Genomic DNA, 71,817 nt, shown 5'->3' with positions numbered 1-71,817 from the left:
GAAATATCACTGAACGGTTTCAAAAACTTCTTCCACCAATCGGCCCATGGCAAAGAACACTTGCCCTCATATCGGCTGCTAAGAGGATGTTGGATATTCTCCTGACTTGGTCGTAACAAATGGGACCAGTAGGTGTATGCAATACCAACATCGGCTTCGGTAAATAAAGATCTCAACGGATCGTATGGTATCAATTGGTCCAGTCTAAATTGGCGAGCCACACGATCCGGATGGTAGGGCTCAGCTATACACACATCAATGTTCTGAAATAAGAACCTCCAGGGAAGAATACCTCGGCGGACAGAAATCATAAAAGACCTCTGTAGCTGATCCACTCCATTCAGGTTACGTGAAGAATAAGGGCACCAAGTGATGTTTATCTGATTCTCAAAGAAATCATAGGCCGTTTTAGGAGAAAATTCATCCGGGGACCTGAACATAGTACTTATCATGGTTGGCTGCATGAGCAAGGTTCTAGGAGTGGGAAGACGATTTCCTTTACCCTTAGCCCCAAAAGTTTTCTTCAGATAAAGATGCATCCACCCTATGACATAATGAACTGGCCAAGGTGCCTTGCTATATGTGGGTCCCACAGGATGCATACTCATACACCGGAGCGAAAAGTACAGCGAAGAAAGCGCCGGTGGAGCAAGTGAAATTTTGCGCCCTATAGCAATCCAAGATGCCATGACGAGAACACCAGGACGAATGTATGGTCCTCCACCAACAACGACAAAACTACATAGCCAAACTGCGATAAATGCTGCAAGATACAGACGACTCTCTCGAAGACTAGCGAAGGTCAAAGGTTTGGGGCGATGATTGTGAAAATAATCACACCAATCTTGGAAAGATACTAACTGGCCTTCACTCTTAGAAGAGAGATCCTCCCATATTGTCAAAAGGCTGAGATAAAAGTTTGGAAATAGAAGTAAAGAAGGATCTAGATCTTTTAGCGGAGGGATATATTCTTCATAAGGATCCCCAACGATCGGAAGCCCGGCCATAAGGAGCATGTCGAGTAAAGTGATTGTATGCTCACCATATGAGAGCAGAAAAGTGTTGGTTTGTGGACTCCATTTCTCTAGCAAAGATTGCAACAGAGGAGGGGAAGCAGTATAGTCGCAGAGAGAGCAATATATAGCTCCACATATATAATCTGTGTGATCTTCACCCCCTTTCAAGTTAAAAGAATGATTGGTAAGTACTTCAGCACCCCATTCAGTATAACCAATGGGGCGTTGGACGTATGAGATGTTATGATTCTCCCAACCTAATTGTCTCGACACCATTCTTTTTCCTAAGGTACAAAGTAACTCAGCGTGAGGCCTTGGTGCGGTTGGGTGGTAACTTAGAGCATCAAACGAATGTTCCGAGTGCCATCCACGATCTCCAGGAACCACTCGCGCCCCTATTTCCGCTGACTTGGTGAGTATAGGATTGGCTAAAGCAGTTGTCTCGGGTTCATATAACTGCTTCTTGGCCAGCTCTGATAATTTCAGTTGATATGAGGAGCGAGTAGGTTGACCAAGCACCATCTATACATATACATAAAATGGGCAAAATTAAATCGGAACGATATACGAAGCAAAAAAAAAGGAATTTAAGTATATTACCTAATGAAGCTTTGCGAACAACTACTTCCAACCTAAAGTTCTGCAAAATAAAGCAAAGTCAAGAAACGCTTAAGGTCTTGAAAAAGGATCTACATAACCATTCTTATTATGCTGAAGTTTTCATGTTGTTCCTCCATAATTGTGCGACAGACCAAGCTCGGGTGGAAGCTTGCTGGAACGCCAACCATGAGAAAATTTTAAATTTTCGCAACAATAAGATTTTCTCCGTGATTGCGATATCGTATAAAAAACTATTCCTTCATGTAGTAAAAAAAAAAAAAAGGAATGACAAAACTGTGTCATATGCGTATTTGTACCTATGGTTGTACGACGGACCAAGTTTAAAGAAACTTGCCGGCACGCCAACCATAAGATCAAAGTAATTTATAATCACACAAGCATACATATTCTCATGGATGTACGACGGACCAAGTTTAAAGAAACTTGCCGGCACGCCAACCATAAGATCAAAGTAATTTATAATCACACAAGCATATATATTCTCATGGATGTACGACGGACCAAGTTTACAAACTTGCCGGAACGCCAACCACAAGACCTTCCTAAATTCAGAATAGACTACAAAGAATTCAGCACATAAATGCATGCCGTATTTGGAAACTAAATCAACCTATAATCTTCTATATAAACAAAAAGATACAGGATAAATATAATCGTGCTGTACCTATGAAGAAAGCAGATGTTGGACAGTGAAATAGAGAGCGATCTGCTATACCAGATTGTAAAGCGCCTAAACTTCCAATGGGATGCAATCATTTAAAATGATGCGTGCATGCCATTCTTCTATGCACATAATGAAAAAGGATTTAAAAAAAGGAGTTGTGTCTTACCGATGAGGAAAGGCAGGCGTATAGCAGCCAAGCAAAGAGCGATCTGTTACGCCTAGCCGTAATCAGTCTACCTTATAAGAAAGATAGAGATCAGAAGTTAAATCAGATCGAGTACATGGATTACGTACTCGGATGGAAGCGTGTAAAAAAAAAAATATTCATGCACTCACCAGCGTCTAAACCAAGAACCGGTTGATCTGCACTCTTCCAGAAATCTCTAGCTTAATTGCCTAGTAAGAAAAGGACGAGAAGAACGGATCAGTTAGATGATGGCAATAGAAAATCAGCTTACATCGATATCTATGATAGCTGTACATACTCGGGAGATAATGAAATCTGATAGAGATCGGATCTGGCAAAGAATTGCCAAAGCGCAGCAACAGGAAAGTGAAGCCAGCGAAATATTAAATGATAAGAAGGGATATGTATACGGTCTGGGGCTGAACATCCGGAAACAAACTCAGCTAGCCAGCACGCTGCTAGATTATCGGCAAGTAGTTGTGGGCAGCTAATTTTCAAACGCAGGCTTCTTATCCTTTGGAGTCTCAACTAATTTCCAAAGAGACGAATAGATAATAATCTGGCTGTAAAAAAAAAACGCTTTTTTTAAAAAGTGGCGACTGGATAATAATCTGGTTGTTTTGAAAAAAATGCTTTTGAATATTCTATATAAAAAGAATATACATATAGTTCGAGCTCTAGATCCGAATCATCATAATGTTCGCATCCAGACCTCGAGGGGCATCTGTTGACACCGATTTTGTCTCAGATAAAAAATATATATGGTTAAATAATTAAATCATCGAAATGAGACTTTCTTATAAATAAAATATAAAATCTTTTTTTAGACATTGCACCGTCTCCAACTACGGTGGTCTAATATTGACCAAATTTACAAAGTTGTAGGTGAAAATAAGTATTTCACCGCGGGATAAAATACATCAGAATCGCTGAGAAAACCTTGTGAAATACAGTCGTGTCATATTAAAGTAGCCGATGGTTATGAAATATGACATATTAAATAAATTAAATCTAAACAAAATGGGGGTCTTTCCTAAAAAAAAACACGATATAAGTTATGTCGCCATTGACGCCGGTAGTTTAATATTGACCTAAATTCAAAATTCCGCGAGCGACGCTCAATTCCTAAAGTTTCCGACCATACGAGTGATAGAAATCGGCTTAGTCATGACAACGCTATAAAATATAGTTGCGTTGAATTAAATAAATAGTGAATCATGTATGCAAAGTATTACACCAAAAAGGAAATTTTGGAACATATGTAGAAATCAATTTACAATAGCCATGTAAGCCAACACGTAACAAGCTAGCTAGTTATTGGGCCATAAACAAACTATACGTGCATCTCCACAATCGTTGCATGGATTAGACGGCACCAGTGCATGATTAACAATATAATAATGAATAGTCATTCAGCCCATGGCCCATATACATGAAGAGGTCACGCAGCAGTTAAACACTCCATCGAGAATTGCCTGGCCACGTCCTCCCACGATCGCTCCCACGATCTGCACGATCGCACGCAGCGACGCAACTCCTCGCGGCGAGCGACGAACCCCCCAACCTCTATAAATACCAGATACGCATCCATCGCTCGACCCCGGCACAGCCTTCATATTCCCCCCCCTGCTCAATCGCTCATCGCTGGAACCATCCATCGTCCATAGCATCCGCTTCCATCTGCACACGCTCGCCCACATACGCGCGCGTAGCCGCTGCTGTACGCCGCCGCCGGCCGGCCGCTGCCCTTGTACACGCAAGGAGAAGACTCGGAGGATATCAGCTTGAAGGTGAGAATATGATCCTTTTCTTGCTCCTTGGCTGGTCACATTGACACACGCCATGGAGTTTCTCCTCCTAATCTCTAGTTTGGTCACATTGACACAAACTACGGATTTCTCTTCCTAAATTGCTACCTCTCATATTGCATTCTTTCTATAATCCTAAAACTATTGGCTCTTGTTTTGGTCACATTGACACAAAACAAGTTGCTCTGGAAACACATACTACTAAATCGCTGCTCTTGGTTTGGTCACATTGACACAATCCAAGTTGCTTTAAATCCATATAATCATGAAACAAATGGCTCTTGGTTTGGTTACATTGACACAAACCAAGTTGCTCAAAATACATATGTTACCAAAATCATGCTCTTGTTTTGGTCACATTGACACAATCCAAGTTGCTTTAAATCCATATAATCATGAAATAATTGGCTCTTGTTTTGGTCACATTGACACAGAACAAGTTGCTCTAAAAATACATACTACTAAATCATTGCTCTTGGTTTGGTCATATTGACACAAATCAAGTTGCTCTAAATCAATATAATCATCCATACCCACATGATAATAAAATTCGCCTCTTGTTTTGGTCGTATCGACACAAACCAAGTTGCTATAAAATATACATATCACTAAAACAAATAGCTCTTGGTTTGGTTACATTGACACAAACCAAGTCGCTCAAAATGCAAATGTTACTAAAATCATGCTCTTGTTTTGGTCACATTGACACAAAACAAGTTGCTAAAAAATCAAATATTGGTAAAATTAAGTGCTTGGTTTGGTCACATTGACATGAACCAAGTAGCTGTAAATCAATACCATCTAAAATAAATGTATATTGGCTCTTGGTTTGGTCACATTGACACAAACCAAGGTGCTATAAATCTACCATATATACAATAAAAGAAACATGCTCTTGGTTTGGTCACATTGACACAAGCCAAGGTGCTTTAAATTAAAATACTACTAAATTACGCCTTTAGTTTGGTCATATTGACACAAGCTAAAGAGCTTTAAAATCCCATATATCGTCCAATAAATTAAACTACCAAATATTAAATCTTGGTACAATCTAAAATGTACCACACAGTCTGGCTAGCTAAGTCTCTGAAATAGATGGATCTAGTCTAGAACAAAATGATAGAAAACCCTCTACGCGAGCTGTACCGCTCCAACAGATCATGTCTGAAAATCCATACGTTGCCATAAATCTGCCTCCAAAATCGATCGGCAACCCATATTGAAATCCCCTGGCACATGCCTTAACATGTAGGCATGGCAAACAATCAAACAAAACGTATGTAGGCTAATTTAATATATGACCATTAGCTTATACTGCCCATGCTAAAAAAATCGACTACGACGTGCAAATTCAGTTAGTACTACATTCAGTAGTATTAAACAAATATGGAAATCTAGCTGCATATAGCTCTCACTTCATGCATATAAAAAAAGTGTGCCGTGTGTATTCTATGTCCAAACCTGCACACACAATGTTAGATACAACTTTAGTTGGCTAACTAAGAGGCAAATGACCTTACAAATAACTGAACAATATATTCCATATAAGCCGATTAAACAAAATTGTATCTGATGCATGCATATTCATTGTACTTCTAATATTAGTGTAAGTAAAAATATGACACATATGTCACCAAATAAATAATATGAAATCATATGATAATTCAAAGAACATTAAATGCTCCCCCAAGCGCGGCGGCGTCGACGACAGCGAGGAGGACTTAGATTTTCTATTTAATCTTTTGTAATAGCCATGTGATGTAATCCTTTATATTAGAAATGTTGGAATTCTTAATCAGGGGTTTTCTCTTCGGAGATGTAATTAACAGTTCTTTTATGCATATGTAAGAGTTCTGGAAATAAAGTACTCGCAATTCTTGATTTGTCATTTATATTCGCGCAACTTTAAATTTATATACTATCTGTCTCTATGACGTGGACGCGTACATTAGTTACTTTTGTCGCTGCCATTTTCCCGTCATCAGCCGTACCCATGCCAGAAAGCGGCCCTCAACGGCTGGGAAGTCGTGTTCCAAGTATCGCCACATGGTAACCTACCGATTCCCTCCGAGGACGATTACAACAACATTGACCCTGTAACATACGAGGGAATTTTCTATCAAGAGGAAGAGGACTTCGGGCACTTTGAGTTAGAATGTGTTCTTGAAGAGGACCTCAGGAACGATGCAGAAACTTGTGGTGAGTCAGTGGTGGATCTAAAGGACATAGATATGCTCGAGAAGTTACAAGTGGAAGATGATAGCGATGATGAGCCTCCCCCCGTCTATCAAGATCCAACTTACTACTCAAAAGATAGTGATAGTGATAGTGGCAAGGAGAAACAAAATGAGATTGACGATGAGATTGATGACGGCTGGTGAGGGTCTTTTATGTGTTTATATTTCAACATGCTTCTTATTTGTTTAGTATCTTTATGCTTAGTATTTATATTTTTTTCAACATGCTTCTTTATTGTTTAGTATCTTTATGCTTAGTATTTATATATTTTTGAACATGCTTCTTAATTGTTTAGTGTCTTTATGCTTACTATTTATATATTTTTCAACATGCTTCTTAATTGTTTTCTCTTTCTCAATGCAGGTGATTGAACAATATGAGCGGCGGCAAGGAGGACTCGTCGAGCTTGCTTAAGAAGATGCAACAACGCAAGAACAATGTTAGAAGGAGTGAGAGGGCACCGCGTCGCAATCCGCGTTACGAGGACGGCGCGGGAGGAGGAGGAGGACGAGGACGAGGACGAGGACGGGGACGAGGTGGTGGAGCTGGAGGTGGCTTGGGAGGAGGTGGAGGTGGAGGTGGAGGTGGAGGTGGAGGTGGCTGGGGAGGACCGGACTTTGAGCCACCACCCTCGGCTTCAGGCGACGTTGCTTCCGGGTTCTTTTTGGAGGGGACGTCTAGAGAGGAGGCGGAGACGGAGTCTAGAGCCGAGGAGGACTCTAGCTGCGGGTTTGAGACTCCGGAGGAGGATGGGCGGCCGAAGGCACTGAAGATTCGTGGGGAAGCGAGAGTCCCCGACGAGAGGAAGGAGCCTAAGACCCATGAGGCGAAGACCCTTATTATTCCTGCTGGCCCTGAGTAAGTGTACTAATTTGGCAATTTCGATTTTCATGTACTAATGTTTGATTTTCATGTGCTAATGTTTGATTTTCATGTGCAGCAATTGGATATTTCCTCCGGGGGTCAAGGGGCGCCTGCCTAGCAGCATGATTGGAGCTTTGCTTAGGAAGTTCTGGCCGGGCAAGTACTATCCCCTCGGCACTGTCCCAGCTGGCGAGAAGAAGCTAGCCACTACTTGGACGGACTACGAGAGTGCCCCTGGCGTAGGCTTCCCGACGGCTGCTGAGGCCGTGATGAGAAAGTTTTGGGTAAGACATATTTTCTCGAGCTTCGTTCATATTTGATGACCCCAATGTTCTAACTCATGAATCTCACAATTGTTTTTTGCATGATTGAAGTGTTTTTATCGTGTGGCGCCCGAGGTTGAGGAGACGGCCGCGAACAGGACTTTGCGGGCGACTTGTGAGAGGTTGACACCGCAGGTGTGGTACAACCAAAGGATCACGTCCGCGGGTCACTTCTGGGCAGAGAGAGGCAAGAGGGTCCATAAGCCGGACATTGTCGGTAAGAATGCTAAGGCCGAGTACGAGATGACGGTGGAGGACTACATGTCGGTGAGTAAAATGTCAATGAGATTCTACATTGCTACTAAGTTGCGATTGCATTAGATTGAGTTGAGTATTGCATTTTCAGGTTATCCCCGATTGGGCCGAGCCGCATGCCGAGGCATGGGAGGAGATGGTTAGGACGAGGTGGCTCAAGATGGACGAGGACTTTGCAGCCGTGGCGAGGCGGAACGCGGAGAACCGAGGCGACGGTGGCACACACTGTGGGGGAAACCTCAGCTACGAGCGCTACAAGGGGAAGACGGTATGTATACATTTTATTTTCCTTCGGGTTCAAAGTTGGTACTCACAACATTTCCTTTCGCGATGCAGAGGGCCGCGTTAGGACCCGAGGAGGAGATGTCTGACCTCGAGATATACAACAAGATGCGGCTTAAGAAGCCCGATCTCTCGCAGCCTCAGCCCTCGCTCCCTGAGTACTTCGGCACCTACGCCGAGGACGTCGAGAACTACTGCGAGATGGTGAGGCATCGTCACCCGGAGGTGGATGACCCCATGAGCGCGGAGGTCGACGAGGAGTCGTTGTTCCTGTCGTCCGGAGGGTTGCCGCATGGCCGTCTCGCCATGCTGAACAAGGCCGTCAAGCATACCCTCACCACGACCTTCACGCGTCTCAAGGCGGGACTCACCAAGGACAGCCCCCCTCTCCCGCCTCGTCGCCGGGCTCGGCAACAACCCGCATACGACGTAAGTTTCCCTCATTTCCATCCTCTTTCCGACTTTCGTTCATACATTGCTAAGTGCTAACGAGACATGAATTTGTGAAATTGTAGCCTGACTTCGAGGCGGCCTACGTGGCCGCTCATCAAGAATATCAGGTGGCCTTCAACCAGCACCAGCAGCAGTTCATGGAGTACATGGCATATATACATGTAAGTTCCAACCTTTGTTTTCGCAAATGATGACAAGTCCCACTTTCCCCTAGTTTGATGCTTCATTTCTGCAAAGACTGACATGTAAACTATCTTGCAGGCGTCGATGGTGGCCAATCAAACTGGACAGACAGTGGATTTAGGGCCGATGCCTCCCTTTCCGGGGCCGGCGCCAAACATGCCATCGAAGGAAAATTTCGCTGCGGAGTACTATGGGAGAACAACGGTAAGTTCTTCGCCAAACCGAATACTACGGCTTTCCTTTGCCTCGCAAATTGCTAACATCTCGGGAACATGTGTGTAGGGAACGGGATGTTCCGGAAATCAGGGTGGTGGGAGGGACATGACACCGGTTCATCATGGTGGTCCTTCTCCCGGTGCTACACCCGGTACTTCTCCCGGTACTTCTCCCGGTCCTTCTCCCGGTGGTTCTTCCGCAGCTTCTACCGGAAGGAATCGGCCCGGGCCGGTGTTTAGCGGCGACGAGCTCCTCTAGTAGTCCCATGTATCTTATGCACACTATGGCACCATGCATGTATGCACACTATGGCACTATGTATGCATCCTATGTCACTATGACACTATGTATGCAACCTATGGCACTATGACACTATGTATGCACTTGATGTTATATGTATTTGCACTTCATGCCTATGAATTTCATGTGAATTATATGTGCTTGTGTATCCTGCCAAATCTGGAAAACGCGCGAAACAGCAAAAAACGAAAAAATGTACCAAATGGTACCCTCTACGCCGACGGGTTCCCCCTCGGGGTAGCTCCCAGGTTCCCCCAGGGCGCGCCACGCGTCCAGAAATGGACCAAATGGTCGCCTCTACGCCGACGGTACGGCCCTCGGGGTAGCGTCCGTCGCCCAGGGACGCCCAGGCCGCGCCACGCGTCCACGTACGCCGACGGTGAGGCGCTCGGCGTATCAGCGCCAGGATCGACCAGGCGGCGCCACGCGTCCTCGTACGCCGACGGTGCGGCCCTCGGCGTATCGAGCGCCGTGGTCGACCAGGCGGCGCCACGCGTCCTCGTACGCCGACGGTGCGGCCCTCGGCGTATCGAGCGCCAAGGTCGACCAGGCCACGCCACGCGTCCCCGTACGCCGACGGTGCGGCGCTCGGCGTAGCTGTAACGGCCGTCAGCCTGACGGTGCCGGTTAGCCCGCTACGCCGAGGGCCAGTACGCCGACGGGTGGGACCAGCCGTCGGCCCTCTCCGTCTACGCCGACGGGCGGCGCTACGCCGAGGGCCACGTGTGCTCTGCCGAGGCCAACCTTCCCCGAGGAGCTACACCGAGGGCCCCCGTCGGCGTAGCGTATGCCGAGGGCGAGGCGGTGATACGCCGAGGGCTGGAGGCCGTCGGCATCTTGGCAGATTCCTGTAGTGATGTAACATTTACATGTCCATATTATTTTAGACGTACAAAACTATCACGTTAGTGGATCTGTATTTGTTATTTGTTATTTAGAAGGAAAAGCTAAATTAATTTCCTGTCTTATCTTACGCAGGGACCAGAGTCCCTCTCACACACGTGATTGATCAGACTTCAGATCTAATAAAAACTACCACGTATGTTAAAAAGGGAAAAAAAAAGAAAACGTGTACTTAGGTTACGTAGGTGCAAACACAAAAATGGCTAGAACGTGGCCAGAAACTTACCTGTGTATGCCTCCGTTAGATCAAAATAGATGAAGCCTCGCCGGTTCTTTTTAAAAAAAGAGATTTTAAGAATGTGTACAAATCAAAATAAAAGAAGATTCTTCAGTTTAAAAAAGAGATATCAAGACCGTGTACGGCTATAAGAGCATCTCCATCAGTGGTCCCGATAGCGTCCCCGGTAGCTTTTTGGGGGTCGGCGGCTAAAATGGGATGGCTCGCCCAAGAAACCGCCAGCGCGTTTTCGAACCTAACAAAGGCGCCGGCAACCCCGTGCCGGCCCCTTTGCAAAGGGCGCGCCGGCGCGTCGCGTTTTGCGATGGAGCCGCGCTATCAGTGACGCTAGGGCGTCATGCGGGAGATTTCCCGCCACGACGCCGCACGGAAACTCTCCCACCACGACACAGAAACTCTCCCGCCACGACGCCGCGCCGCCGGTCTATATTAACCCCTCCTTCCCCGCCTCTCACTTCATAGTCATGCAAAAATCTAAACCCGAAATATATTCTCGTCGCAACGATGCCGTGGAGGAGGACCCAGAGCTCGCAGAGTAAGAGGCGTGAGAGGAGGCGGCGCTAGCGGCGACCGTACATGCATTTTTCACAGACGAGCGGCAGCACCAGGAGGCGGTGCGGCAGGAGGAGCTTGAGCGTCGGCGGGAGATGCGGGAGGAGCAGCAGCGTCAGGATGAAGTCTACGAGCGGTGGTGCTTGGAGGAGATGCAGCTGCGGCTACGGAGGCAGGAGGTGGAGCACCGTTGGCGGCAGGAGGAGCTGGAGCAGCATCTGCGTCAGGAGACGGCGGCCACGGATAGAGCGGCCTACTTGGCGTTCTTGGCGGAGAGAGAAGCGGAGGATCGATGACGGTCCAGATGCGGAGTAGCAGGCGGTGCAGCAGCGGACGATCGTCGAGTCGTACGAGTCCACTTTTCCAAAGAGCCGGGCGGCCAGTAGGGTAGAGCTGAAGCCAATTTCACATGTCATCTGGAATCAAGGAATGAATAATATTTTACTACTCGCGAAGCGAACCTGGATTCGCTCCACTAAAAAATTATACATCCCTCAATCCTGAATGATATGAAAATGAAACTAGAAGAAAATGTTTAGTTTGTCTAAAAATCCTATCGGGGGCCGCCGGTTTGGAGGCGTAGGTGTGGAAGTAGCACCTCCAAATAAAGGCTGCAGTGTCATGCCCCCATACAGCTATGCCGGTGCCCCTGCCGGCACCAATTTCAGGGGCACCGGTGTAGATGCTCTAACACATGAGCGGAGATGCTCTAACACATGAGAAGGATACCGACCCAAACATGTTATGAATCGCATCAACTTCAAGGACACAAAAGAAGAAGATAAAATTTTGGTATCTTAAAAAATGAGAAAACGTTATATATTGCAGTCTATCCATTATGGTTTTTTCCTTGGTAGCCAAAAAATACGATTGGGTATTTTTTGACATTATTTAACATCTTGATTATGGTTTTTTCCTTGGTAGGCAAAAAAATACGACTGGGTATTGGTATTTCCCACAAATACGATCTAGATATTGGCCGAGATTCATCAAACTTTTTTACTGTTTTGTCCACATTTAATAAAAAAATTGAGCAAATTATTTGAATACCGGAAAATATCGTTCGGTATTATATGTTCTCGGTGGTAACCGGTAAAACCAGTTTCCGCCGAAATATCAGAAATACCGGCTGAAAAAAAATCTTGATCTAGATACATTTGAATTTAGACAAATCTATAATATGTTTCTGGGATGGAGGAAAAATACATCTCTTCTCATTTTTGCAACACGGTTAATTTCGTCAATCTAATTCTATAATGCCATTGAACTAATAATTATTGACTCTCCTCCATGCCCACAGATCGTGTACATCTTTTAAATAACAACAAAGTATCTTTCATCTTGCATGCTCTAAAAAAAAGATTGTAACACATGAGCTGTAGATTTACAAACTAATAAACAACTCTCATTTTGTAACAAAAGATTCGTGGGTGAATTTCACCAAGTAGATATCACATCAACCTAGGCCATAACAAGATCTTTCTTCGATAAATATTTCAATAAAACTAACTCATTAAATATTGATAGTTTAATTGTGGTTTTTTGATATAAATACATGTATTGTTAATTTAAACTTAGGACCATGATATATGGCGAACGTGAGCTAGCACAACGGCGCGATATGATCTGTGGCGCTCCTTTAAATCTGTATGGCGGTGCTTTTCCACAAAATGTAAAAAAAAAGTTCTCATCTCCCACATGAAAAATACCCCTTCAACTTACCTTTGCTGTCAAGCCACGGGGAAAACGCGGGCACGCCCTGCCCTTAGAATATCCCAAACTTTAACAACGTAGTATTACTAAGAGATAAAAAAAATTACCAATGTGCCGATTTCTAAACTGACATGTATTTTTGCAGTTAGGTAAATAAATAAGAAAAAAATTAACTTAAATAACATGAAGGTGGATGCATAACATTTTCTATGCAACAAGATGATGCCCTCGCATTTGCGAGGGCCACCTTGCTAGTTCTTCTAAAAGTAGTATGTTATTTTCGATCTGGCAGCGCAACGGGACATGGCAGCACAACGGGACAGTACTTCTACTTAATGGGGCTGCACCTATTGTTGCCCTCGATGGGCAGGGTGACCACCACCACCAACCTCGCCCCTGTATTACATTCGCCATTGCCGCCATCATCGGGTACTCCGTCATCTACTCATGTGTGGTGTGTTTCTCTCCATCACCACTGTGTAGTTAGGCGCACTAAGATGGCCGTACGATTTCTTTGCTAGCTTTTAGCTGCTCCATCCGATCCATAATGTCGTGGTTTTAGGTGGACCCATCTACAATAACAAATAAGCCCACCATGCCTGCCGATCTAGTCCTAGGCTTAGTTCACAGTTGGGCTTAAGTGGTCTCGGTCAGGACAAGGATTTGGATTTCGTTTTCAGGAATTTACCGGCCCTGAAACGAGATGGACGAAATTCGCCCATTTCGGTATTTCTCGGTCAAATCTCGGACGAAAATAGAGAAACAAATTTGAATCTGCTAAGGGAATTCTACCAAATTTGGTCCAAATTTCAAATTTCTGTTAAGTTTTTGACAAATGGTTGACTTTTTAGAAAAATTCAGAAAAAATCCTCAAAATTCAGTAGATTTCGTCTGGAAAATTATATTACCGGTCCTGACCGAAATGGGCGAAATTCGGACGAAATTCGAATTTTTTAACGAAATCCAAATCCTTGCGTCAGGTCCACGAAAGCTCATCCGTTTGCAGTCCACTGACGGAGTGACTCAAAACATTTTGACCGGCAATTCCTCGCTGAAGAAGGAGCGGTGCCTTCAAATTAGCTCGTCCCGTCAAATACGAAGTTAGCTGCTCTATTAAAAATGGAATTATATGGTACAATCAAATTTGGGTGATTTGTTTCCCTAGTTACATGGGGTTTCACAAAAACATAAATATTGGAAAGCAAATTTGGATGATTGGTTTCCTTATATGCTGACTTAGTAAGTTGCTAAACCATTCACATAGATAATTATGATTAGTTTCCTTAGATAATCTTGATTAGTGACCTTGCATACATATATAGAGACATAGAGAATCTTCACAAAAGTGAATTTTTTTAGATACTACCTCTGTAATTCGATTTTCTACATCTTGGTAATACTCTGGAGTAAAAAGTGTCCACAACTTCAACAACTAATGGAACTAATGACAATGTTTCTTGAAATAAAGTATATGTCATATTTAACAGCTAATTGCTTACATCAACCGTAAGTATAACATTTCACCACACTTAAGTACTAAAGTATCAACATTCTCTTACAACACATCAATGTAAAGCAATCTTGGCATACAATTGTGTCTTTATTTGTGATTGCTAGAAAAAGTGGTCATCCAAAATTAAACTGTTGGTACCACTATTTCTAGAAACTAGATGATGCCCCGCACGTTGTTGCGGAAACTCTTAGAAGATGGTGGAGACGATTTGATATTTCATAGAAGTATTAGAAGTAACACATATATTTCTCTAATGATATAGATGGTGTCCACCACAATTATTAGGGGAACTATTGGGAGACAGGAGATTGGATTTGATATTTCATATGTTTGGAGTAACACGTGACATTTCTCTAAATTGGACAATTTAGCAAATTTCACATAGCATAAACAAAGATCCGACCAACAATGGAAGGGTTTCTACAAAATCAAATTTTACACCAACAAATTTGATGAAATATGAAATGCACCAGCGATATTTCTGTATACATGTTAGATGAAACTCCTATGGCCTAATCAAATCTAAAAACACAGCCCCACGATTCTGCCTTGGATGGAGATGAAAATAGCAGTAGTGCTAGCAAACGTGATACGAAATTCCAACCTAGCAAAAAAAAAAATAGAACGAATCAGACAACAACTTTCTAGTGAAAAAAATGACGGATATCATCTCAGCAGAACAACGACGGTAAATAGCCCAAGAGTAGGCATCATTCAGTACAAATAAGAAACCAACAGATTAGTGGAACCTCACTCTTTTTTACCAATTCGGAGTTGAATGCCTGCAAAAATACTGCAAGCAGAGAGAAAAATATGTTGCACATAAGGGGGAGAGAGCATCCGATCCTGAGAGAAAGAGAGCAGGCCTAGTAGGAGTTCTTAGCAGGAGCACATGTCTAGAGTGTCCATGACAAAGAGAATGGAAGCCTGAAATTGACAAAAGGAACATAATACCAAGATCGGTTAGATTGACTTGATTTGCCTCACATAAACTTGGGAGCTGCGTCTACACTAGTGGAAAACAGGGCTTTTGTGGCGGGTGGTAAGGCCTTTTGTCGCGGGCGGCCATCCGCGACAAGGAGGGCGCGATAAAAGGTCCACCTTTTGTCGCGGGTCGCTTACCACCCGCGACATATAGTCCACCACGTGGCAGGCGCGGGGCGCGCAGGGGACAGGCCCTTTTGTCACGGGCGGTATTACCACCCGCGACAAAAGGCCCCCTACGTGGCACGCGCACAACGCTGCTGCTTTAGGGTTTGAGGGGTGCAGCACCCCCCTCCCCCCCGCCACCGACCCCCTTTTATTTCATTTTTCATTCGAAAATAAAAGTTGCATATATTCGTACGCGTTCATTCATTATATATAGATTGATCAAAGAAATATTGGAAGCAAAAGTCGATTCCCCTTACATATTCGTAGATTCCCCTTACATATATATATACATGGAGCTCACGACTACCGGTACTAAAGACCGTCTATTTGGAGGGAGAGGGAGAGCGCCTATTTGGACTAAACAAGCCGTTGTTGTCTATTACTTCTCTAACCAAAAGTCCCGCCAGTTCCTCTGCAATTCCTAGTAGGTGTTCCTTTGGTTGGAGTGTGTCCCGCATGAACTCGACCTATATACGAAAATGAGATGAGTATGACTATATCAATCTTGATAACGAAATATTGACGATAATAAATAAAGTTGTGAATGTTATTGCTTACGTCGAATTTATTATTGTTCTGCTTCTCAGTGGTTAACATGCGAATGGACTCGCAAACGTAGTATCCACATAGATTCGTCCCCTGTGGCTGCTGGGCGCACGGTACAGGAGTAAATGTTAGCCTCTCTGCCCAGGTACCCTTATTATGTTTCTTGAAAGCTCTCCAAGCCCTGCCAGGCAAAAGAATGATTGAATGAGTGGATAATTAATTGAAATCTCACGAAAGATATAGCGCGGCGATGAAGGAAATTACACTTGGAGCAACTTCTGCAAGTCGCGGAACCCGTCCACGCCTCTACTCATTGGGTCCCTTACTTTAACTATTCCCTTATCAACTTGAATGTCTAGTAGAATCCAGTGGAAGCTGCACATGTTATGTATATACGTTAGGAATTACACTTAACATCGAGTAAGAAAAATTGAATATGCATAAAAGATCATTAAGACTCTCACTCGTAGTTGTAAGGAAACAGTATTGAATCACAGAAATGTTGCTCCCCCAAAAACCTTAGTAGGTTTCCCCCCGTTTCTGAGCATTTATGCTTTACCGTTTCAACATGTACTTTATCTGTGTCAATAAACCCAATATTGATAATATTATTACTTTTGCATTCACTGATCTTCAGTCTGCATAAGAGAACACATAAGATATATATAATGAGTATATGCAATGAAAACGAACATGAACTGAATGAACATGAACTTATATGTAGTTAACAACTTACAAGCAATAGCAACTCATGAGAGATTTGTCGAGGGCTTCTAAACTGAATAACTGCAAGAGTTCATTCATCTCAATATGGATCTTCTCCTTTCGATAGTAATATTCAAATGGTATATTCGCCACGATGTAACGTATGTTCTCCTTGCATGCATCAAGGTACCACTGATGCAAATTCCGCATATGTGTTGCCAGTTTATGCAGCCGCTCTTTGCTGACCAAGTCAGCCCCGTAGACAAATTTAGGAGCTATATCAGCAGTGGCTAGTGCAGCATCTGCGGCACCCAACAATTCCTCCACGGTAACTCCACATTCAGCCGCTAGCTTTGCAGCATCTTCCATATTGATACCACCACCATGTTCCAGGTACACCTTGGGAACATCAAACACTTTGAGTGGTGGGATCGAATGTTTGGCTTGTTCTCCGAGCTGGGAAACTTCCTTTCTTTTTTGGCCTTCTGTCGTTTGCTTGGCCTTGAGGGGTGCACTTGTTGAACTTGATTTCTTCCCGGCTACACCTATAGCTGATGATTTGCTCGTGCTAGCACTATCCTTCTTAGCAGTACTCTTATCATCAATTACCCTCGCAAGTGTGCGTGTATAGTCATCCTTCTTCTCCTGTAAGTCATATTGCGATGGTGTGTTCAGAAAAGAAAGAGCATATGCTTTTTGCTTCTCGGTGTATGGCTCTAGCGCTGGAGGTTTTGACTTATGAAAAAATCATAATTGTATTTCTTAACAACGGCCTCATTTTCCCCGACAGTTAGATCGTAAGGACGGGGGGGAGGAACCTTTGGTACTGTTGGGAGTGGTGACAGCTTGCGGATAGGACTCCTGAAACGCTTCCGGTTGGGTGCATTCCGAGTCTTAGTGGGCGCAGGCGGCGGCGCTGGAGATGGAGATGGACTACGGATGTCGTGGTCGATGTCGTACCCATGGGGTGATGGTGGCGACATGTGATCAGTCGGAGGAGGTGATGGTGGCCTTCGATCATTTGGAGGAGGTGATGGTGACCTGGTGGGACGACTAGTAGAGGTTACCATGCCTGGCAGCCTGATGTTCTTCTTTTTCCAGAGAATGATTTCTCACAGCACCTCTCTGAGTGTAACCCCCCATCACCTCCAGGGATTTCGAGCTCCAATGTCTCCCACGTCGGTACAACTGAATCCACCCCGACACGAGCATAGCCAGCTGGAATCTGATTGCCATGCCATGTTGCCGGCTCACCTTCAGGTCCAAATGTAGGTAAGACATAGCCGACTGCCACCTTAACAGACATGTTCCTTAACACCTCATGGAGATCACAAGGTTCCAACCCTAACCAAAACCTAACCCTAATCAAACACTTACCCTAACCCTAATCCGGCACGTGTCGGCGACGTGTGTTTGCGAGAGGGAGAGGGTGATGCGTGTGGTTGACACGTCCGTTGGGAACCCCAAGAGGAAGGTGTGATGCGCACAGCGGCAAGTTTCCCTCGGTAAGAAACCAAGGTTTAATCGAACCAGTAGGAGTCAAGAAGCACGTTGAAGGTTGATGGCGGCGGGATGTAGTGCGGCGCAACACCAGAGATTCCGGCGCCAACGTGGAACCTGCACAACACAACCAAAGTACTTTGCCCCAACGAAACAGTGAGGTTGTCAATCTCACCGGCTTGCTGTAACAAAGGATTAACCGTATTATGTGGAAGATGATTGTTTGCAGAAAACAGTAGAACAAGTATTGCAGTAGATTGTATTTCAGTATAGAGAATTGGACCGGGGTCCACAGTTCACTAGAGGTGCCTCTCCCATAAGATAAACATCATGTTGGGTGAACAAATTACAGTTGGGCAATTGACAAATAAAGAGAGCATGGCAATGCACATACATATTATGATGAGTATAGTGAGATTTAATTGGGCATTACGACAAAGTACATAGACCGCCATCCAACTGCATCTATGCCTAAAAAGTCCACCTTCAGGTTATCATCCGAACCCCCTCCAGTATTAAGTTGCTAACAACAGACAATTGCATTAAGTATGGTGCGTAATGTAATCAACAACTACATCCTTAGACATAGCATCAATGTTTTATCCCTAGTGGCAACAGCACAACACAACCTTAGAACTTTCTGTCACTGTCCCAGGTGTCAATGCAGGCATGAACCCACTATCGAGCATAAATACTCCCTCTTGGAGTTACAAGCATCTACTTGGCCAGAGCATCTACTAGTAACGGAGAGCATGCAAGATCATAAACAACACATAGATAATAGATTGATAATCAACATAACATAATATTCTCTATTCATCGGATCCCAACAAACGCAACATATAGAATTACAGATAGATGATCTTGATCATGTTAGGCAGCTCACAAGACCCGACAATGATAGCACAATGGGGAGAAGACAACCATCTAGCTACAGCTATGGACCCATAGTCCAGGGGTAGACTACTCACACATCACTCCGGAGGCGACCATGGCGGTGTAGAGTCCTCCGGGAGATGAATCCCCTCTCCGGCAGGGTGCCGGAGGCGATCTCCTGGATCCCCCGAGATGGGATCGGCGGCGGCGGCGTCTCAGTATGTTTTCTCGTATCGTGGCTCTCGGTACTAGGGGTTTCGCGACGGAGGCTTTAAGTAGGCGGAAGGGCAGGTCAGGAGGCGGCACGAGGGGCCCACACCACAGGTCGGCGCGGCCAGGGCTTGGGCCGCGCCGCCCTATGGTGTCGCCACCTCGTGGCCCCACTTCGTCTCCTCTTCGGTCTTCTGGAAGCTTCGTGGCAAAATAGGACCCTGGGCGTTGATTTCGTCTAGTTCCGAGAATATTTCGTTACTAGGATTTCTGAAACCAAAAACAGCAGAAAACAGCAACTGGCACTTCGGCATCTTGTTAATAGGTTAGTTCCAGAAAATGCACGAATATGACATAAAGTGTGCATAAAACATGTAGATAACATCAATAATGTGGCACAGAACATAAGAAATTATCGATACGTCGGAGACGTATCAGAGGGTGTCAGTGACGCGTGTTTGCGAGAGGGAGAGGGTGTCGGAGACACGTGTTTACGAGAGGGAGAGGGTGTCGGCGATGCGTGTTTGCGAGAGGGAGAGGGTGTCGGTTGTCTGCGAGAGGGAGAGGGTGTCGGCAACGGGTGTTTGCGAGAGGGAGAGGGAGGCGGCGACGGGTGTTTGCGAGAGGGAGAGGTTGTCGGTGACGCGTGTTCACGAGAGGGAGAGAAGAGGGGAGTTGCGGCAGAGGAGGCTCGGGTGTTCGCGAGAGGTAGAGAAGAGGGAGAGAGAGGGGATCGAGTTGCAGCGTCGAGTGATCGCGAGAGGGAGAGGGGGCACGGGACGAGGTCGATTGCGCGAGAGGGTATACTAAAAAACTAAATACATATAGTTTCTCTTTTTGTCACCGCGGGCTATACATATAGTTCGACCCCGCTAGGGCTATACTAAAAAACTAAATACATATACTAAAAAACTAACTATAAATACATATACTAAAAAACTAAACTAAATACATATACTAACTAACTAACTATAAACTAACTAACTATAATTAAATAAAAAAATTACATAAAACAAAATAACTATAAATACATAAAACAAATTAACTAAAAACTAAAAAAATAAAAAAAAAATGGCCGAGGCGCCGGCGGCGCCGGTACTGGCCACTATGGTGGCGCTACCTGAGGTGCGGCGGCGGCGGCGTGGCGCGGCGGCGCCGGAGGAGGTCGAGGCGTGCGCGGCGGCAGAGGGAGGCTCGAGCGCGCGGCGGGCAGAGGAGGCCCGGCGACGAGGCGAGGCGGCAGAGGAGGCGCGCGGCAGCGTCGGCGGCGGCGGCGCGGCAAATTTTGGCAGCCTGGCGGCGCTCTAGGGTTTCAACTGGGCTCCAGTGTCGCGGGTTGACCCTCGGCCCGCGACGCGGTGGCTTATATACGCCACCCCCTTTTGTCGCGGGTGGTGGCTCAACCCCCGACAAAATACCCCCCATTTGTCGCGGGCCGTGCCACCACCCGCGACAAAAGGGGGGGTCTTTTGGCTCCGGCCGTTTGAATCCAACGGCCTGGAGCCGTTGGACACCGATCAGCTCCTTTTTCCCTCAGTCTCTTTTCTGTTTTTCTATTTTAAATTAATAAAACCTATTGTTTTAATAACTTTTGAATGGTAACTCGAATACAAATGTTTTATATATGAAAATTGATCAGAAAAAGCTAATGAACATGAATATGACATCCATATACCTATTTGCATCTCGCATCATATCAAACGTTGATAGTCGTGTATGTTTCACCCCTGTGCACCGCCGCGTGTCGCGCCCCGTCGACGCCGTCGTGCGACGTGTAGCCACCGCTTCCACGTGCCTCGCCCCGCCGACGCCGTCGTGCGACATGTGTAGCCGTGGCACACGTGTCGCTTCCCCGTGCCACGTGTCGCGCCCCGTCGACGCCGTCGTGCGACGTGTAGCCACCGCTTCCACGTGCCTCGCCCCGCCGACGCTGTTGTGCGACGTGTGTAGCCGTGGCACACGTGTCGCTTCCCCGTGCCACGTGTCGCGCCCCGTCGATGCCGTCGTGCGACGTGTAGCCACCGCTTCCACTTGCCTCGCCCCGCCGACGCCGTCGTGCGACGTGTGTAGCCGTGGCACACATGTCGCTTCCCCGTGCCACGTGTCGCGCCCCGTCGACGCCGTCGTGCGACGTGTAGCCACCGCTTCCACGTGCCTCGCCCCGCCGACGCCGTCGTGCGACGTGTGTAGCCGTGGCACACGTGTCGCTTCCCCGTGCCACGTGTCGCGCCCCGTCGACGCCGTCGTGCGACGTGTAGCCACTTCTTCCACGTGCCTCGCCCCGCCGACGCCGTCGTGCGACGTGTGTAGCCGTGGCTTACACGTGCCATGTTCCGCGTGCGCTATATAGAGCGCCGCGTGCGCGCGCAGCCACACGTCGCCACCGCCTCCGCTCATTCATCTCCGGGATGCTGCCACGTCGTCGAGGGTCATCCGGTTTCCGTGGCGTTCGAGTGCGTCCGAGCGGTAGATTCTACGCCGAGATACGCGCCGGTGGCTTCCGCCTCACCCTCGGCACGTACAACATGCCGGAGCTAGCGGCGCGCGCTTACGACGCGGCGGCGTGGCGATTTCAGCGGCCACGGCGCGACATGAACTTCCCGGATGTTGAATCGCTAGAGGAGGCGGAGTTCCTCGCGCCAGCGCCGTGCCTCATCGACGACGAGGACCGTCGCCGGCACCGCCAGGTGCAGCGCAGGATCGCCATCGCCGAGCACGACGAGAAGTTGATGCACCAGTGGAGGGCGCATTTCCCCAACGACGTCGACAACACCGACGCGTTCTTCGCTGACCTTAGGGCACAACGTAGGTCCAACAGGCGCCACCATCGGGCCGTCGCCGAGTTCGAGCTCGAGAACGCGAATACAACTTGGGCCGAAAACGACCCTCGGTGGGATGACATTTGGACGGAGACAACATCCGACGACGAGTAGAGACTAGACTAGTCATTTATATATTTTATTGTAATTTCAATAAAGTCGTTGTCGGTTGTTTTAGTTTAAATTCAGTTTATAAAGTCGTTGTCGGTTGTTTTAGTTCAATAAAGTGGTTGTTATGAAATTTTATTACGATTGAACTGGAATTAAAGTACAGAGCTCAACTGAAAATTAAGATACATGGCCAGATTAGAATGTTGGAGCCATTCAGTCATAGTCCTGCCTAGCCCTATAAACGTCGCCACTATAGTCATCATAGTCGCCGACGTCATCGTCGCTAGCATCGGGGTCGCGAATGTTGAACCTCGGCGGGTGAGCACGTGTGGGCTGGGATTGAGGCTAGCGCAGGCGGGGGCCACGGTAGGCCATGACGCTCTGGAGAGTCCGGCCGCGCCACCACAGCCGACGTCCGGCCTCGTTGAAGTTCGAAGGAGCCGGGCCGTCCTCCTCGTACCTGGCAACCGCCCTCTCACGCCGATTGATGAAGAAGCTGTCCCAAGTCGGGCTGTAGTCGGGATGCCACTGGGGATTCCTCCGCTGCTCTGGCGTGAGCTCGAAGTAGTAGTGGTTCGTGATGGCCATCTCGCGCGCCACACCTAGAGGGATAGGAGGGACCGGTACGCCTCCGACGCTCAACAACCAGCCGGTCGGGACGCGGTAGCCTGGCGGCAGGGGTAGTTCGAGGCGCAAAGCGCCTCCGCCTCCCGGGGTGTTAGACATACGATGGAAGCCATGGGAGTGAGTGATGAGGTTTGCAGATATGAGTCTAGATGTGATATGTAAATGGAGGCCAAGCCTACATATATATAGTGGAAAAATGGCGGGAAGACGGAGGCGGGAACGCGGGAAGAAATTATAGGCGGGAACGCAGTGGCGCGCGAAACTTTCATCCCGGGTGGAGGCTCAAATCGGGACAAAAGATAGGGGGCCTTAACTGGGGGAGGCTTATCTAGGAGGGCCTTATCTGGGGGGCTGACGTGCGGGTAACCTTTTGTCACGGTTGGTGGGTGCAACCGGGACTAAAGCTGTCGGTAGGATCAGGATGTGTCGGTAACCTTTAGTCACGGTTGGTGGGTGCAACCGGGACTAAAGCTGTCGGTAGGATAAGGACGCGTGGGTGGACGCACTGCTCGATGAGATAAAGCATGTAGCGCACGATGCCCTGTCGAAGGAACAAGATAAAGTAGAAGCGGTGCCGTGCCTATAAAACGAGCATCGATACGCCTTGCCAAGCAGATCAACAAGCCAAGCACAGTTTCATTCCCATGGATGAAGGAAAGGGTTGGGAAATCTCCCGTGGCATAGTTTCTCGAAGATGTCATTGGTGCACACGCCCTACGGCATCTTCGGAAGATGCGCCTCGGAATTTTTTCCCTGCAAGCCCGTGAACGACTACATCTCCTCTAATAGTGTTGGGGAAAGGGTTGGGAAATCTCCCGTGGCGCAGCTTCTCGAAGATGTCGTTGGTGCACACGTCCTACGGCATCTTCGGAAGCTGCTCCTCGGAAAAATTTCCCTGCAAGCCCGTGAAAGACTCCGTCTCCTCTAACAGTGTTGGGGAAAGGGTTCTCATTATTACATAAATGTAGAGATTGTCTTGGGAACTATATATTAAGAATACATTATTACATCGCCATCTACTGTTGTGATCTTCTACGTCGTAGCCATGGAGAATCTTCATCATTTAGCAAGATGCTTGGGTCAATTTTCACCGTAAGGGCGGAATTTCTTTGAACTTATTATAATCTTCTGACATGTCTGTCTTGTCATCCACTCCCACGATGTTTCTTTTCCCCGAAAGAACTATGTGGCGCTTTGGCTCCTCGGTTGATGTATTCTTTTGTTGATTTCTTTTTCTCGATTTGCTAGACATGTCTTTCACGTAGAAAACTTGAGCCACCTCGTTGGCTAGAACGAATGGCTCATCCATGTACGCAAGATTGTTGGGATCCACTGTTGTCATACCGTACTTATCGTCTACCTGTACACCGCTGAGCTTCACTCATTTGCACCGAAACAAAGGGACCTTAAAAGTGGGTCCATAGTCAAGTTCCCATATCCCCTCTATGTATCCATAATATGTGGTGGTCTGCCCATTCTCGTCTTTTGCATCGAAGCGGACACCACTGTTTTGGTTGGTGCTATTTTTATCTTGGTTGATCGTGTAAAATGTATTCCCATTTATCTCGTACCCTTGGAATGTACATATGTTTGAAGATGGTAACCTGGCCAACAAGTACAGCTGCTCTACAACAGTGGTGTCACTCATGAGATGTCTTTGCAACCAACTGCCGAAGGTATTCATGTGTTCACGTGTAATCAATGAATCGGGCTTGCCCGGGTTTATTTCTCGTAAAACATTCTTATGTTTCTCGATGTACGGAGCCACCAAGCTGGAATTGTATAGAACTGTGTAGTGTGCTTGATTGAAAGAAATCTTGTCCCTGCACACCGTTGCTTTCCTTCCTAGTGTGCCTTTTCCAGTCAGCATCCCCTCATACCGAGATTCAGGAACACCAATCGGCTTAAGGTCAGGAATAAAGTCAACACAAAACTCAATGACCTCCTCAGTTCCGTAGCCCTTTGAGATACTTCCTTCCGGCCTAGCTCGGTTATGAACATATTTCTTTAAAACTCCCATGAACCTCTCGAAGGGGAACATATTGTGTAGAAATACAGGACCGAGAATTCTAATCTCTTCAACTAGGTGAACGAGGAGGTGCGTCATAATATTGAAGAAGGATGGTGGGAACAACAACTCGAAGCTGACAAGACATTCGACCACATCTTCAAAGTTTCTGGATCCATTACCTTCTGAGAAATTGCGTTGAGGAATGCACATATCTTCACAATGGCTAGTCGAACATTTTCTGGTAGAAGTCCCCTCAATGCAACCGGAAGCAATTGTGTCATAAGCACGTGGCAGTCATGGGACTTTAGGTTTTGGAATTTTTTCTCCTTCATATTTACTATTCCCTTTATATTCGACGATAAACCAGACGGAACCTTGATACTGAATAGGGCTTCAAAAAAGATCTCCTTCCCTTGTTTGGTAAGAGCGTAGCTGGCAGGCCCTTCAAACTTCCCTGGATGATTGCCGTTTCGTCCTTTATGACGTTCCTGGTCCTCCCGTGCTTCTGATGTATCTTTTGTCTTCCCATACACGCCCAGGAAACCTAGAATATTCACACAAAGATTCTTGGTCAGGTGCATCACGTCGATTGCAGAGCGGACTTCCAGGACTTTCCAATATTCTAGCTCCCAAAAAATAGATTTCTTCTTCCACATGGGTGTGATGACGCGTAAAGCACACGCCCGTTGGGAACCCCAAGAGGAAGGTGTGATGCGTACAGCAGCAAGTTTTCCATCAGTAAGAAACCAAGGTTATCGAACCAGTAGGAGTCAAGGAACACGTGAAGGTTGTTGGTGACGGAGTGTAGTGCGGCGCAACACCAGGGATTCCGGCGCTAACGTGGAACCTGCACAACACAATCCAAATACTTTGCCCCAACTTAACAGTGAGGTTGTCAATCTCACCGGCTTGCTGTAAACAAAGGATTAAATGTATGGTGTGGAAAATGATGTTTGTATGCGAAGAACAGTAAAGAACAATGTTTGCAGTAGATTGTATTCAGATGTAAAAGAATGGACCGGGGTCCACAGTTCACTAGTGGTGTCTCTCCAATAAGAAATAGCATGTTGGGTGGACAAATTACAGTTGGGCAATTGACAAATAGAGAGAGCATAACAATGCACATACATATCATGATGAGTAAAGTGAGATTCAATCGGGCATTACGACAAAGTACATAGACCGCTATCCAGCATGCATCTATGCCTAAAAAGTCCACCTTCGGGTTAGCATCCGCACCCCTTCCCGTATTAAGTTGCAAACAACAGAAAATTGCATTAAGTATGGTGCGTAATGTAATCAACACAAATATCCTTAGACAAATCATCGATGTTTTATCCCTAGTGGCAACAGCACATCCACAACCTTAGAACTTTCTATCACTGTCCCAGATTTAATGGAGGCATGAACCCACTATCGAGCATAAATACTCCCTCTTGGAGTTACAAGTACTACGTATCAACTTGGCCAGAGCCTCTACTAGCAACGGAGAGCATGCAAGATCATAAACAACACATATATGATAGATTGATAATCAACTTGACATAGTATTCCATATTCATCGGATCCCAACAAACATAACATGTAGCATTACAAATAGATGATCTCGATCATGATAGGCAGCTCACAAGATCTACAATATGATAGCACAATGAGGAGAAGATAACCATCTAGCTACTGCTATGGACCCATAGTCCAGGGGTGAACTACTCACACATCAATCCGGAGGCGATCATGGCGATGAAGAGTCCTCCGGGAGATGATTTCCCTCTCCAGCAGGGTGCCAGAGGCGATCTCCTGAATCCCCCGAGATGGGATTGGCGGCGGCGGCGTCTCTGGAAGGTTTTCCGTATCGTGGCTCTCGGTACAGGGGTTTTCGTGACGAATGCTTTAAGTAGGCGGAAGGGTAGGGTTGGAGGCGGCGCAGGGGCCCCACACCATAGGCCGGCACGGGCCCCAGGCAGGCCGCGCCGCCCTATGGTTACGGGCCCTCGTGGCCCCACTTCGTATGCTCTTCGGACTTCTGGAAGCTTCGTGGAAAAAATAAGACCCTGGGCGTTGATTTCGTCCAATTCCGAGAATATTTCCTTTGTAGGATTTCTGAAACCAAAAACAGCAGAAAACAGCAACTGGCTCTTCGGCATCTCGTCAATAGGTTAGTGCCGGAAAATGCATAATAATGACATAAAGTGTGTATAAAACATGTGAGTATCATCATAAAAGTAGCATGGAACATAAGAAATTATAGATACGTTTGAGACGTATCAGGGCGCGTGTCCGTCAGCGTCTTTCGGAACAGGTCGACTGCCTGGACCCTTTCCAAAGATAACATTTAAATCCTTGACCATGTCAAATATATCAGCACCACTACAGGGGACAGGCTTCGGACGGTGGTCTGCCTCGCCATCGAAATGCTTGTCTTTTTTCCTTAAGGGATGCTTGCGCGGAAGGAAACGACGATTGTACGGGTACACAACTTTTCTGCTTTTTCCCAAATATTTACTTTCAGTCTCATCTAAACAGTGTGTCCATGCATTGTATCCTTTGTTCGTCTGTCTTGAAATGTTACTAAGAGCAGGCCAATCATTGATGGTTACGAATAGCAACGCTCGTAGGTCAAATTCTTGCTCGGTGTGCTCATCCCACACACGTACACCTGGTTTGGCCCACAACTCCAAAAGTTCATCAACTAATGGCCTTAGGTACACATTAATGTCGTTGCCGGGTTGCTTTGGGCCTTGGATAAGCACTGGCATCATAATGAACTTCCGCTTCATGCACAACCAAGGAGGAAGGTTGTAGATACATAGAGTCACGGGCCAGGTGTTGTGACTACAACTCTACTCCCCAAAAGGATTCATGCTATATGTACTTAGACCAAACCATAAGTTCCTTGCCTCACCTGCAAAATCCGGGAACTCTCTCCCAATGTTTCTCCACTGCCGACCATCAGCGGGGTGCCTCAACATCGCGTCTTTCTTACGTTCTTCCATGTGCCATCGCAACAACTGGGCATGCTCTTTGTTTCTGAACAAACGTTTCAACCGTGGTATTATTGGAGCATACCACATCACCTTCGCAGGAACCCTCTTCCTGGGTGGCTCGCCCTCAACATCACCAGGGTCATCTTTTCTGATCTTATACCGCAATGCACCGCATATCGGGCATTTATTCAAATTCTCGTACTTCTCACCGCGGTAGAGGATACAGTCATTAATGCATGCATGTATCTTCTGCACATCTAATCCTAGAGGGCAGACAAGCTTCTTTGCTTCATATGTACTGACGGACAATTCGTTATTTCTTGGAAACAGCTTCTTTAGTATTATCATCAATTTTTCAAATCCCGAGTCAGTCACACCGACCTCTGCCTTCCATTTCAGCAATTCCAATATGCTACCCAACTTTCTTTGCCCATCTTCACAACCTGGGTACAACAATTTGTGGTGGTCCTCTAACATCTTGTCGAACTGCAACCTCTCCTTATCCGTGCCACAGTCTTTTCTTGCATCAGAAATGGCCCGAAGAAGATCATCATCAACAGGATCATCTGCTGCCTGTTCTTCACCTCCTTCTTCTTCATTGTCGTCCATTACGGTATCATCGCATTCAGAGAACATAGATTGGTACTGGTCATCGTTATGTTCTTCCTCATCGTTGTCTTCCATCATAACCCCTTCTTCTCCGTGCTTGGTCCAAACATTATAGCTGCACATGAATCCAAACCGAAGCAGGTGGCTCTTAATGTCTCTTGAGCAAGAGTAATCCTTCTCGTTCTTACATTTCAGACATGGACATCGCATAAAACCTTGGTTCGACTTGTTGGCCTCGGCCACAAGCAGGAAAGAATTCACGCCCTCTCTGAAAGCGGGAGCACATCGGTTACCGTACATCCATGGATGACTCGTCTGCATCATAAGTACAGTTATGTATCAGATGCAATCACCTTGCTAAAATTAGTATTGTACGGACTATGTATATACGAGAAAATAGTTGCAAACCTTTTAGGATCAAAAAGAGGAGAAATCTTATCAAATAAAATCAAGTGGCATGCCTCACAAGCATTCCATCAAACACCTCTTGTGCACATGTAGAAAAAATGAGCTAGCATACACCTCCACCTTTCACCACCAAGGAAAAAAATGTAGAGAGGTGGGGGGGGGGGGGGGGGCTGGCTGCGTATATATGTAGGTATGGCCCTTTTGTCGCGGGCCGTATTACGCCCCGCGACAAAAGGGGTGCCGGCAGGAGGCGTCAGACCTCAGACCCCTTTTGTCGCGGGTTGTGATACGGCCCGCGACAAAAGGGCGCGACAAAAGGCTCGGCTCGCTCCAAATGGTTTCAGGGCGACGTGGCCACACCATTTGTCGCGGGTGCAGGCGCGCCCGCGACAAAAGGCTCCCACGAAAGTCCTGTTTTCCACTAGTGCTAGCATGTACTTATACATGTCAAAGATTACATAACGTTTGGTGGCTAACTCAGTTAGTACAGAAGTTTAGGAGTCTCTGTTAGTGTAGAACTTAATTAAAGAAGGGTTTTTGTGTGGGGAACTTAATTAAAGTAGGTCAGAAGTCGGCCAAAGAATACAGAGGAAAACCGATCACAATACTACTCTTTGCAAGAATGGCAGATCATGTGCATGCTAACACGTTCAATGCTTGCTCCTTTTAACAGCGTTCTATCGTCTTCCGCTGATAAAGTAGAGATAAATGAAAGAGCCTTCTAGAGACCGGACATTGAATCAAGAGAGAAAACGAACTGCATAGTAAGTCATCATGTGTATATGCTGAGTGACGTGGATGTCCTGGTTGAGTAGGCAATTAGCAAAATAAAAGTTGAACTAAAACTGTAGTAATTTGCTAACATGGAGCTGAAACTACCCAACTGATGTGGCATGCTTGCATGTTGAGAGAATTACCTTTAGTGGGTTGCTTCTATTCAAATATTATAGATCAAACTCATGAAATTCTCCTGATAATCTTCTACTATTTATACTGAATACCTTTACTTTCTTACAACAAATTGCAACAAAATCAACTTTTTATGGATTAATAATATTACCGTGCTAGTAATACAATATTTTGAAAAAATGTTAGAATACAAAATTTAAGTTTCAATCCTACAGATGATATATTATTATTATAAATACACAAAAATGTGAGTCTATTTTGCCGCATTATATGATTTCTATAATTTGGGTTTCCGACATTTCACTCAACCAATTTGGTTTAATTTTAAGAAAGCGTGAAAAGATGAAAAAACATCATCATCTACATAATTATTCACGCCAATTATATGTATATTGTGTGCTTGTATTTTATTATGCTATTTGCTGATGGTAGGTTACTTTCAGACAAGACGGCTAACTTGTTTCTTGAGAAACTTTGGTCCATATGTCCCAAGATGACTCCGGATATTCTTGAAGTGAATATCTATATTGATATCATGATAGAGACGGGTTCTACAAGCCACGAGTCCAAAAAATATCCTAACAACAGCTCATAAAATAGAATTGCCTAGTTTAGTTTTAACTAAAATTAGTTTTAGATTGAACAGTTAGTTTGTCATCAAACTGAGCCCTCTTGCCAGAATGAAGGTGACAAAGGCAACCACATCAGAGACGCTAGCGTGCAGCGGCCCCCCATCTTCACAACCATGTCAATGGCAATGGCATCAGAGACGCCAACGTGCAACACGGTACCGTCTTCACAACCACATGCAATGACAAAGACGATGGCCGGCATGGTCCTAGTACCGGCGTAAATGGAAGAACAAAGAGTATGATATGTGATCTGCGCATGCCGCACACAGCTTTTGACCATGGGCTCGTATTTGTAGAGAGGCAGGAGAATGGAGGGATGAAGAGGACGCAGTCGATCGGCTATGTCTTGTGCTTGTTGCTGCCATCAGATTACCAATTAAAACTGTTAAGCGCATCAGTTCACTACGGGAAAACAATTCATTGCCGTGCGACAATTCGCACGGCAAAGGCCCTTATTTGCCCGGCAAAGGATTTGCCGTGCGTCGACGCACGGCAACGTCTGCACGGCAACGCCCTCGACGGCAAAGAAGACATTGCCGTGCGCCTGACCAAACCGCACGGCAAAGGCCTTTGCCGTGCGCTCGCCACTTTGCCGTGCGGCCGCACCTTTGCCGTGCGCGCGCTCGTTGCCGTGCGCTCGAGCGTTTGCCGTGCGCGCGATCTCTGCCGTGCGTCGTGGAGGCTGCCGTGCGCCCCGACGTTGCCGTGCGCCCCGACGTTGCCGTGCTTCTCCTCTTTGCCGTGCGCCCACTCCCCAGCATGCACGGCAAAGGATTCTCCAGGGACACCCACTGGCTTCCCAGGAGCACAGGCTTGCGCCACGTGGCGCCTTTGCCGTGTGTATGCACACGGCAAAGTGACCAAATGTCCTTTGCCGTGTGCATACACACGGCAAAGGCCCCTGGTTTTTTCATTTTTTTTCTATTTTTCTTTAATCCCTGCATTTCAAAATTGCATTTCACATATATATAAACATATACAACATATATATTCACCATAGCATCACCAAACACATGAACAACACCACAAATACATCGAGCACACATAGTTTATGCATAACAAGTGCAATGTCCACAAATACATCAAGTACAAGTGCAATGTCCACAAATACATCAACACACATCAAGTACAAGTACAATCCATAACAAGTGTAATGTCCACAAATCCATCAAGACCATGCCATCAACCTTATTGTCCTCCTCCGCTTCCGCCGGCCTCATTGTCATTGCCTTGTGAATAATTATCTATAAGGTTGATGGAATGAACATTTGCATTTGCATTTGCATATTGAACACTTGAACAAGTACAAGTAGCGGGTTGGGCACAAGAGGACTCACCGAGGTTCATGCTCCGGATGATGTTCATGTTGTTGACGGTGATAGGTGTCCCCGGGGTCTGAGTGGGCGGTGGCGGCATCCACATGGAGTAAGGTGGAGGAGGAAGACTCCCCGGTGGAGAAGACAGAGCCGTCTGGCTCATCAGCCAGCTCATCCGTGCTGCTTCGCCGCATCATCTCGCTGCTGTTGCATCTCTTGCATCATACGTGTCTGCACGCCGGGTACTCCGTAATCTGCCGCTCCATGTTCCGTGCGTGCTCCTGGGCCTTTGCTCCTTCGCTGCCATCTCCTCCTACGTTGTGTTGCCGCGATGTCATTAACATTTCAATGGAAAGCATGTAAAGGAAATGTAGAGACCCGAGGAAGAACATACCCGTAACCACTCGACAGCTAGATCCGAAGCCCGTGGCCGGGGCTCTACCTCAGGCTGGCCGCTCTTACGACCACGACGGATCTGGCGGAGAGAGGGAACCCTCGCTGGGTCGACGCACCCGTCACCAAACCATAGGCGGCCATGCTTCAAGCCTTCTCCCGCAAGCACCGCGACCTCAGGGTCAAAGTCCTCGGCCTCTGGATTGGCCTCCTCGCCGTACTTCTCCGTGAACGTGGAGACATACGACGTGCACGGGGTCTCGGATTGCGGGTTAACCCACACGGACCCCGTCTCAGGATCAGGCGTCTTCCTTTGCTTCATCTTCTTTAGCACGGCAAAGACGTTAGGCTTCGCTCCTGTCCTGACTTCCTGCAAAAGAGAACATGTAATTGAGTGAAGTGACACACCCTTGGAGAGTTAACAAATATATAACATGAATTCAAAGAATGAAGGAACCATTAATTTGCTCACCTCCTTCTGCAGGTGAAGAGAGATGGGGATGCTGCCTTGGATATGCGATCCACCTCGCATCTCTGCCCGCTTCTTCTTGCCCTCCTCGTGCTTCTTGAGGTACTGGGGGCATGTCCACCACATGACCATCGCACGAAAGCACCTATCGTCGTTGCCGACGTACTGAGGAGGGTTCTACATGCACAAGATAAACCCATTATGGTAAAATAAACTACATGGGGAGGCTTCGAGCCCTAAACCCCTCTAAATCCCTAAACCACGACGCCGGAGCTGCAGAACCATGCATCATAAACCCTAACCCTAACCCTAAACCCTAAACCTATACCTAACCATAAATACTTACCCTTTAAACTAAACCCTAGCCCTACCCCCTAAACCCTAGCCCTAACCCTACACCTAACCCTAACCAGTAGACCAGGCACACCGTCGATCGTGTGATAATGGCTCTAGCTGCTGGTATATGTGCCAAAGGGTCCCAATCTTTGGTTCTCCATGTGTATATGTACTAAACAAACCTAAAAGAATGAAAAGTTACATTGGTGCACCCTCGCGCGGAGAAATCTAGGGGGGTAGACCCGCCGGGGCACACGTTCCGCTGTTTTGGGGGGAGGAGGGGGATAACGACCGCCGGAGCACCGGAACCCCACCAAACCTTGCATGTGGACCTATTCTATGTTTCAAAGTGTGGTGCAAGGTCTAATGGTGCAAAAGTAGCTCCCCTAAACCCTAAACCCTAAACTGGGGAGGCTTCGAGCCCTAAACCCCTCTAAATCCCTAAACCACGACGCCGGAGCTGCAGAACCATGCATCATAAACCCTAACCCTAACCCTAAACCCTAAACCTATACCTAACCATAAATACTTACCTTTAAACTAAACCCTAGCCCTAGCCCCTAAACCCTAGCCCTAACCCTACACCTAACCCTAACCAGTAGATCCGGCTCACCGTCGATCGTGTGATAATGGCTCGAGCTGCGGGTGTATGTGCCAAAGGGTCCCAATCTTGGTTCTCCATGTGTATATGTACTAAACAAACCTAAAAGAATGAAAAAGTACATTGGTGCACCCTCGCGCGGAGAAATCTAGGGGGGTAGACCCGCCGGGGCACGCGTTCCGCTGTTTTGGGGGGAGGAGGGGGATAACGACCGCCGGAGCACCGGAACCCCACCAAACCTTGCATGTGGACCTATGATATGTGTCAAAGTGTGGTGCAAGGTGTAATGGTGCAAAAGTAGCTCCCCTAAACCCTAAACCCTAAACTGGGGAGGCTTCGAGCCCTAAACCCCTCTAAATCCCTAAACCACGACGCCGGAGCTGCAGAACCATGCATCATAAACCCTAACCCTAACCCTAAACCCTAAACCTATACCTAACCATAAATACTTACCCTTTAAACTAAACCCTAGCCCTACCCCCTAAACCCTAGCCCTAACCCTACACCTAACCCTAACCAGTAGACCAGGCACACCGTCGATCGTGTGATAATGGCTCTAGCTGCTGGTATATGTGCCAAAGGGTCCCAATCTTTGGTTCTCCATGTGTATATGTACTAAACAAACCTAAAAGAATGAAAAGTTACATTGGTGCACCCTCGCGCGGAGAAATCTAGGGGGGTAGACCCGCCGGGGCACACGTTCCGCTGTTTTGGGGGGAGGAGGGGGATAACGACCGCCGGAGCACCGGAACCCCACCAAACCTTGCATGTGGACCTATTCTATGTTTCAAAGTGTGGTGCAAGGTCTAATGGTGCAAAAGTAGCTCCCCTAAACCCTAAACCCTAAACTGGGGAGGCTTCGAGCCCTAAACCCCTCTAAATCCCTAAACCACGACGCCGGAGCTGCAGAACCATGCATCATAAACCCTAACCCTAACCCTAAACCCTAAACCTATACCTAACCATAAATACTTACCTTTAAACTAAACCCTAGCCCTAGCCCCTAAACCCTAGCCCTAACCCTACACCTAACCCTAACCAGTAGATCCGGCTCACCGTCGATCGTGTGATAATGGCTCGAGCTGCGGGTGTATGTGCCAAAGGGTCCCAATCTTGGTTCTCCATGTGTATATGTACTAAACAAACCTAAAAGAATGAAAAAGTACATTGGTGCACCCTCGCGCGGAGAAATCTATTGGGGTAGACCCGCCAGGGGCACGCGTTCATTTGTTTTGGGGGGAGGAGGGGGATAACGACCGCCGGAGCACCGGAACCCCACCAAACCTTGCATGTGGACCTATGATATGTGTCAAAGTGTGGTGCAAGGTGTAATGGTGCAAAAGTAGCTCCCCTAAACCCTAAACCCTAAACTGGGGAGGCTTCGAGCCCTAAACCCCTCTAAATCCCTAAACCACGACGCCGGAGCTGCAGAACCATGCATCATAAACCCTAACCCTAACCCTAAACCCTAAACCTATACCTAACCATAAATACTTACCCTTTAAACTAAACCCTAGCCCTACCCCCTAAACCCTAGCCCTAACCCTACACCTAACCCTAACCAGTAGACCAGGCACACCGTCGATCGTGTGATAATGGCTCTAGCTGCTGGTATATGTGCCAAAGGGTCCCAATCTTTGGTTCTCCATGTGTATATGTACTAAACAAACCTAAAAGAATGAAAAGTTACATTGGTGCACCCTCGCGCGGAGAAATCTAGGGGGGTAGACCCGCCGGGGCACACGTTCCGCTGTTTTGGGGGGAGGAGGGGGATAACGACCGCCGGAGCACCGGAACCCCACCAAACCTTGCATGTGGACCTATTCTATGTTTCAAAGTGTGGTGCAAGGTCTAATGGTGCAAAAGTAGCTCCCCTAAACCCTAAACCCTAAAGCCAGGAGGCTTCGAGCCCTAAACCCCTCTAAATCCCTAAACCACGACGCCGGAGCTGCAGAACCATGCATCATAAACCCTAACCCTAACCCTAACCCTAAACCCTAAACCTATACCTAACCATAAATACTTACCTTTAAACTAAACCCTAGCCCTAGCCTCTAAACCCTAGCCCTAACCCTACACCTAACCCTAACCAGTAGATCCGGCTCACCGTCGATCGTGTGATAATGGCTCGAGCTGCGGGTGTATGTGCCAAAGGGTCCCAATCTTGGTTCTCCATGTGTATATGTACTAAACAAACCTAAAAGAATGAAAAAGTACATTGGTGCACCCTCGCGCGGAGAAATCTAGGGGGGTAGACCCGCCGGGGCACACGTTCCGCTGTTTTGGGGGGAGGAGGGGGAGAACGACCGCCGGAGCACCGGAACCCCACCAAATCTTGCATGTCGACCTATGATATGTGTCAAAGTGTGGTGCAAGGTCTAATGGTGCAAAAGTAGCTCCCCGGTGTGACCTTCCTCACATTTGGGCGATAACACTTAGCAGATTTTCCGAAGCGCGTATTAATTGCTCCGAAACCCTGATATATGTGGGGGATGAACATGGAGACTAATTTTGTATTGCACATTGTCTTAAGTAACACTAATAAATATTCATCAAAAAGTGAAACTAATAAAAAAATAAATATAAGTATGAGATTAAATAAAATAGAAAGAAAAACAAATAAAATGAAGTACAACACACGGCAAAGAAGGAGTCGCACGGCAAAGGCTCCTTTGCCGTGCATTTTATCTGGCCTCACGGCAAAGAGAAGCCCACGGCAACGTCCCAGTCCTTTGCCGAGCATAGTTTCTTTGCCGTGCGGCCTTATTTTGCCTTTGCCGTCATGATTTCTTTGCCGTGCGCGTTTGAGGGACTTTGCCGTGCGAGGGGACGTTGCCGTGCGGCACGCGTGAGGTTGCCGTGCAGCAAATCATTGCCGTGCGCCACCCTGTATCTTTGCCGTGCACATGTTCTTTGCCGTGCGTGCCTCTTGTGTCGCACGGCAAAGAAATCTTTGCCGTGCGGTAGCTCACGGCAATGATTTGCTGCACGGCAGCGCCTGATTTTCCCGTAGTGGTTTACGGTAGGAAGATTTGATGACTGACAGTTTATATGCCCGTCTTCTCTTCATTCCATCTCCTCTAGGCCATGGTAAAACAGAGAACGGCAGCTATATCAAAAGGAAAGAAAGTCTCGAGATCTTCATTCGGCTGTCCTGCAACTCGAATGAATCATCATAGGCCGCAGGTTCCATTTCCTGGAAATCCAATGATCTTGCCAAATACGAAAGATGACACATTTCTTTAAGTTTCTGATGCTGTACAAGGGCATCCAGTGGCAAGGGAATCATTCTAGGGAAATATATAAGCGAATGCATTTAAAAAAAAAAACCCGCAGATTACAGTGAAGGATCTGATGGCAGTTGACTGTGCAGTAGGGCTTCTAAATTAATGATGGCTTGTATGTGCATTGTTGTGACGAAGGTTCCGGAGTAAAATTACGGAGGTGTGTTAGGGCATGTACAATGGTACACAGTCAGCCGTCTGTAATGTGCTCCACGTAATAAACTAGATGACGTGTAAGAAAAAGTAACGGAAAACGACCTAGTCCGTCTGTAGAAATAAAGACGGTCTATTGCCGTAGAAATCGCTGCCTACCGACGGCTTTGTTTCCATTGTACGAAGGGGCCGTCGCAAGTCGTGGGATCGTAGCCTGATTGCATCTCGTGTTCTCTCCAGCTCGCCGGTCCTCCACCAAGTCCTCGTGGCTTCCTTCAATCGTCGTCCGTGCTCTGTCTCTACCAAACGTCGCGGATTCTGCGCCGCGGCCGCCGGTGAGCACAGCTGCTGGCAATCTGGCATACCCTGATGCGGCCGCACCCTCAAGTTCTTGCTGCCTGATTTGTTCTTTTTCACGTCCTGATTTTGGTGTTAACACTTGATCTAAGGATGCTGCCCTTGATTGAATTATCCGCATCTTCATGTAATTCGTTTATCAAGAAATCGACCAGAAATCTTCCCGGGGATTGGAGGAATTTAATGCCTCCTCTTGCTGCGGTTGATCCCTTTTTCTCAGTGAAAATAACCGAAGAGAGATGTTACAGATAGCCAAAAGACACTCTGCTGTAGAAGTTGTTCTCTATGCTGTCTATAGCTGACGTGGACTGATACTACAGATAGCAGGTGTCTAAACTGTTTTTTTTTTTGAGCAGGAAAGGTCTTGAAGGACCTAGGGCTTCATTTCATATGCGGTGGAGTACATTTTACAGACAGGCCTGAAGAAGAACAGGAAAATTACAACTTGGCCCTTGCAAATTACACTGAGGACCCTCAAATAAAATGCAAAAACGCGATCAGGTCCAACTCCTTCTTCACCGCGACGAAGCTCGCCGGAGTCAACCTCTACGCCGCCGGGGACGAGACCACTTGGGGCGCAAAGGTGGGAGTTAACTCCGACGAAGCTGGAGAGCCTCCGAGTCAGCAAGAACGCTTGACGGAGGTTGCTGATGCCTTGAGGACGGGCGGTCGCCGTCACACGAGGATGGAGGGGCCGCCTTTCGGCCATGAAGAACGGCGACAGAGGCGCCGTGATAAACCTCCGATGGAGGGGCTGCCTTCCAGCCATAAGATACAGCGACAGCGGCGCCGTGCGAAGCTTCCGAGAAGAAGCCGACGAGCTTCCCTGCTGCAGATGCGGTAGGCAGCGACGAGCAGGTGACCAAACCTCTTTTCCCTCACCGCCATGATGAGCAGAGAGGAGGAGGTCACCGCTGCATCGGCAGCTACCGGATCCGCGAGAGACGGCTCTATTTATGGAGATCTTCATCTCCCTCCGCCACACCTCCGTCTCCGACCGTCGGAGCTCCATGAGGTCGAGGAGGAAGACGACGCGGCGCCAGATCCAGCCGATGGGATCCGCCACCTCGCTCCCGGCATGCACGCCAAACGCCACTAGGGACCAAGACCTAAACCTACTACTACTACTACTATTTACTCCGGCGCCATCTCCTCTCCAACTCCGGTCGGCTAGCCCGGCGGAGAGGGAGGAGGAGCGGCCCGGCGAGAAAGAGGGAGGGCTCAGGTACTGTAGATAGCTGAGAGAGGGAGAGGGGGGAAATGAGCTCGGTGGTTCTAAACTGTTGTACATGCCCTTAGGAACCTTTGCCTTGCCATCCTCTCGCCGGAGACATGGGCTCACCATGAAGGGCTCGGCCCAGCTCCCTGCCAGCTGCGCATCGACAATTACAACTGCCCAAAGAGATGCAACGAACAGCCAGAAGATTCAGGACCAAAACAACAACGGCTTCTTCTCCCACCTCGGCTCTGATTCCCCACCCCCTTTCATGCTTGTTCCTCTGGTGAATTTTTCAAAATAATATATATTTTTATTAAATTCAGAAATAATACTCGTTTTGGAGAAATTACAAAAATAGGATCCACTCAGCGAAACAAGTATTAAAAAACATATTATTTTTTAAAAAATCGATGTTCCTCTATGTAGCTAGTGAATTCCTATATCTATGACTGATTTAAGTGAATTGAGCAATTGGCTGTTAACATGAGCCAGTCATCACCTTCTCCAATTTTCCCCATTTTTTCCATCCCACATCTCACCATGACTCCCGAGCTCAAGGCCTACCTCGATGAGTGGAGGGCCGAACACAAGAGTATGTTTGACGAGATGCTCAACACTCTTCGCAGACTGCTAACCGAATTAAGCTGTCACCCAAAAAATCATTATTTAAAATTGGATTTTTTGGCATGTCAAGATTGCAAAACATAAGTGCTTCTTCTCTACAATTTCTCTTATTCTACTGGAAAATTATTAGCAAGGAAAGCACTTTGATTGATTAATTTCTAATTAACCTCTAGTTTGCGGGTGCATGAGACCACAGTTGAGGAAGTCCCTAAGAAAATAGCTTTTGATTTTTCAATCAAGCTGCAAAAGATGCTCGTAGTGGAGTCATTTTCGCCAGTGATCTCGAGGTGATCTAATGTATGCTGCAATCTTGACAGCTCACGATCTGGAGCTTTTTTGACAGCTTTGCCTGAATAGTCAACTCCTATAGTGTTATTGCAATCAACGGACTAAATATAGCAGCAAATAAGCCAACATGGTTTTATCAAAGAATTAACAACCCTGCACTTATCCATGATAATCAAACCTTGTCATAATTCATAGACTTAGCTCGGCAACCCTGATAGGTCCGAAGCGACGGATATACGGGTGCTAGAGATGTATTATTGTAAGACCTGCGCTTCGGTCCACCTCTCCTAAGTTTTTGTTGTAAGGGCATTTTAGTAATTTTCCGTACTAACTCATGTCAATTGAAACTTTTTAATTCGGGTCATGCACTGTTAGTCTGTCAAACTGCACACGAATATCCATGCTATCGCTTATCGATTTCGGGGTGTTAATTCCAAAAAAAAAAACACCACATTACAGCTAGCACCAAGTTCGCAAAATCACCGCTATTCGTCTAAATTGCAAAAATCCACCGGTATTGGGAGAATTCGTTGCAATGTGCACTAATTGTCACGTCGATTGTTCTAGCTATTGCAAAAGGTAGAAGATCGACCGCCCATCAAAAGGTAGAAGATAGACCGCCCATCAACGGTCTATTGCAAAAGATAGACGATCACCCGAAAATAACTAGAAGGTGTGATCTAAACATAATAAACAATACACGTCTAATTATTCATATATTACTGATATACCATCGCCGGCTCTCATGTGGGCATGCCACTAGAAAACCTCATTGCGCCCTCGAAATGTCAGGACCGAGACTATGCCATGTCAAGCCGCTTTTATGTCAACGGATAAACAAGGACCTGAAATTCACCACATGCAACCTTTATTCTATTGTAGGTAGTGATGTAAATGGTCCATTATTATGGTACCTTCTACCATATTTAATCCAAAAAATATAATTCCTCCATTTCACGAGTTGTCTGAGATTTGTCTTAATTCAGATGTATCTAGATACTAAATAAAATCTAGATACATCTAAATTTTGACAAATCTCAGACAAGTTGAATGAGACTGAGGGGGTACTAGCTTTTGTCCATGACATCGTCAAGTTATTAAATTTTTTTAATAAAAAGGTAGAGGCTACCTTAAAAATGGACCACTTGCATCCATAACTGAGGTAGTTTTGGGTATATTCCTTGACTCCTAGTTGTAAAATACATGTGTTCCTAGTTTTGTGATGAGGGCTGATACACATATGCTCGTGATTTCCAACAGATGGGTTTACCATATGTAGATGGGGTGAAAGTGTAAGGGAGAAGGTGTGCTCCACGCACCCACACTTTTTTTTTACCTTTTCTTTTCCATATCTCTCTAATTATATAATATTTTTATTAAATTTTTTTGCAAGTCACGCAAAAATAAAAAATAGAATGGGGAAAAATAGTTTAGAATTTTTTGTGCAAATTTAAATTTAAAATTCAAAATAAATTCTTGATATAACAAAGAAATCCAAAATATTTTTCCTATATTCTAATTGTTATGTTTAAATAATCTGCAAAATTTGAAGTTCAAGGATTATGTGGTGTGAGAGATACAAAAATGAGTTGTTGTTTGAGAGCGGTAAAAAAGAGCTAGCACAGATCTTGATGCAGTATAGACAGTTCAGATAGGGGTGCGCACCAAGCACCTGCTCTGAAAGTCCTCTCTCGATAGATTATATAGATACACGAAATGTTATAGTGCAAAAATATGGTGACAGTAAAATTAATCTTGTTTTCTGAAAAGACGATTTTTGATGAGAAATGAAAAGATCTTCATGAAGATAATATAGCCATTGCTAATCGACCAAGACATATCATCGTTCTTTTTCGGCACATTTCAATCCAGCATTGCTGAAACGAACCAAATTACTCATGAGTTGTTTATACATTTTGGTTGGTGTCATTGGGCCGCGTGGCGGCGTTGGCGATAATGGCGTTGCGCCTGCCGCGCTCTGAGCGGCTGTTCTCGGCGAACTTGACGCTGCGGGCGTTGAGTCCCTTGCTCTTCTCCTCCTCCGACCACTCCGAGCCGTAGTACTTCTCCTCATCGGCACCGGCGCTGGGCGGGAAGAACATGGAGCCCCACTGCGGGAAATACACGAGCGTGACTGGCAGCGTGCATGCCATTGTCATTATGCCCATGTACTGGAGCCCCTGCCCAGTGCCGTAGCTGGACGACGTGAAGAAAAGCAGCTGCGTGAACGCCGCACCGAAGGTCCCGCCGGCGCCGGTCATCCCCGAGATGATGCCTAGTGAGCGGCGTGAGACGAAGGGTATGACGGCGAAGATGGCGCCCTCAGCGGCCTGAGCGCAGATCGAAAAGAAGACCATGGCGGTGACGGATGAGGGTAGGCTGGAGGCGCGACCAAGCCAGAAGCAAAAGGCGCCACCGGCGGTCTGGAGGATCCAGATGTTCCAGAGGCGGGCGCGCATTCCGAAGTAGCGCGCGCCAACGTCGGAGAAGTAGCCGCCCATAGAGCGCACAAAGATGTTGGCGAGGCCGAAAGAGGCGGCGATGGTGCCGGCGGTGCGGAGATTCAGGTGGAACCGGTCGTAGTAGTACTCAGCGATGACGTTGTCGGTGCAGAGCTCGACGCCAGCAGAGTAGCCGTAGAGGAGCACGAAGATCCACGTGCGGTAGTTGGTGATGGCGCCCCAAACCACCTTGACGAAGCTGTCCTTGGCAACTTGGCCCTTTTTCTGCAGGCTTGAGAGGTTGCCGTCGGGGAGGTCCTGCCCCAGCGTGAGCACCATGATGCCCACGACGATGTGCAGCGTACCGGGGGCGAAGTAAGCTACGCGCCAAGCCGTGAAGCGGGTGGCGCCGCACTTTTGGATGGCCTCGAACACGAGTGGCATGAGGAGCTGAGTGACGCCTCCACCGACGTTGCCCCAGCCGGCCGCGAGCCCGTTGACGGCGCCGATGATGTTGCCGCTGAACATGGTGCTCATCCAGTACTGGCATGAGATGAGCGTGGCGAGCGAGAAGCCGATGAGGAAGCGGACCATGATGTAGCCCGAAGCGTCGTCGACGAGCGACATGCAGAACACGGCGGGCGCCGACAGCATGACGAGGAATGCGCAGCCGTAGCGGGGGCCAAGGAGGTCGCACACGACGCCCATGGCGACCCTTGAGAAGATAGAGCCGGACACAGAAGCCACACTGGCGTTGCTGATGTCGGCCTTGGTGAGGCCGAGGTTGTCGCGGATGATGGGGACGAGCGGCGCCGCCGCAAAGGTAGAGACGAAGGCCATGAAGAAGGCCATCCAGGAGAGATGGAAGGCGCGCATGTGCGGGCCGGCGAAGGAGAAGAGCCTGAAGGACTTGGCCTTGTGCTCAGAGTCCACCGGCAACGAGAACATGTCCGGCGCCGCGTTCGTTCCCCGGGCGCCCACCTCCGTCTCCATTTGCTCTGCTTCTTCTCTTGCTCTTGAGCTTAGGTGGTGGCTGCTCTGGTGGTCTGTGGCTCTGTGCTTTGGATCCCACTTCTGTTTGGTATTTATAGCACACGCGCGTACGCATTGCAAGCAAACGTTGACATGTTGTCGACTGCGTCATGATCCCATGGAAACAGCTAAGCTAGCTCAGAGATGGTGGCTCGATTAAACGAAATCTAGATAACACGCAGAATAAGGTTAGTTTAAGACTTCACGGACATTGCCTTCAGAAAAGACTTCAGTGATATTGAGAGCGTCGAATCCAACGAAAAAATAGTGTGCTGTTTTAGCGTTTTCGTGGCGCTATGGCGTATTTGGAGACTGAACCCTAAGCTATGTGTGTTTGGCTTGCTAGGACACTAATCCCGCTATTAACGGCGCTATGCATGCTACTTTTTTTTTAGTGTTGCAGCGGCACTATTTTTCGTAGGAAAATGGAGCAGCCCGTTAGCTATTTTGGCCATTTTGACCCACGAGCTGCCAAAATTCCCATTTCTAACCCTACTCATTCAATTGGAAGCACATCGACAGTTTCCACTCCTCCTCATGTACTTCATCTGATTTTGATTAGTTACTACTTCTGCTATGATGTTGCCTCGTTAGTTGTTTATCTAGACTATGCATGTTGTTTTGTTAGTTGTCTACTTATGTTTCTTACATCTTTGTTATCACCAGAATTTGACCAAGTCAGAGGTGGGCCGCGATCAAGATGGACTTGAAGATTATATACGGAAGAAATACGTGAATCGGCCTTATATGCAAAGTTTGGGCTAGTTTGCCCTTGTATCTGTAATATAGTAGATCGCATCTTAGATTAGAAGATAGAGTTTGACCCGTGCACGGTTAGGTGCACGCCTAAATTAGAAAGTCCCCTGGACTATAAATATGTATCTAGGGTTTATGAAATAAACAACAACCAACGTTCAACCACAAATCAATCTCGGCGCATCGCCAACTCCTTCATCTCGAGGGTTTCTACCGGTAAGCATCATGCTGCCTAGATCGCATCTTGCGATCTAGGCAGCACAGGCTTATTACGTTGTTCATGCGTTGCTTGTACTGAAGCCTTTTTTATGGCGAGCAACGTAGTTATCTTAGATGTGTTAGGGTTAGCATTGTTCTTCGTATCATATGCTGTCGTAGTGCAACCCTTGCATATCTAGCCGCCCTTACACCTATCTTAGGTGTAGGGGCGGCACCCCGCTTGATCATTATTTAGTAGATCCGATCCGTTACGGTTGCTCCTTGTTCTTCAAGGATTAGTTTAATATCTGCAATAGTTAGGCCTTACAAAGGGTTGGAGGATCCAGCGGCACGTAGGGTGTCGTTTGCTAGTCCTAGACAGGATGTTCCGGGGATCAACCTCGTGTTGGTTTTTAGGCCTTGTCTAGGATCGGCTTACGATCACCGTGCGTGGCCGCGAGGCCCAATCGTGAGTAGGATGATCCGATTATGCGGTGAAAACCCTAAATCGTCGTAGATCGCTTTAGCTTTATCTTGATCAAGCAGGACCACCATATATTCGTGCACCTCGTACGAATCATGGGTGGATCGGCTCCTTGAGCCGATTCACATGATAACCTGAGAGCCGATCGAGGCTCGTATTTAATGTTTACGTGTATGCCATGCAGGAAACTAAGCGAGGCATCTCCATCACCTTCCTGACCAGGTATAGGTCAGGTGGCACGCCCTTGCACCAGCATCGGACGTGCGTACCAGAGGCTTTGCGGGCCGTCGCTCGGAGGGACCAGGGCCAGCCGCAGCCCTAAGTTGTTCCCGGCTCTACTGTGTTGCCCGTCGCTGCCCGCCGGTGGGTTTCTGACCGCAACACATTCTGGCACGCCCGGTGGGACAAGCTTCGACATCAACCACATCACCATCTACATCTGAGATGGCGGACGGCACTCCAGTCACGTACGAGGATCTGACCGACGAGCTCAAGAAGAAGTATGACGAGGTCAAAGCAATCCTCGAAGCCGACCTCATCGGCTCTTTTCACATAACCCGTTCACATGGCATCAGGTGGAAGGGGTTCTCGCCTGATGGTGCACTCGATGGGATAGACCTCTCTGCCCCGTCAGAAGAACGCACCAGGTCCCTACGTCAGGAGATCAACTACATGGTGGCTCACTCTCTACACCGCCACTCTGAGAACCTGGTGAACACTTTGGAGCGTGTTGCTCTCCGGGTGATCCAGGAGATCATGAGGCACCAGTACTCTCCGTCAGGACCAGCTCTCGGGACACACCAAGGAGAGATGCCACTCCAGTCCCGTCCACCGCTGCCATTTGCGTTGGCAGCACCAGAAGTGCCGAGTTCACCGGCATTCGTCGTCTACAAGATCGGTGGTGACCCTAGTGACTGCCAGTTCTTGCATGAGGCGCCTAAGGAGATCCCTCACGGGTACATGTGCACATACGTGCCGGGCTGCGGTGGCGGGCGCTCACAAACCAGGCCGCGACAGCAGGGACTTCTGGGAAAGCAGGAGGAACGTCAGCGACAGATCTCGAGAAGCAGACGTGGCTAGCTAAATATGCCACCCCGACGAACCTCCAGAGCACAGCTCCTGCAGTTGGCTCAGAGCTGGAAAAGCAAGCGTGGCTAGCTAAATATGCCACCCCGACGAACCTCCAGAGCTCAGCTCCTGCAGTTGGCTCAGAGCTGGAAAAGCAAGCGTGGCTGGCTAAGTACGCCACCCCGGCGAATCTTCAGAGTTCGACTCCTGCAGCCAGCACCGCGGATCAGATCAGCACGATCCTGAGGGACCAGTTCGGCATGGTGCCGAAAAGGAGGACAATCGGCTATTCCAAGCCGTACCCCGATGAATACGAGTTGGTCCCGCTACCACCCAAGTATCGGCTCCCTGACTTCTCCAAGTTCAGTGGATCAGATGGTTCCAGCTCCATCGAGCATGTGAGCCGATATTTGGCACAGCTAGGAACGGCCTCAGCGTCGGATCCACTACGCGTGAGGTTCTTCGCGCAGTCCCTCACGGGATCGGCTTTCGGGCGGTACACTTCGTTGACACCGGACTCGATCCGGACTTGGAAGCAGTTGGAAGAACAGTTCCACATGCAGTTTCACTCAGAAGCTTCCGAGTCTGGCCTTGCCGATCTAGCACAGATACATCAGAAGCGTGGAGAAACTGTGGCAGATTACATCCAGCGCTTCAGAAATCTAAGGAACCGATGTTATTCGGCTCGTGTGACTGAAAAAGAAGCAGTCGAGTTGGCAGTGGTGGGCCTTGCCTCACAAATCAAGGACATGGCCTCCCAAGCAGACTATCCTTCACTGGCGCACATGGTTCAGAAACTGTCAGCATATGAACAGCGCCACCCAGACTTGTACCAGGACAAATTCAAGCGTGCAGTGGTCCTGGTCGAGGCAGAGGAAGACGAAGTTTCTGCGGGAGATCAAGAGGTAGCAGTGGCTGAATGGACTCGGGGGGCAACCCCCGTGTCCTGCAAATGGGTTAAGCCACCAGCTCCGCCCAGAGGGTTTGACGTGACCAAAACTGAGCAAATCTTCGATCTCTTGCTCAAGGAGAAGCAGTTGAAGATACCCGAAGGTCTCAAATTCCCCACGGTACAGGAGCTGAACGGAAAGCCATACTGCAAATGGCATAACTCGCTCTCCCATGCCACCAACGACTGCAGGGTGTGGCGTCAGCAGATCCAAATGGCGATAGAACAAGGACGTCTGATTTTCAACCAGTACGCCATGAAGGTCGACACCCACCCCTTTCCCGCCGTTAACATGGTGGAGTGCACTTACCCGGAAGGTTGCCAGCCAGGATCCTCGTTCAGCATCAACATGGTAGGACCTGGGCACCACTCTGGCAAGGATGGAGACGAGGGCAGCTGCTCTCGTAGCAAGGACACAGAGGAGGCCGCTCCACGCGATTGGCTCCGTCACGATGGCAAGCGCTACGTCACAGAGGGAGGAGTGAAGAATATAAGATATCAGCGACCCCTCTCTGATCACCTCCTCAACAAGTATGTGAGTCAGTATGACGAACGCCGACGATCCAGCGATGATGATGATAGAGACCGTCTGGCTAGGGACGCCAGGAGACATCATCGGCATGATCGCGATGAGGAGGAGTACGAGCGCCGTGCCAAGGAAAAGTCGAGGGAACAAGACGACGAGGATAGGCACTGGGACTGCCCCTTCTTCAGACACTGCTGGGACTCAGGAATGAGCCGATTGCCTACAATCGGCAATTGCCCAGAATGCAACCAGAAGAAGAAGGAGGCAGCCAATGTGTCCGTGTTCAAACGTCTAGGGCCTCTCCCGCCTCGAAGCAAACACGCTGAGTCCCCTCGGATGGAAGATCTCGAGGATCTGGAAGACGAGGGAGGAGAAGAAGAAGACAGGTACCACCGGCCAAGGTGGTGCCCTGATGAACTCAGCCGTTCCCAAAAGCGTAGGGTTCAGCGATTGTGCGGCTTGGAGGAAGCCGAAAGGTTATACCTGCACACGCTAAGAAAGGCGCGGCCTGATCTGGCCGCGAAAATTCAGCGAACCCTGGATGAGGAGGGTCGACCACGGAAAATGGAGTGGCGCCCCAAGCAAAGGAAAGCCGATGATGAGACATCGGCTGGCACAAACATGGTACTCGTCCTTCCGACGGAGCTTAGTGCTCCAGGATTACACGAGGCACCCAATTTGGACGACTGCGAGCGCATCGACGTGGCAAAGGATGAGGTTGGGCTGGTCTTATCCACCGGCCTGACTGTGTAGCAAGAACAAACCGATGAGCAAACATGGCGAGGCCGATCCGGCCCCAAGGATCTGTGAAGGAACATTACAGAGCCTTCATTGAGTGCTTCAATCAATATGGAGGCCGATTCCAGCAATCGGCCAAAATTATCCTCACCACATGTTCTGCTTGTGTTCAGCATCAATCTACTTGGCAGCGGTTTTACGTCGGCTGATGAGTTAAGAAGAATCAACATTGGTCCTACCGAAGCCGACGTGTAAACATGGTGCCTTGGCTGAACTACAGAGCCGATATCTGCAGTTACCTGACAGGTTCGGCTCGGGGGGCACCTAAATCAGATGAACAGGTGCAGATGAACATATGTGCAGTGAAACATTGGGGGCCGATAGAAAAAATCGGCCGGTAAAAAAAAAAAATCTCTCTTATGGATGGTACACAGCCGATGCAAGGACATCGACTTTAGAACTGAGAAGCAAAGCCGATGCATAGCCATCGACTCTAGTACAATTACACAAGACCTACCGGATATGTGCTCAAGGCTCAGATGTTCGCCAAGATGGTTTTCAGTTCAGCTTCAAGAGTTTCTGTTTCCTTGGAGGGAATGTACAATGGGAGCAGCCTCGGCTGCAAAAAGCCGACAACCCTTTGCGCCAGTTCAGCGGTAGCATCAATTTGGCATACAAGGCATCGGCGTTCAATGGAAGAAAGCTGATCAATGGGGGCAAGTTTGGCTGACTTTTCCTGGTGGCTGTCTCAGATTACCAGATTACCTGAGGTCAAAGCCTTTTCTGTTTGATCTGTGCATCCTCGCTGATGTTCTCGCCTTGATTAAGGCTCGGGGGGGAACTAACTTGGTAGATGCTCTATTTTTGGGAGCCGATCGGAGTTCCATCGGCTGACCCTGCATCATGACCTTCTCCGAAAGCGGTGAGCTGTTTGCAGAAGAAGACTGCTAAGGCTACGGAGAGGAGCCGGAGAGGGAGGCCGTCGTCTTTTACAGGGTTTGGACCGTCCTGTTGCTGCAAGAAAAGGAAGGAGACTGGATTCTCAAAATAGCCGATGAACAGTCATCGGCTATAGGATTGCGAAGTATCAAATCACAGTCTGAATTTGAGAAGTGCTTGACTGACGGTCTAATCGATATCTGAGTCTGGCTTCATGGGCGTCTAAGGGAAAAAAATCCGATACGTTGCTATCGGTCTTGGTATGGCGAGCGGAAGGATTGAAATTGGATTAATTGAAAGATAAATTGGAAGAACAATTCTCATTAATTCAAAGAAGCAGCTTTACAAGAAAGAGCCGATGGCTCTCAAAAGGGGGATCTGGTGCCTAGTGCACTGCTACTACTAGTCCTACTCTACTAGTCGTCGCTGTCCTCATCGTCGCCGTCGTCGGTGTCGTCGGCGCTGCCCCCAGGAAGTTCCTCGTCGCTGCTGCCCCAGCCTTCGGCCGGAGCTTTGTCTTCCTCGTCATCATCATCATCCTCGCTGTCCGCCCAAGAGCGGAAGCGCTTTGTCGGCGGGTATCCGAGGGAGGAAGAGGATTCATCCTCCTCCTCTTCCTCCTCGCCATCATCATCGTCTTCGCTGTCCGCCCAAGCGCGGAATCGCTTTTCCGGCAGAAGCTTAGCGGGGGAGGAGGGGTCGCCCTCCTCCTTTTCCTCTTCTTCCCCTACTTCTTCTTCTTCCTCCTTCCCGTTGGAGGAGGTGGGTTTCACCCAGGGATGGGGGTCGTCTTCGCTTTCGCTTATCAGCTTCCCTTCGACGAGGAACTTGAGGTCTTCTTCCCCATCGGTCAGAGGCAGGTCGCCGTCTGGCGCATGATCGGAGTTCCACTCCGGCTCGCTCGAGGATGGGGACTGGAGGGAAAGGCCGGAGGAGACTGAGGAGGAGGAAGACATTGCTACAGGGAAAGAGGGCTTTTGGTGCCGATAGCTAGACCCGAGGAGGGGGATGAAAAAGCGAGTCAGTCGGCACAGTTAAATAAGGAGGAGCCTGATGGAGATTTAATGCTTTTGCAGTTTCCAAGGAAGTAGTGCTGAAGCTATCAAATTTTTCAGAGAAGTTGAGAGGACAAGGCATTATGATGAAGAATACTGCGACGGTTCTGCTCTGCTACAACATGACCCGACGAAGAAAAAAAAAACAGAGTGATTTTGGAATTATCAATTCCAAAACCAGGGGGGCATGTGTTATCACCAGAATTTGACCAAGTCAGAGGTGGGCCGCGATCAAGATGGACTTGAAGATTATATACGGAAGAAATACGTGAATCGGCCTTATATGCAAAGTTTGGGCTAGTTTGCCCTTGTATCTGTAATATAGTAGATCGCATCTTAGATTAGAAGATAGAGTTTGACCCGTGCACGGTTAGGTGCACGCCTAAATTAGAAAGTCCCCTGGACTATAAATATGTATCTAGGGTTTATGAAATAAACAACAACCAACGTTCAACCACAAATCAATCTCGGCGCATCGCCAACTCCTTCATCTCGAGGGTTTCTACCGGTAAGCATCATGCTGCCTAGATCGCATCTTGCGATCTAGGCAGCACAGGCTTATTACGTTGTTCATGCGTTGCTCGTACTGAAGCCTTTTTGATGGCGAGCAACGTAGTTATCTTAGATGTGTTAGGGTTAGCATTGTTCTTCGTATCATATGCTGTCGTAGTGCAACCCTTGCATATCTAGCCGCCCTTACACCTATCTTAGGTGTAGGGGCGGCACCCCGCTTGATCATTATTTAGTAGATCCGATCCGTTACGGTTGCTCCTTGTTCTTCAAGGATTAGTTTAATATCTGCAATAGTTAGGCCTTACAAAGGGTTGGAGGATCCAGCGGCACGTAGGGTGTCGTTTGCTAGTCCTATACAGGATGTTCCGGGGATCAACCTCGTGTTGGTTTTTAGGCCTTGTCTAGGATCGGCTTATGATCACCGTGCGTGGCCGCGAGGCCCAATCGTGAGTAGGATGATCCGATTATGCGGTGAAAACCCTAAATCGTCGTAGATCGCTTTAGCTTTATCTTGATCAAGCAGGACCACCATATATTTGTGCACCTCGTACGAATCATGGGTGGATCGGCTCCTTGAGCCGATTCACAGGATAACCTGAGAGCCGATCGAGGCTCGTAATTAATGTTTACGTGTATGCCATGCAGGAAACTAAGCGAGGCATCTCCATCACCTTCCTGACCAGGTATAGGTCAGGTGGCACGCCCTTGCACCAGCATCGGACGTGCGTACCAGAGGCTTTGCGGGCCGTCGCTCGGAGGGACCAGGGCCAGCCGCAGCCCTAAGTTGTTCCCGGCTCTACTGTGTTGCCCGTCGCTGCCCGCCGGTGGGTTTCTGACCGCAACAATCTTAATTCTCCATCTAGTTTTGAACTATGGCTACTTATTATTGATGCTACTTGTTAGAGCGTGACAAATCTTTGTCTTTTATTGTGATCTTGACTTTGTCATTTTGATTTGCTAATCATTGTGATCTGGACAATTTTTTAACTGTTGGAATCCTCAGTACACATGCTATATTTTTTTTTATTTCTTTACGAAACTCTATTTTATAAAATAGCACGTTGTTAACATGTTATAACGTGCATAGTATATTTTGGAAAGCAACGCTATTTCATTTAGCACCTTATTTTTTTATTGGTTGAATCTAAAATAGGAAATTCCGTTTCCGTAGAAGCCCTCACCCCTTTGGATCAACGGAGGATCAGAATACGAAGTCTTTGTGAACAAGATGCTTCCCCAGAACCGACCTACTTGGCAACTTGCAGAAGAAACTCAACTATGCAAACTATTAAATGCAGAGAAAATGTAGTAACATCAGAAAACTTCCAGAGTTCAGAGATTATGTTTGTATGAATTGTTTCAGAGATTCTTCACTTTAGAAATCGGCCTGGACTTGTTAAGTTGCAATTTTTTTTGTTAGTTTAGCATTTATATATGTCCCACAAACTATTTTACTAGAAGTTGTCTACAATTTGCTATTTTTCAGTATTTGAGTATGTCATTTGATATTTTTTTCCTTTCCGTAGATTTCTTTCCATTATTACTTTCTTCCAGAGATTGGGTTTATTAAAAGAATGCGTAGTGGCGTTTATTGAATAGATAACACTGTTACATCATTTATTACATCCGATTTGATAAACCCCAGAGGATCACCCTCCCAAACGAATATATCCTTCGAAACATAAGCATTCTTTGCTAATTTGTGCGCAAATTAGTTAACAGAGGTGTTCTCCGATATATCCCACTTTTAAGCAGTTACAAATCAATGCTGATCAGCGGTGGAGATTAAAAGATACCATTTCTTTACGAAGGGTATTATGGTACATTTTTTTAAAGATTTAATGAACTCGACTCAGATCTTGGCAGCTCCTTTGAATTCTTAACTGTAACTGACCCAGATCCCCAATATGTATGCGTGTGTTCTTCTATCCTAGATTAACTTTTAGGGCCTTCCATCTGATCATGTCAACGTATGGATGAAAACAGCTAGAGAGCCGCTTCACCGATATCAGGCATGCGACGGCCGGCAACTGCTTGAAGATGATGCAACAGAGAATTCACATTCCCAACTCGTTCTTTCATCTGATTTGACCACATGTAAGTGCATCTTCAGCTGTCCGATCCATTTTACACATGAAAAGTGTCCGTTTTGGTTCGCTTAGGCCTGGCCGCGAACACCAGACTAGGTCGCTGCTTTAAATATCCATTTGGGAAGGGGTAACCCCATCGTCTCGACGCAAATTTTGTCCGCCAGGCCGAATTTTGATTTTCAAACCAAATTCACAAGGTGACCATACAAAAAATGGTGGTTCAAAACTCAGCATTTAGTCAATCATAAAGTCCACACAAGTATTAGCTGCACAAGTTGCAAAAGGGGCACAAGTTCGAATGAAATGAAGTAAATTAGGATAAATATGGACGATCACGCGTCACGTTCGCGGATGATGACTCGTTTCTTCTGGAACCATGCATTTTGTTCCAGATCCATTAGGCTCAACTCAGAGAACATGATCCGGTTATGCTTTGCAAGAAACTTGGCCACTGCCTCCAACTTTTGGACATCTATGACCTGTTTGGTTAGGTCGATGAAGGTGGCAGCAACGCCACTAGTGGAAAACGGGGCAATAGGCCCGGTCCATTTGGGCCTTTAGACCCGGTTCCCGAACCGGGACCAACAAGGCGGGACTAAAGGGGGTACCCTTTAGTCCCGGTTCAAACATAAACCGGGCCTAAAGGCCTCGACACGTGGTGCGGCCAGGGAGCTCGCGGTGGAAGGGCTTTGGTCCCGGTTCGTGGTACGAACCGGGCCTATGTTTCTCTGCCGCGGCAGAGAATTGCTATTTCTCTGCCGCGGCACAGATTTCGGCTGTACCAGCGTTTCTCTGCCGCGGCAGAGAAACAGTCTGTTTCCCTTGCCGCGGCAGAGTTTCAGCAATGCATATATATATCATTCAAGAAACCACAAAAAATCGTCATGAATATATATAGACATCGTCAACAGTACACGACATAGTCAACACAGTACACGTAATGCATGCATATTTACAATACAACTTTTCCTGAACGAATATCGTCCGACGTCACGATCTTCCGATAGTGCTCTCCACCTGGGGTAAGGACCTCGGTAATAAAGAATCCCGCGATTTCCTCTTGAATTGCTTTTATTTGATCCGCTGTTATGAGAGTGTCCCGCAGGCGTGTCATCTATATTTAAAAAAGGAGATCAATATATGAATGGAACTCAATACAATAGATGGTACTAATTAAGATTAATTGTGAAAATTTGTTATCGTACACGAGTGTGGTGTATTTGGGCATCCCCACCCTTGGGACAGGACATGTCACGCATGAAGGTGCAGACGTAGTATCCACATAAGTTATTCCCTTTTTCCTGCCTCATACACTTTACGAAAAAATAGTTCGATCAAACTAATAATCAAGCATCGTATTGAAAGTAAATATCATATATAAAGTTTCACGGACATAGCTATATATATAGTACTACTTACAGGGTAATCTCTAAATGTAAGCTCCGGTTTCCATTCACCCGGAACAGTATTGATGAACCGTTTCCAAGCCCTGCCCGATAAAAAATAATGAGTAAATGAGTAATTGATTAGTTGATGATATCTTCGAATTAGAGCAGATGAAGATGCCAATACGAAATTGATTGAAACTACCTCTGGAGGATGGCAGCCATGTCCGCCCATTCCGCATATTCTTTACGTTTCGAGTCCATAACGTTTACGACTCCAAGGTGAAGATCAATGATTAGGAGAATAAAGTGGAAACTGCACAAGCATAGCTTAATGATTACGAGAATAAAGTGGAAGGTGCACAAGCATAATGTATGTTATATATAACACTCACTTAAAGTTGTAGGGAAAGAATATATCCTCTTTGTCTGCTTGCTTCTCTAAAAACATTACGATGTTGTCCTCTGTGTCCTTGGGGTACCGTCGAACCGTAACTTCATGAACTGTGTTTGGGTCTATGAACCCCAGCGGTAGGAGCTTGCCTCTTTTGTATTCCAGCTTCTTCATTCTGCATAATTAAATGTATAGCGTACACAAAGAATATAATGAGGATAATTGTTAGTGCAAATGAATGAGCTACAAACTTAATTACACAAATAAATCACTTACGAGCGTGTAGCAACTGATGACAGCTTTGTCGAGGGCGTCTTGATTGAATAACTGAAACAGTTCTTCTAACTCAAGGTTTATCTCGTCTTCCCCCCGGAAGTAATGCTCATCTCTAAGATACACCGTGATGTAGCTTTCACATCTTCGACAGGCTTTCAGGTACCAGTCATGCAACCTTCGCATCTGAGTCCCTAGACGCGCGAGCTCGCCAGGTTTGACGAGATCAGATCCGTATCTATACTTGTTTACCATTTGAGCCGTCGGATAGTAATCTTCGTACTCAACTGATGCTCCCGAGCTCTAGCCGCCCGTTCGATCATCGATGCCGTCTCTGGATCATGATATGGCTCCACGATGAAGTGGGGTGCGGCTTTGAATGTCCTGCTGTCCAAGGCTGGGCGACTTTTGCTTCTTTCATCGCTCTAGAGGACTGTCCAAGAGAGCGGTCATAATCAGCTCTCGGCTCAGGTCTCTTCATTCTCGTCTCGGCAAAGTGCTTCACTGTCTGCGGTGGAATAAACATCTTCTTCGGCGCAGTTGCAAGAAACGCCTTTTGCTCTTCAGTCTGCTCATGTGGCAACAACTCTGGAGTCTGTTCCCTCATTGGAGTTGATGATCTCTTCGGAGCTGTAGGAGGTGCCGCGGACCGCTTCCTCTTTTGCTTAGGTGGAAGCGGCGGAGTCTCTGACGAGGAGGAGGAGGCGGCGGAGTATTTTCACGCGGAGGAGACTGGTCATGGATAGGGGAATCATCATCGCGCGAGAGGAGAATCATCACGCGGAGGAGGCTGAGGTGGCGGAGGAGGCGGAGGTGGCACTGCTTGTTGGCTTCTCACCTGGAAACACAATGTTCTCCTTCCGCCATTGCACGGTGGTTCTACGGGCTTCTCCCGAGTTCTTTGATTTCCCCATCTTCACCTGCAGGTGCTCAAGCGACAACCCCTCATACTCTCTCAACACTTCATCCACCATCACAACGACAAAGTCGTCTTGGACCGGACGGCAATGGTAAGACCTTGTAGGTAAGAGGATGCCGACCGCCGCCTTGAAGGATAGGTTGAAAACTTTAACATGCAGCTCACAAGGACGGCTCTCGGTGAGATCATCCACGGGGGTAGCGAGGAGGCTCGACCACCTGGTCATCGGCATCATCATTATCCACCTGCTGAGAGGAAGCCACGCTGCTTTTCCGGTGTGGTTGAGATTGCAGCGGGGCGATGGCATTGAGCGGTGCGGGATCTACAGCCTGCCCCGAGCCATCTGAGATGTAAGTACTTGGGTTACCATGGTTAATTGGGCTTGCATGGTGCTCATACCCTCCTCTAAGTTAGCCAGCGGTCTGTTTCCCTTGCCTTCCTCCTCTCATGGCTTTTATCGGGAAATCTCTTCCTTTCCGCGGGAAAGCCATACTTCCACGGAACGGAGCCTGCTGTGCCTCGTGTTCGTCCGCCGTGTTCTTTGTTCCCAAGGGCGCGTGTCAGCTCATCGTTCTCTCTTTCGGGCTGGAACAACCCCGCCTCCACGTCCCTATGTGCCTTTTCCAGGGCATCAATGGGAACCTTCGAGATGAGCTTTCTTATAGATGCACTTCCCTGTTTACGGATCCAACGTTCCCCCAATCCCGTAGAACCACTCCTTGCACCGTTCGATCCAACCGTGTGTCCCTAATCTGATCCCTTTGCGGTCGGTTCCGCCTCAGCTGCCTCCCACTTAGGACGGTTAGCCACTGTATCCACCTGGACCCGAGAATTTGGTGATATAGCTTCAACGCAGCATTTGCCTTATTTATTTCCGACCTTCTCAAAAATTCTTCGACTCCGTGCTGTACTTCACGAATTCGTCCCGGTGACTTTTTACCTTCTCCTTTGTCCGGAGTCTTCTTTAACTTGATAAGGCGGCGCAATCTTTTCTTGTGGCTCTTGAATAGTTCGGCCATCTTCTTCTTGCCAAACTCGCGGAGGGCCTGCTCCATCTTGGCCTTCTCAGCGTCACCCCCTCTTCGGGTACTATGTTGAAATGTGCCATGAGCTTGTTCATAATGCTGTTTTTGGCTACATCATCGATATAAAGACCTTGAGCTTCTTCCTCTGCAGACAGCACTAGTCCCTTCGGCTTGTGCCATTCTCGAACGGTGATCGGGACGTGGTCCCTAACAAGCACTCCGCATTGAGCTATAAATGCCTTTGCACCTTTCTCTGGAGCAATCGGTTTACCATCATTCTCGATGTGGGTGATGTCGTGCCTAACACCGTCATCCAACTTTTGGCCGGGCCTCGCTTCCTCGACTTTACGGAAGAAGTGCTCGATCCGGAGGGCTAAAAAAGAAATAGTTCATAGTCAGTACAATTTCATTAGTTAATGCATCTAGTCGATCAACAGCGGCTTAATTAATTTATATACCTCGGTGATAACTACGGTTCGGGAGCCATTATGATGATCTTGTTCCTCACCGGCGCCACTAGGATCTTCTTCCTCAATATCCTCCGCTCCCTCACCGGAGGCATTCAAATAAGTTGCGGTGACATCGTCACCGCCATCATCTGGAATAACGTCGTCGTCGCGATCATCCAGTACCGTTTGCTATGAGTTCCTCCATGAAATTTTCTTGAATTTCATCTCTCTACATGCTTTCTACAACGACCTGCAAGATATACATAGGAACCATCATATGATCAAATTAAGGATAATGCGTAAAACTGAAAATGGAGTTACATATGTGTAGTTCTTAACTAAGGATCGATAATATAGTGCTGAAAGCAGAATCTGCGATTACATGCATACATAGATCGGGTTCATGTTTATTTAACCCTAATACATATCAATCACTACTACAACCACTCAACCGCGCAGACCCGGGTCCTAGAGGGCGCCCGACCGGGTCCCGAGCCGCTACTGGTGTGCCCCAAAGCCACGGAACAACAACGGGAGCATAGCTAACATGAGATCCCCGCATAACGCTCCATCCGGTCCTATACATGTTGTCTAACGCGTACATGTAACGGCGAACGTGCTGGTCCTCCGCTTCAATGCGCTGAGCTACCTCCTCCGGCGGGGCCGGCTCCCTCTGAAACGACCGTGGCCCATAAGACCTCCACCAAAGAATATCCGGGTCGACAACGGGACCCGGATTCCGCACCAAGGTCCGCGACCCGGAAGCTAAGACCTCCCAGTGCCACCCCGGCGGAGCCCAGTCCCGGACCTCCCCCATCTGCTCCATCTCCTCGGTGAGAGTCAGACCACGGCCCGCCGGCTGTCGCTGTCGCGGCATCGTAGCTACGGAAACAAATCATATATATATGTACCAACGTTAACATAAATTAAAAAATAAATTCACTACTTAGTCGGCGCCGGCACTACCGTTTGGGGGCGCCGGCACCTACATACTTTATTTTGGGCCGGGGGCGCGGTGGCACTACATACTCACTAACTAACACTAACACTAACTATATAACTAATTTTTCACTAACACTAACTCTAACACTAACTTTTTCACTAACACTAACACTAACTTTTTCACTAACACTAACACTAACAAACTAACTAATTTTCTAACACTATTAACACTAACACTAACAAACTAACACTAACACTAACACTAACAAACTAACTAATTTTCTATCTAACACTAACTAATTAATCTAACATATATAAAAACAAAAATCTAAAAATCTAACACTAATTAAACACTAAAAATCTAAAAATCTAACATATATAAAAACAAAAATCTAAAAACTCTAACACTAAACAAAAATCTAATTAATCTAACACTAATTTTCTATCTAACACTAAACTAATTAATCTAACATATATAAAAACAAAAATCTAAAAATCTAACACTAAACACTAAAAATCTAAAAATCTAACATATATAAAAACAAAAATCTAAAAATCTAACACTAAACAAAAATCTAATTAATCTAACACTAATTTTCTATCTAACACTAAACTAATTAATCTAACATATATAAAAACAAAAATCTAAAAATCTTAAAACTTAAAAAAAAAATGGTGGCAGCCGGCAGCTCACCTTAGCGCCTTGAGAGGAAAGCGCGGCGGCGCGCGGACAGCGGCGGGCAGCGGCGGTCGAGCGGGCGGCGGACGGCGCGAGCGGACGCGCGCGGGACGACGCGCGGCGGGCGGACGCGCGCGGACAAATGCGCGGCGCAGGCGGCGTGGCGGTGGCGGCGGCGCGGTGTGCGGACGGCGGACGGCGCGCGGCGCGACGGCGACGGCGAGCGGTGGGCGGCGCGCGGTGGCGGCGATGGCGAAAGCGGGGCAGCTGGCGGCGTCGTTTCCGTCGTCTCCGCGCGATTGATCTCCGCGCGAGACGAAGTGTCGCTTATACCCCCTTTGGACCGGTGCGTTTTACAAACCGGGTCCAAAAACCTTTGGACCCGGTTTGTAATACAAACCGGGACTAAAGGCCATTTTTGCTGCGTTTTCGCTGCGCGCGCAAAAAAGGCCTTTAGTCCCGGTTTGTAATACAAACCGGGTCCAAAGGCCAAATTTTTTAAAAAATTTCAATCCCGCCTTATTTCAAATGAAAAAAAGCCAGCGCACCGCCACCGCCTGGCCACCACCGTCACCGCCGTGTAGTGGCCACATTCGCCACCGCCACCGCCTGCCCCCCACCGCCACCGACGTGTCCTGGCCACCGTCGGCACCGCCGTGTACGCCCACCACCGCCACCGCCACCGCTTGGCCACCACCGTCACCGCCGTGTAGTGGCCACTGTCGCCACCGCCTGCCCACCACCGCCACCGCCGTGTACTGGCCACCGTCGGCACCGCCGTGTACTGCCCACCACCGCCACCGCCACCGCCTGGCCACCACCGTCACCGCCATGTACGGGCCACCGCCGTGTACTGCCCACCACCGCCACCGCCACACGTGTCCCTTCCCCGTGCCACGTGTCGCCGCCGCTTCCACGTGCCTCGCCCCGCCGCCACCGCCGTGCGACGTGTAGATCCCGCTTCCACGTGCCACGCCCCGCCGCTTCCCGCGCCACTGTCGCCGCCGCTTCCACGTGCCACGCCCCGCCGCTTCCCGCGCCACTGTCGCCGCCGCTTCCACGTGCCACGCCCGCCGCTTCCCGCGCCACCTGTCGCCAAACTTGCCGCGTCGCTGTGCTATAAAGCGCCGCGTGCGCGCGGAACCACACGTCGCCGTCGCCTCCGTTCATTCGTCGCCGGGATGCCGCCGCGCCGTCGCGGCTCGTCCGGTTTCCGTGGCGTCCGAGCGCGGCCGAACGGTAGGTTCTACGCCGAGATGCGTGCCGGTGGCTTCCGGCTCACCCTCGGCACGTACAACACCCCGGAGGTGGCGGCGCGCGCTTACGCCGCGCCGACAACGACCCTCGGTGGGACGACATTTGGACCGAGACAACCTCCGACGACGAGTAGATCGACTAGACTAGTTGTTTATCTATTTTATTGTATTTTCAATAAAGTCGTTGTGGCGACGCGATGATGAGAAAAGTTTCCCGCCAGATTACATGTGGAATTAAAGTACAGAACTCAACTGAAAATTAATTAAGATACATGGCCGAGATAGTACTCGTGCCTAGCCCTATAGTACTCGTGCCTAGCTCAACTGAAAATTAATTAAGATACATGGCCAGATTCGATTTGTTCGAGTCATTCGGTCATACTCGTGCCTAGCCCTATAGTACTCGCCCTTTGTAGTCGTCGTAGTCGCCGTCATCATCGTCGGCGGCATCGGGGTCACGGTAGTCAAACCTCGGCGGGAGAGCACGCGTGGGCTGGGACCGAGGGTAGCGCAGCGGGGGCACGGTGGGCCATGACGCCCTGGAGAGTTCGGTCGCGCCACCACGGCCGACGGCCGGCCTCGTTGAAGTTCGAAGGAGGCGGGCCGCCCTCCTCGTGCACAGCGAGCGCCCTCTCACGCCGATTGATGAAGAAGCTCTCCCAAGTCGGGCTGTAGTCGGGATGCCACTGGGGATTCCTCCGCTGCTCTGGCGTGAGCTCGAAGTAGTAGTGGTTCGTGATGGCCATCTCGCGCGCCACACCTAGAGGGACAGGAGGGACCGGTACCCCTCCGACAGCTCAGCAACCAGCCGGTAGGGACGCGGTAGCCCGGCGGGCGAGGGGTAGTTCGACGCGCAAGCGCCACCGCCCCCCGGCGGGTTAGAGAGACGATGGAAGCCATGTGACCTGGTGATGAGGTTTGCAGATATGAGTCTAGATGTGATATGTAAATGGAGGCCAAGCCAACATATATATAGTGAAAAAATGGCGGGAGGACGGAGGCGGGAAGCGGTGGAAAGCGCGGGAAGAAAAATAGGCGGGAACGCGGTGGCGCCAAAAACGTCGGTGGGATAAGGACGTGTGGGTAACCTTTAGTCCCGGCTGGTGGGTACAACCGGGACTAAAGATCCTTTTTTGTGTCATCTAACAAAACTGTCGGTGGGATAAGGACGTGTGGGTAACCTTTAGTCCTGGCTGGTGGGTACAACCGGGACTAAAGATGTCGGCAGGATAAGAACGCATGGGTGGACGCACTGCTCGATGAGATAAAGCATGTAGCGCACGACGCCTGTCGAAGGAACAAGACAAAGTAGAAGAGGTGCCGTGCCTATAAAAGGAGCATCGATACGCCTTGCCAAGCCCCTGAACGACTACATCTCATCTAACAGTGTTGGGGAAAGGGTTGGGAAATCTCCCGTGGCGCATCTCCACTTTTAATATCTTACATACAGTTACATGATTACACAAAAATAAATGGGAAATTGATTGCCATGTTGACATACTCATTTGTGCCATGAACATTCTTCAATTAACTTGATGATGGAGCATCTTCATCATTTAATTAATCTTCTTCGGCCGTAACCATGGAGCATCTTCATCATTTAACTTGATGCTTGGATCAATGTTCACTCTGAAGGGTGGAATTTCATCAAAGCGATTATAATCTTCGACATGTCTGTCTTGTCCTCCACTCCCACGATGTTTCTTTTTCCGTAAAGAACTATGTGGCGCTTTGGCTCATCGTTTGATGTATTTGTTTCCTTATGTTTCCTTTTTCTTGGTTTGGTAGACATATCCTTCACATAGAAAACCTGGGCCACATCCTTGGCTAGGACGAATGGTTCGTCTCTATACCCAAGATTGTTGAGATCCACCTTGTTGTCATTCCATACAACTTGTCTACACGAACCCCGCCTCTGTTTTGTTGACCCATTTGCACCTAAACAAAGGGACCTTAAAAGAAGGTCCATACTCAAGTTCCCATATATCCTCTATGTAACCATAATATGTGTCATTTGGGCCTTCATTCATTATTGCATCAAAGCGGACACCACTGTTTTGGTTGGTGCTCTTTTTATCTTGGGCGATCGTGTAAAATGTATTCCCATTTATCTCGTACCCTTGGAAAGTCACTACGATCGAAGATGGTGTCTGGGCCGACAAGTACAACTGATCTTCAATATGTTCGTTATTCAGAGATGTTTTTGCAACCAACCGCCGAAAGTCGACATGTGTTCACGTCTAATCCAATCGTTCGACTGCCCCGGGTTCTGGGAGCGTAGAAAGTTCTTGTGGTCACCGATATACGGAGCCACCAATGTGGAACTTTGTAGGACTGTGTAGTGTGCTTGAGTCAAAGAAATCCCGTCCCTACATATCATTGATTTCCTTCCTAGCGTGCCTTTTCCACTTAGTCTCCCTTCATGCCGCGATTCAGGAACACCAATCGGCTTAAGGTCTGGAATAAAGTCAACACGAGAATTCAATGACCTCCTCTGTTCCATAGCCCTTGGAGATGCTTCCTTCCGGCCTAGCACGGTTATGAACATATTTCTTCAAGACTCCCATGAACCTCTCGAAGGGGAACATATTGTGTAGAAACACAGGACCGAGAATGGAAATCTCATCGACCAGGTGAACGAGGAGATGTGTCATAATATTGAAGAAGGATGGTGGGAACACCAGCTCAAAACTAACGAGACATTGGACCACATCATTCTGCAACCTCGGTAGAATTTCTGGATTTATTACCTTCTGAGAAATTGCATTGAGGAATGCACATAGCTTCACAATGGGCAGTCGAACATTTTCCGGTAGAAGCCCCCTCAATGCAATCGGAAGCAACTGTGTCATTATCACGTGACAGTCATGAGACTTCAAGTTCTGGAATGTTTTCTTCTCCATATTTATTATTCCCTTTATATTGGAGGAGAAGCCAGACGGGACCTTGATACTGCTAAGACATTCAAAAAATATTTCCTTCTCTGCTTTTGTAAGAGCGTAGCTGGATAAATGACGTCCTTTAACTCTCTCATGCAGCTTTTTGGGGTCTTTCCAACGTTGCTGGTCCTCCCGTGCTTCTGGTGTATCTTTTGTCTTCCCGTACACACCCAGAAAGCCTAGCAGGTTCACGCAAAGATTCTTCGTCACGTGCATCACATCGATTGAAGAGCGGACCTCTAAGACTTCCCAATAGGGTAGATCCCAAAATATAGATTTCTTCTTCCACATGGGCGCGTGTCCGGCATCGTCATTCGGAACAGACCGTCCGCCAGGACCCTTTCCAAATATTACATCTAGATCCTTGACCATACCAAATATATCAACACCATCACGATGGGGAGGCTTCCTCCGGTGATCAGCCTCACCGTTGTAATGCTTGCCTTTCTTTCTTACGGGATGGGTAAGCCTAAGAAATCGACGATGCCCCTGGTACACGACCTTCTGACCTTTTTCCAAATAATCACCTTCGAGCTCATGTAAACAGTGTGTGCATGCATTGTATCCCTTGTTTGACTGTCCTGAAATGTTACCAAGAGCAGGCCAGTCATTGATGGTTACGAAAAGCATCGCTCTTAGGTCAAATTCCTCCTGCTTGTGCTCGTCCCACACACGTACACCTGCTAGGGACCACAGCTGTAGAAGTTCTTCGACTAATGGCTTCAGGTACACATCAATGTCGTTCCCGGGTTGCTTCGGGCCTTGTATGAGCACTGGCATCATAATGAACTTCCGCTTCATGCACAACCAAGGAGGAAGGTTATATATACAAAGAGTCACAGGCCAGGTGCTATGGCTGCAGCTCTGCTCTCCAAAAGGATTCATGCCATCTGTCTGAGACCAAACCGTAAGTTCCTTGCATCCTGTGCAAAGTTTGGGAACTCTCTATCGATTTTTCTCCATTGGGAGCCATCAGCAGGGTGCCTCAACATCACGTCTTTCTTACGGTCTTCTTTGTGCCATCGCAACAACCTAGCATGCTCTTTATTTCTGAACAAGCGTTTCAGCCGTGGTATTATAGGAGCATACCACATAACCTTGGCGGGAACCCTCTTCTGGGCGCTCGCCCTCAACATCACCAGGGTCATCTCGTCGATCTTATACCGCAATGCAGTGCACACCGGACATGCATCCAAATTCTCGTACTCATCGCGGTAGAGGATGCGATCATTAATGCATGCATGTATCTTTTGCACATCTAATCCTAGAGGGCGAGACAATCTTCTTCGCTTCGTGCGTCTTGGCGGGCAATTCGTTACCCCTTGGAAGCTTCCTCTTAATTATTGTCAAGAACTTTCCAAATCCTGAGTCGGTGACACCGTTCTGCGCCTTCCATTGCAACAATTCCAGTGTGCTTCCTATCTTTTTTTGGCCATGTTCGTATGTTGGGTATTAGATTTTGTGGTGATTTTCTATTATCTTGTCGAAGGCCAACCTTTCCTTTTCAGTTTCACATTCTCTCCTTGCATCGGCAATGGCCCGGCCAAGATCATCATCGCGAGCTCATCTGGTGCCTCTTGATCTTCTACTTCATTGTCTTCATTGCCTTCTGCAGTATCATCGTATTCAGGGACATTGGGATAACCGTCATCATCCTCTTCCTCTTCGTCATTGTCTTCCATCATAACCCCTATTTCTCCGTGCTTGGTCCAACAATAGTAATGCTTGGGCATGAAACCGGATCGCAGAAGGTGGCTGTGAATGAGACTCGAGCGAGCGTAATTTACGGTATTCTTGCAGTCCACACATGGACAATACATGAAGCCACCATGTTTGTTTGCCTCCGCCACGGCCATAAAATTATCCAGGCCCGCAGTGAACTCGTCAAACCGTCGGTCAATGTACATCCATTGCCGATTCATCTGCATGATATAATTAAGCTGATCAAAACCATTACAGAACATCACGATGTATATATACACATGCATTTTATCAATTGCAGATGGAAAGGATAAAGTTGTTAACCTCGATGAAGAAGAAAAAAGCAAGTTAAGTGTGGCTTGATTTGTGTAAACTCAAGTGGCAAATCCTCTTAAGCATTTCATCAAACACCTCTTGTGCATGTGAAGAAGAGAGGAGAGCAATACACCCTCTTGTGAAGGTAGTGAAAAAATGGCTAAGTGTGGCTCACACTTGGGCAGGGGCAAGGTTATATAGCCAGAGGGGGGCCTTTGGACCCGGTTTGTATGACAAACCGGGACTAAATGCTTCCCCAGGCTGACAAGGCCAGGCGCGCCCTGCGGGTGGACCTTCTGTCCCCGGTTGTGAGACAAACCGGGTCCAAAGGCCGCTACAGGACAGGCAACAGCGGGTGGGGTCGTCCTGGGCAGAAACGAACCGGGTCCAATGGGGGCATTGGACCCGGTTTGGTTCAGCAGTGGGTCATTTGCTTGGGTCCAAAGGCCTCTTCTCCACTAGTGCGCCCTCCTTCTCCCAGTGCTGCTTCTCGTCCCTCTTGGCCGGGGCCTCTTCTGTCTGGGCCATCATCGTATCCAAGGTCTCGCTCAGCGTAAGGGCCAAAGCATCGCGCTTCAGATCAACCTTGGTGGACTTGCGGCCCCTTCGCCGAGATGGAAGGGATTTTTTTTTCTTGCGGCTCCGTCTTCGCCATCGATCGACGGCCATCGCCACACCAGCTCTGCCATTCTTGAAGCTGATCATGTAGACCGCATAGCCTAGCTTTTACTTTGGACCATGCTTACCCACATGCCAACAATGGACCATTTGGTAGTCCTTACCCCACGATGCCTAGAATAAGTCCAAGTCTCGGGCACTTGTACATGCGTAATTTGAGACTTTGGTGATATGCCAAAGCATTATTACATTGCACAAATGAAGCTGGTCGTGCCCTTACAACATCAACAACGCCAAGGCCGCTAACTTTGCGTGAAACGACATGATCGATCACCACACAAAACTTGTTTGGATGTACGTCCACATCTATTGGGAGGCCAACTGGTTGTGGGTACTATGAATCCGGAACGGAGCTAGTAGTCGGCATTCATGAAATTCTTGGGCGATCTTCCTCCAATATGCATGGCCTTTTTGCTCAGCACCACATATAGGATCTTGGCTGATGGACATCCAATATAGGCATAGCACAAAGTCCTCTTTGTTGATGTAGCCGGAGGTCCTTTGTCTCGCCCTCGCCGACATCCTTTGCCCCGACATGGGCCTCACCTTCCTCGAAGCCCTCACCCTGGGCATTGTCGAGCTCGGGCATTCTTGCTCCATATGTTGGCCAAATTGGGTGAACAATGGGGCCTCATCGACGTCATACCCTTGGGTCTAGGTTTTGGTCCCAATGTCGTTTTCAGTGAGAAAGCCGCCACCATGGATCATCGCCTCAATGCAGCTCTCGTTGTGCTCGACGTAGGAGGCATGAGGATCACCGGGCATCAAAGGACTATACCACATAGTAAGGGGACGTGAGATCGGGCGAGCATACCGAGTCGGTGGGCATCAGGAGGGGTTGTGTCATTTCCTCAAACAGGTTGCGGGGGCCGGCATGTTCACCTGCTAGATTGCCTGAGCCTTCCTAATGGGGCCTTGTGCCGGATCACCGCCAGGCGTGCGAGACAGGTCCAGACCAAGTACCCCAATGATGCCCTCGAAGTACGGGACATCTGGTTACAATGACCGAGAGCCATCGAGCTGGGAGAGAGGCTACTAGACCTGCATTGCGTGACATGGCGTAGCTGGCAAAAAAAGTGATGGGCTTTGTTGTAGAGGTGGTCGTGCGGCCTGGGAACTTATAGAGCTCATCAACGACACCTGGCATGGCCGACGATTGCCTCACGCTTTATCATGAGAGTTTCCTCAAGAACGACTGGCGATAGCCAGAGCTAGGCGTTGGCATTGGCTTTAATCTCCAAGGCCATCTGAGTGGTCAATCTCGAAGTGACCCCGGCATTTTGCTGGGTTGTCTTTGCTAGCACGATGTCGCGCCGGTAATTACATTTCTTGGTCTGTATCGTCTTCTCCTTCACTGTCTACTCCTTCTTCGGCGCCTTGTCCTTCCCTATGCAGCCGGCGGTGGCCCGCTTTGGGGTTGGGTTTGGGGTGGGCTCTGTGATGGAGGGGGAACTACTTAGGGTGGCTTGGTTGACGTCCATGGCAGTGACAGCGTCCATCGCAGGCTAGGGCTTGGCGTCGGTGAAATGCGTTTTTTGGGTTGGCGGGAGTGGCAGTGGATTCTGGCGGGCGGGCCATGTAGGTATGGGAGTAAACCATGCGCGTCTCGTTTGCTGTTTGCGGTGATGCATTCCGAACCCAAATTTGGGCCGTGGGTGCATCGACGCGAACAAGCCGGTCAGTTTCGTCGAGCTAGGTTAGGATTTTCTCCAATTCTTGTTCACGCGGATGTAAACGGTCACTTTATGTGTGTTTATGTCGGGTCACTCGAGATGTCCTAAGAGCATGCTAGCCTATGGAGCTCCTGCTTATACACAAGCAGACTACATGCTTATGTAAGGCTTGCATGTATCGGTTTTGTCAGGCAGTAGTGGCAGTGTTTGGAGAACTATACTTGCGATCACCCACTCCAAAAGATACTGCTCTCGAATCATGACACATAATGTAGTAACATGATTTTCAGGGATGCTTGGAAGCATCGATTATATGCATTGCCACTGGAAGAACTATCCATTTAGTTGGCAAGGATTGTACAAAGGTCAAAAAGGAGGTTGCAGCGTGATACTTGAGATAGTGGCAGATCATGAGGTGTGGATTTGGCATTTTTTCTTTGGTATTGCTGGATCTCACAATGGCATCAACATGTTGCAGTGCTCCGATGTATTTTCCAAGATTATTGAAGGTCAGTCTCCTCCTGTGATCAATGGCCAGGAGTTTACCAAGGGACACTACCTGGCGGATGGGATCTATCCTAGATGGACAACATTAGTGAAGATAATCTCAGGCCCTACTTCGGGAACGTCAACGCTATCAGCCGTCTGGGGATGCTCTTTACCTATCTATGGTTCACCAGGAGCATGCTCTTCAGCAGGATGATTTCACTATTGATGAGTTCTATACGCAGAGTGATGCTATCTAGCGTCAGCTTGATTCTCTTCGTACAGCTGTGTGTGCCACCTGTCCCTGCTGTCTGATTGTGCGCGCGGATCTGGAGTTTCAGCGCGTATATGAGTTCTTGTCTCGGCTCTGCAAGGAGTTTGAGCCTCGTCGTGCCCAGTTGCTTGCTCGTGGTCGTGTTCCGCTCTCTGAGGTACTGTCTGAGCTTCGTGCTGAGGAGACTCGTCTTCGTGGTGCTGGTCTTCTTGAGGTTCCCTCTGTACTTGCAGCTCGTGGTCCTCCTGTGCCGTCTGCTCGTGGTCCTCCTGTGCTGTCGGCTTCGTTGCGGTCTCCAGTACCGCCGATACTCTCTACTCCTCCGGTCCAGGGCCAGAGTCAGCCTCAGCAGTCTTGTGGTCAGATCCGCCCTCCTCGTCCTCCCTTCTCCTACTGTGGCAAGCCTAGCCACGATTTCTCTAGCTGCTGGAGGAGGGATCCCAGTTTACGTCAGCAGTACCATGCTCGTCAGCAGGCTGGTTCTTCCGGATCTTCTGCAGTTTCACTCTCTGAGCAGGACATTATTCGTGGTCTTCGTGGTCTGCTCGCTGTTACAGGCTCTTCCTCGTCGGGTACTGTTGGTTCTGTGCCTAGATCTTCTGGCACTGCCCGACCACCATCTTCTACACAGTCAGGTACGTCATCCCCGTGGTATCTGGATTCTGGAGCTTTCTTTCATATGACTTCTGCGTCTTCTATTCTTTCTGCTCTTCGTTCTCTTATTTCTCATGTCCGTGTTATCATGGCTGATGGTACCTCTTTTCCTGTTTCCAGTCGAGGCACCCTCTCTACTCCCTCTTTCTCTGTTCCTGACGTTTCTCATGTTCCTAGCCTTAAGATGAATCTTTTTTCTGCTAGTCAGCTTACTGATTCTGGTTGTCGTGTCATTCTTGACGCTGATTCTTGTGTTGTTCAGGACCGTCGTACACAGGCCCTGGTTGGAGATGGCCCTCGCAGCCTTGAGTCTCCGGGGCTATGGGAGTTAGACTGGCTTCGCTTTCCACCCGCTGACACTTCATCGGCCAGTTCTCCTGCGGTTGCTGCTTCCGTCACTGGCTCTTTTCAGCAGTGGCATCATCGTCTGGGTCACCTTTGTAGCTCCCGTTTATCGTCTTTAGTCCGTCGTGGTCTTCTGGGGTCTATCTCAGGAGATGTGTCTTTAAACTGTCAGGGTTGTAGGTTAGGCAAACAGATTCAGCTTCCCTATCCTACCAGTGTGTTTGTATCTTAGCGACCTTTTGATTTAGTTCATTCAGATGTTTGGGATCCGGCTCCCTTTGCTTCAAAAGGGGGCCATCGATACTATATTTTATTCATTGATGATTTTTCACGGTACACCTGGTTGTTTTTTATGTGCTCTTGCAGTGAGGTGCTCTCTATTTATCAGCATTTTCCGGCCATGGTTCATACTCAGTATTCCATGCCTATTCGTGTGTTTCGTGCTGATTCTGCAGGTGAGAATATCTCCCAGCACCAGCGTGGTGTCCTTGCTGAGCAGGGCACCCTCGCTCAGTTCTCGTGTCCCGGCGTGCATGCTCAAAATGGTGTCGCCGAGCGTAAGCATCGTTATGTTCTTGAGACTACTTGTGCTATGATGATTGCTTCCTCTCTTCCGCCACATTTCTGCGCTGAGGCTGTCGCTACATCGACTTACCTCATTAACATTCATCCTTCTGCTGTCCTTCAAGGTGGCATTCCTCTCGAGTGATGAGGACATCCCTACTACACCACTACCTCCGTCATTGATAAATGAAGATGAACCTGCTGTGAAGCTCAAGTCCAATGAAGTTCGGATTGGACCAATTACAAGGGCTCGTGCGAAACTACTAAAACAACAGGTGAACTTGTTTCTAAACGGTACTTTGATTGATGAGAACTTTATACTGTCTAAGTCCTATTACTTATGTATCATCAGGTATCAAGAGGAGACGAGCATCGCACGAGGAGTAGAGGAGCAGCTGGACATGAAGACGGACGTCAAGATGGACGTGAAGCTGGACATGGAGCTGGACATGAAGATATCTCATGGACGCGCGAGGGAGGAGCGGGAGGCATGCGCGAGAGGAGAAGTGACGTCCAGGCCGGTCCAGCACCCGGTTAGACCGGCCTCCAGACCGGCCAGCCTGGTCTCTGGCCCGGTTGACCGGGCGCCAACCGGACGCATCGTACCGGAGCCAAGCCGGACGAACTTTTGCGAAGTTTCCGGTTGCCGCCCGTTTGACCGGATGCCAGACCGGCCGGCCCGGTCCCTGGCCCGGTTGACTGGATTCTAGACCGGATCCGTCCGAGTCTGTCTCGACCAGATCTATTCTGGGTTGGTTATTCTTGTATCTTTTCGACCAGAACTCGTCCCGGACGCCTATATAAGTGCCCAGGATGCCCCCTAGCTGCTTTAGACCACGTTTAAGATAAACCCTAGTTCTTAGTTGTTTGCTCTAGCAAAACTATTGAATCCCTACACCATATTGCTTGATATTGTGTAGATCCTGAAAAAGTCTTGTGTGATCTGCTGTTCCATTGGGAATTAGACGGTTGCAACTTACCGCTTCGTGGTCGGCGGCTACGTGCGCAAGTGTGTGGAGTTGCGAATATCTTGCAGGGTTGAGAGCTGTTGCATTGGCGACAGGGACCAATCGAGAGATCTCGTTGCGTCATACAAGTTATCATCCACTACATCGTCGTATTTCTCCGCTGCCATCACTCCGTGATCATCATCACCACTGTTGCTTACTGAGAAGATCGGGACATCCCATATCATCTTGGTATCAGATTTCCAGTTTTCCTCGGTAAGCCATCCACAATCCACCCCATAGTTGAGTTGTGAGTGTTGTCCTATCCAGAAAAAGCCATAAAAAATTAGGGTTAGGGTTTGCCATAGCCTTAGATGCACTAATTTCAAGTTTTAGTTGCTTTTCTAAGTTGTTTTTGCGTATCTTTTCTTTCCATCTAGTATTTTAGGGTTTGAGTTTACTCTGTCAACTTGTGTTCCTTTGTCATCTAGTGTCAGTTTTTGTTACTCCGAGTCCACATAGCGTACAGTGTGCTTGTTCCCAACCATAGACACAGCCTTTCGATATAAAGTGACAAGGAACTTCCCGAGAAGAGACTAGTTTTACCGCTCGACATGCTACTCGTTAGGTTTTTGGTGCTTTGCATATTTCTGTTGGCCGTGTTATCAAGGAGTTGTGTCAGAAAATAAAAAAAAACGAGAAAATTGAAAAGAAGCAAAAAGAGCTACATAGCTGCGTGTGTTCTACAAAAAGAAAAATCCAAAAAGAAAAGTGAAGTGCTAGTTGAATCAAGTGAAGGCCTAAGTTTACTTTACTGCACCCGTAGTTGAGCAATCGTGTGCTTGTCTCGTTGAGCTTTGCTAGCGTCTCTCTTGTGCATTGCAACCTTTTCCCACATATAGTTGCATTGCCCCATTATATCGCCTTGTGTGAGTATCATTGGTTGTCTACGGTCAGCGCTAGAGCTTGTTATTGGTGCAAATAGGTAGCCTACCTACAGCCCCACATATACCCTGCTTTGTCGTGTGATTTGTTCTTATACCCTTGATATTCGCTTCGCTACATCCGTGCACTAGTTGTTACTACAAGTGGTAAGCAACACTAATTTCCTTTGGAATGGTAAGATCTCCTTTTCTTATCAGTTTTGAGTGAGTTGTGAGAGTACCACCATATATTTTTGATTTAGTGCACTAACCTACTAACAATGTCTGCTAATGATCATAAAATTGTTAACCAGGAAAACAAGAGTGCTGCAGATATTATCACATGGAGGGAGTATGAGGCTCTTCGTAATGAGATGCGACGTGAATTCCACGCTCAGGACGAGGTGCTTAATGGGAAGATTGACGAGATCTCCCAAAAGCTGGATGCTACTCATGTGACCGTCACTACAATGCAAGATCAAATGACAGATGTACAACGCAATCTTGCTGATTTGCGCTTAGCTGTTGAGAATTTGACCGCGCAACAACAAAAAGAAGATGACGATGATCCTGAGCTTCAAGATGACGCACACAATGCTCGTGATGCGCCACGTGGTAATCGTCCTCGCGGTTTGGCTCCACTTGGCCGCAATGGTCGTGGACAAGATGAGGAAGATGGTTTGGGTAAGCCCAAGTTTTCGATACCCAAGTTTGAAGGAGGAACTGATGTTGAAGAATA

The 71,817-nt window shown here is 47.9% G+C and overlaps 4 protein-coding genes across 4 annotated transcripts in view; 1 reads left to right on the top strand and 3 right to left on the bottom strand.

Annotated features, from left to right (window-relative positions):
• LOC127303983 (uncharacterized) overlaps positions 1 to 491 on the bottom strand; it is an 819-nt gene extending 328 nt beyond the window's left edge. The window contains exon 1 of the mRNA XM_051334697.2: positions 1 to 491. This exon is cut by the window's left edge and continues 328 nt beyond it. Coding sequence (XP_051190657.1) covers positions 1 to 464 — 464 coding nt within the window. The 5' untranslated portion in view covers positions 465 to 491.
• Positions 492 to 8,285: 7,794 nt separating this feature from the next.
• Positions 8,286 to 9,204, top strand: LOC127298149 (uncharacterized). Its single transcript, XM_051328092.2, has 3 exons — positions 8,286 to 8,687; positions 8,774 to 8,872; positions 8,973 to 9,204. Exons 1-3 carry the CDS (start codon positions 8,307 to 8,309, stop codon positions 9,174 to 9,176), a joined length of 684 nt encoding a protein of 227 aa, XP_051184052.2. The 5' UTR covers positions 8,286 to 8,306; the 3' UTR covers positions 9,177 to 9,204.
• Positions 9,205 to 41,292: 32,088 nt separating this feature from the next.
• LOC127298150 (high-affinity nitrate transporter 2.1-like) lies at positions 41,293 to 42,946 on the bottom strand. Its single transcript, XM_051328093.2, has one exon. The coding sequence runs from the start codon at positions 42,900 to 42,902 to the stop codon at positions 41,376 to 41,378; it is 1,527 nt and encodes a 508-aa protein (XP_051184053.1). The 5' UTR covers positions 42,903 to 42,946; the 3' UTR covers positions 41,293 to 41,375.
• Positions 42,947 to 53,099: 10,153 nt separating this feature from the next.
• Positions 53,100 to 66,711, bottom strand: LOC139831717 (uncharacterized). The gene is made up of 6 exons (XM_071821040.1): positions 66,575 to 66,711; positions 54,038 to 54,211; positions 53,848 to 53,958; positions 53,677 to 53,746; positions 53,463 to 53,570; positions 53,100 to 53,371 (listed from the first exon to the last, which is right to left on the bottom strand). The coding sequence occupies exons 1-6, from the start codon at positions 66,709 to 66,711 to the stop codon at positions 53,210 to 53,212; spliced, it is 762 nt and encodes a 253-aa protein (XP_071677141.1). The 3' UTR covers positions 53,100 to 53,209.
• Between the last annotated feature and the right edge of the window lie 5,106 nt (positions 66,712 to 71,817).

The sequence above is a fragment of the Lolium perenne genome, chromosome 5 (genome assembly GCF_019359855.2).
Source record: "Lolium perenne isolate Kyuss_39 chromosome 5, Kyuss_2.0, whole genome shotgun sequence".
NCBI lineage: Eukaryota > Viridiplantae > Streptophyta > Magnoliopsida > Poales > Poaceae > Lolium > Lolium perenne.
Note: the sequence above shows the minus strand (reverse complement) of the source record. Positions and strands in the feature narration are given on the sequence as shown.

What these genes read in the sequence shown, in the direction of transcription:
- LOC127298149 (XM_051328092.2), top strand. Translation starts at nt 8,307, where the DNA reads ATGCAGAGGGCCGCGTTAGGACCCGAGGAGGAGATGTCTGACCTCGAG. An exon ending in GGCAACAACCCGCATACGAC is followed by an intron (nt 8,688 to 8,773) that starts GTAAGTTTCCCT and finishes GTGAAATTGTAG; the next exon opens with CCTGACTTCGAGGCGGCCTA. An exon ending in AGTACATGGCATATATACAT is followed by an intron (nt 8,873 to 8,972) that starts GTAAGTTCCAAC and finishes ACTATCTTGCAG; the next exon opens with GCGTCGATGGTGGCCAATCA.
- LOC127298150 (XM_051328093.2), bottom strand. Translation starts at nt 42,902, where the DNA reads ATGGAGACGGAGGTGGGCGCCCGGGGAACGAACGCGGCGCCGGACATG.
- LOC139831717 (XM_071821040.1), bottom strand. Translation starts at nt 66,711, where the DNA reads ATGGACGCTGTCACTGCCATGGACGTCAACCAAGCCACCCTAAGTAGT. An exon ending in GACAAGGCGCCGAAGAAGGA is followed by an intron (nt 54,212 to 66,574) that starts GTAGACAGTGAA and finishes TTAATTATGCAG; the next exon opens with AATGAAGAAGCTGGAATACA. An exon ending in TTCTTTCCCTACAACTTTAA is followed by an intron (nt 53,959 to 54,037) that starts GTGAGTGTTATA and finishes ATGCTTGTGCAG; the next exon opens with TTTCCACTTTATTCTCCTAA.